Below are 72,089 nucleotides of genomic sequence, written 5' to 3'. Positions count from 1 at the left end.
CCAGTCGCCAGGCAGGCTTCAGCCATCGCTGGTATGCCAGGTTGCGATGACGTGGTCAAGGCCAGGCGGTGAGCGGCCCAAGGTCTGGTAAGAGCTCCTGAGGCGCGATGCTCAAGAGGTCCCCCTTAGCGTGCAAGCAACCCCCTGAAGGTAGAAAAGGCAGCCAGCATTGCCTGAGCGAGGCTGCAGGAGTCGAAAATCCTAAGTTGCAAGCTGAGCTGCCTTGGGTGCATGACTTATCTTAGTGATCACAAATCGGTTTCGTGCTTGGCGCCCGGTTCGCGGCTGCTGATGGCGATGTTGCCAGTTTCTATCCATGCCAGCTCCCACCCTTCATGCTTCCCTAAGTGCTTTGCGTCCTCGGGTCCCAGCCCTCGAGTGATCTCAGCCGCCGTTGGTATGCCAGGTCGTGATGCCGTGGTCAAGGCCGGGGGGTGAGGGCTGGAGAGCCGGTAAGAGCTCCTAAGGCACGATGCTTAGGAGCCCTCCCTTTAACACGCAAGCGAAAAGCATGAAGGGGAGCAGCTGGCAGGAACTCCTGTGGCTAGGCTCCAGAAGTTCCTGCGGGTTAGTGCAAGAGAGAGAGTGGCCCAGGCTGTGCTTGCCATGGTCATTGCTACTTCCGCGAGAAGATGAAGGCACTGAGGATCTGGTGAGGTGTCGTACATGGAGCGGGCTGCGAGCCAGAGCTCGATCGCATAGGTTTATCAGTGTTGCAGGGATGGACCCGAGCACAAGAACCGTGCCAGCATGTGAGTCTCCATTGCGGGATAAGCAAGTGACCGATCGGTAGCGCAGGAGGCCGCGATGAGCATGCACCAGGTGAGAAGTGGTTATGGAGCAATTCACACAAGAAGGCAAATTAATTCAGATAGATGCCAGAATGATACATGCCACTAGGAGGGACCCGAGTGGCCTGGGGATGATGCGGCCCGAGGGGCGCCCCCAACAAGGTAAGCTAAAGATGCAAAAGGATACACGCCGCAGGGGTAGACCCGTGCGACTTGGGGATAATGCTGCCCGATGGGCGCCCCTTACTGAATGAACTAGAAAGAGTCACCTGATACCGTGCTGGAGTGGTGTCGGGGTAGCTGAAGACACGCGCTGGAGAGGTTGCCCCTCATGAGCCACCAGGGCCCTGAGCCTCAAGGGGATCCGTAGGCCCAGGTGGCTCTTGAAGAACTGTCGCGATCTCCTCTAGGACGGCGTGATGCCTGGCCTCCTGAGCCGCCGGAATGCTCCGTAGGTGATGCTGGAAGTTGACAGCCGCGTTCGGCAGGATGAGAGGCATGCGAACGTGGCTGTGAGGGGGACCCTCGCACCGCCCAACGCGCAAAGGCCCGAATCGTCGCTGATATGCGGCCCTATTGAGCCCTGGAATGTCGACGCAGACGCATAGCCCGCCGCCCTTGCCAGGGAGGAGAGCTGCGCTGGATGGTGGGCGACGGCCGCCACGCATGGGTCCTGCCTCTTGAAGCTCCTAGATCGCCTTGGTGATGAATTCCTAAGCACAAGGCGCTCCATGCCTCGTGCTCTCTTGAGGGAAACGTGCGGCGAAGCACGCCTCCACATGGTGCCCGAGCGCCTCCCTCGTGACGGCGGCTAGGTCTGAGGCCCTCCAGAAAAGAGCCCCCGAGCCCAGCCTGAGGAGGGCACTGGGCGTGCCTTCCTATGAGAGCAAAGGAGACGCCCCATCTATGGGCACAGGTCCTGAGGTGGTGCTGCTGGAGAGGCCGCCCTCCTGAGGTCCTTGGTGGAGTAGCTGCTTCTTCTTCTTGGGGTTAGCCTCAGGAGGGTGCGGGGTGCCTTCATTGTCAGGGTCTTCGGCCGCTGCAGCCTGGTAAGCGCGCTCGAGGCAGCACACCGCATCTCTTTCCTCGCAGGCGACCGAGATGATGCCGCCGCTTCCTGGCATCTTGAGGACGTTGTAGCCGTGGTGGGTCACTGCCATAAACTTGGCCAAGGTTGGATACCCAAGGATGGCCTTGTATTGCAGGAGGATGTGGGCGACGTCTAAGTTGATGAGCTTGGTGCGGTAGTTGTCACGCTAGCCGAAGGTGACAGGGAGGCGGACCTGCCCTATCGGGATGGTGGAGCCATCGGTTACTCCTGAGAAAGGCTTGGTAGGCTGTAAATGATCGTGTGGCACCTGAAGGCTGTAGAATGTCTCGACGGATAAGAGGTTGAGCCCCGCGCCACTGTCGATGAGGGTCTTGGTGACTTGAATGTTGCTGATGATGGGTGAGAAGAGCATCAGGAGAGCGTCGGCCGTCTCTGCGCACTTGAGCTAATCCACCAAGCTGAAGGTGATGGCACACTTGGACCACCGGAGCGGGCGCGTGGCCTCGAGCCTAGGAAGTGCCGCATTCACTTCGCGAGCAAACTGCTTGAAGACGCGTTGAGAGTCTGGGGCCTAAGCACCTCCCAAGATACAGGCGACGACATGTGGTTGCTGGAAGCCCCCTGTCAGTGTCAAAACCGGCGGATCTCGGGTAGGGGGTCCCAAACTATGCGTCTAGGATCGATGGTAACAGGATACAGGGGACATGATGTTTACCCAGGTTCAGGACCTCTCTATGGAGGTAATACCCTACTTCCTACTTGATTGATCTTGATGATTATGAGTGTTACAAGAGTTGATCTACCATGAGATCGTAATGGCTAAACCCTAGAAGTCTAGCCTATGAATATGGTAATGAGTATATGTGGTGTCCTTTCCGGACTATCCCCTACGGTTTATATAGACACCGAGAGGATCTATAGTTTACATGGAGTCGGTTACATAAGAAGGAATCTTCTGCCGCCAAGCTTGCCTTCCATGCCAAGTAGAGTCCAATCCGGGCACGGTGCAATCTTCGGTCTTCATGTCTTCACAGCCCATCAGTCCGGCCCATGGATAATAGGCCGGACGCCTGAGGACCCCTTAGTCCAGGACTCCCTCAGTAGCCCCTGAACCTGGCTTCAATGACGAGGAGTCCGGCGTGCAGATTTGTCTTTGGCATTGCAAGGCGGGTTCCCTTCTTCCGAACCCCAAAACAGTCTTCGGATGAAGTAAGTATATCTGGACCTGTGCATATAATGGCAGAGAATATAATAACTCACGACCCCAACTTGTTGATAACTGTTCATGACATCATATCATGCCCGCCCAGTTGCTATTTCCAACCGTCAGCTAGCGAGCCGCCCCATGTCTCGGGGTGTGGTTTTACTGGCACGTCTCGTCAGGGCAGAGATCGTGTCCTTGTATTTACGGGATTTTCGTTTATGCAGGCGTGGGTAACCCAACCGTCCCCCGGGTACAACTCCTTGGTGATAGGTAAGTTTAGAGACCCTGGGAGAGACACCCAATATCCAGGGCCTTTTTATAGAGAGCCCGTCTCTTCTTCTTCCTTGCGCTCGCTCCTTCCTCAACTCCAGCCACCCCAAGTTCCAACCCTCGGGTTCCAATCACCACCAGCCTTAGTCATGTCCGGATCCAACCATTAGGGCCGGTGGGTGGCTTCTTCTGTCACAGAGGAGGACATTGCGGAGCTTCGCGTAGCGAGGTACCTGACCTCGGAAATCTTTCATCGGCTTCCGGCGCAAGGGCAAGTCATACTGACCCCCAGATCTGGCGAGAGGGTTGTATTTGTGTCTCACTTCCTTCACGGGTTAGGGTTCGCGCTTAACCCCTTCGTCCGGGGGCTCATGTTCTACTATGGGCTAGATTTTCACGATCTGACCCCGAACTCTATTCTCCTCATCTCGACATTTATCATCACGTGTGAGGCCTTACTCCAGACTCCTCCGCACTTTGGTTTATGGCTCAAGACCTTTGATGTGAGGCCGCAGGTGGCAGAGGAAGAGCAGGTAGAGTGCGGCAGCGTCATAATAGGCAAATTGGCCGGTGCGGTTTGGCCCGAAGGGTCTTTCGCCAAATCTTTAGACCTGTGGCAGCAGGGTTGGTTTTATGTCAACGAGCCGTGGAGCTCCAAGGGGGCGGCTACACCTGCGTTCCGGCTTGGCCCTTAGAGCGGTAAGGGATGCCATGGATTTGGGTCCTTCCTGGCCGAGGTGACGTGCTAGCCATTCATCCCGGACGCTGTGTCTGAAGGCCGCAAGGGCTTCTGCATCTGAACAGTCGACAATTTGGTTCTTTTTTACTAAGAACCTGGTCCAGAGCTCCCTGGCTGACTCGCCGGGCTCCTGGAAAATGTGACTTAAGTCCTCGGCATATAATGGCCGGACATATGTTCCCTAGAAATTGCCTCGAAAGGCGTCTTCCAAATCTTCCCAGTTGCCAATGGAATTTTCTGGCAAACTGTTTAGCCAGTACCGAGCTGGCCCTTTAAGATTGAGAGATAGGTATTTAATGGCGTGGAGGTCGTATCCACGGGCCATGTGAATATGAAGGAGGTAATCATCGATCCATACCGCGGGATCTGTTGTTCCATCACATGATTCGATGTTGATGGGTTTAAACCCGTCTGGGAATTCGTGCTCCATTACTTCATTAGTGAATCAAAGAGGGTGTGCGGCTCCTCTATGTTGGGCCACAGTATGAAGCACCTTCGGCGGGTTCCATTTATGGTGTACGGCCCGGGCATGGTTGGTTTTATAGCGTCCGAATAGGCGACCATCATCGTCGGTCGGGATATGCCTTCGTGATCTGTACGTCGATCGTGTACGTCCTGCTCTACCCTCCGTGTATTCGTTGATATCGCCGGTATTCCTCCAAGCTGTTTTGTTTTGACAGATGGATGGGTTGGTATGGTGCTCTGCTTGGGCTGCTGCTTTGACTGGACCGAACTATAGTCGGCCTGCCACATTATTCAATGGTGGTATGGGCTCCATCGCCCTGCCATTGTCACATCCCTAGTTCTGGCCTGACCTATGCTTGCTTCCATCTGTGCATCATGTTTAAATTTTTGAAACTTGGACTGAGGAATTCAGAAGCCTCAAAACCCTAAATAAAAGAAGGGCAAAAACCCTAAAATCTCATTCATTGTTCCAAAATGCTTTTCTTGGATGTTTAATATTTTTGGCAAGGGTTTTGATCCAAACCAAAAATATTGAACATTTTTAAGGATTTATTTTTGGGACTTTGAATTTAAATCATTAGCTATTTGAATTTGAATTATATTCATATAACTAGAATATAATTTCAAATACCCCTGAAATATTTTATGAGCTTTTGGAAAAGTCCATCTAGCAAAATAAAAATATTCAGAGGAGTTTTTGGCATTGTTTGAATTATTTTTTAAATTCAAAACAGTGGCAAAACAAATTTAAAAAAAATAAAACAAACAGAAATAAAACAGAGCAGAGAAAACCTTACCTGACGCAGCCCACCTGGTAGCCCGCTGGCCGGCCCAGCACTGTGCTGGCCCGTGCCAGCCACCTGCTTCCTCCCGCCAGAGCAGGCAGGCAGCTGCCTGTCGGCCGCGCGCGCCGCCGTTCTCCACCTCCTGCTTGCCGCCTCCCCCTCGTCGCCCTGGACCCCGTCCGCGACGCCACGCAACCCCCCGACCCTTCTCACTCCCTCTCTCTCCCCCCAAACGCTCTCACCTCCTCTGTTCTTTCCGCCACCGAACGCGTCCGTCGCCGCCGACGAGCGTCGCCGTGGCCACAGGCACTGCCTCGCCTCGTCGTTGCGCCCAGAGGCTCCGCCTCGACCCCCTCTTCCTCTCCACCAACCCATGCCCCGCCGGACGCCCTGCATCGCCGCCCACGCCATTTTCCCCATCTCCGGCCGCCCGAGATCGCCATCGTTGTTTCGTCGTCACCAAGCCATCCCCGAGCCCACTAGTCTGCTCTGCGAGTTCACCGTGAGCACCGGAATCTTTCCCCTCTCTCCCCTGCCTCGTTTGCATCGCGTAGCTATCGAATCCGTCGGAGCCGAGAGCTCTTCGCCGCCGGCCATGTCGCCGCCGTAGCCACCGTTGCCTAGAGCTGCAACCGAGCATGCGGCCGTGCTCAGTGCAACCCCAGGAGGTCGTAACACCCCTCCTTGCCTCCTATCGTGCTCCCTAACCCCGAAACCCAGTTCACCCGAACGCCGGCGCCGCCGTGAGCTTCATTCCGGTGAGCTCCGGCCACCCCAGCTCGAGCTGTTGCCACCCTCGGATGCGCCTCACTGCTAGCGTCCCGTAGACGCAAACCACGCGCAAAACCGAGCCCCATAGCGGATTTCCGGCAAGCTTCCGCCGCGGCTTGAGGTCGCCGCCGGCCAAACTCCGGCGGGCCGATGTGGCCACTTAGTTAGGGGCTAATCACCCTATGAGCCACTGCCATGTGGGCCCCTGCGCTTAATTAGGATTAGTATATTTTTCTGTTAAATTAGTGTTAATACCGTGGACCCCACGTGCCAGTTTGACCTTGGCCAAGTCAACTTTGACCGGTCCCACATGTCATCCACCTAAACCAGCCTGAGACGCTGACCAGTGGGACCCAGGGTCAGGTTTGACCTGGACCCGCCTAGTTGACCTGCTGACATCAGCATGACCTAGTGCTGACGCAATAAATCATTTTCTGGATTTATTTTAATTCAGGAAATTCCAGAAAATGATTTAAACTTCAAAAATTCATAGAAATTCAACCGTAGCTCAGAATGAAATAATTTATATATGAAAAATTATCAGAAAAATCCAATCTATCCATCTGTACCATTTTCATGCATGTTAGAACAACTTATAGCTGCTGTTTAGGACAATTCAATTAAATGGCATTTAAATAATCACATGTGGAGTTTGAATTTGAACCTAGGGTTCAAACCAACTCCATTTAACTTGCTGCTAGTTGCATTAGCCCAAAACACATTCATATTGCCATGTCATAGCATGCATCATATTGTGCATTGCATTGATCGTGTTTCTTCTGTGTTTGCCGGTGTTGTTCCCCCTCGGTAGACGTTGTTCCGACGTTGTGACCGTTGACACTAATGAAGACTCAATGCTATCTTCAGAAGTGCAAGGCAAGCAAAACCCCCTTGTTCATTCCGATAAAATCCCACTCTCTCGCTCCTGCTCTCTTTTACTGCATTAGGACAACAACGATTCATCTGTTACTTGTTGCGGTAGTTGAACCCCTTTATCCTCTGCATGACCTGTCATTGCCACAGTAAATAGATGAAACCCACTAGCATGAGTAGGAGTTGTTTGAGCCCTGTTGTGCCTACTCATTCATGCTTGTTTGTCATGCCTGCTACTGCTTAGAGTTGAGTCAGGTCTGATTCATCGGGGATGAACCAGAGGTGTGTGAACATGTCCTACCGTTGAGAGCTAAGTGTGTGAACACGATTTGGTAAAGGTAGCGGTGAGAGGCCATGTAGGAGTACATGGTGGGTTGTCTCATTGCAGCCGTCCTCAGGAACTGAGTTCTGTGTTTTTGATCCATGACCAGCTACTACCACACATTGGAATGCTTAAGTGCCCCTCTCGACATATTAATCAACTTGATCTCTGTCCAGGAGTTGCAACTAGTTTCTGGTGTTTGTAGGTAGTGTTAGTAGTCTACCAAGTGGCACCCGGTACAGGTGGGCTTGGGACAGACTAGGCACAGTGGCACGGTGTACCAAGTGGCACCCGGATGGTGGGCTTGGGAACCCTGCTCACATCGTTTGGGGCCGTGAGCGACACCCCGGCCGGATCTCCTTGCGGATGGAACCCGAATAGGCGATAAACCTGGACGAGAGACTTGCTTGGTTAGTCAGGTCGTGGCCGACTCCCTCGCCCGGCTTCCGCTTGAAGGTTGCCGAGGTACATGACGTGTACATGGCGATAAGTGGCGGGAGCGTGTGTGAAGAAGTACACCCCTGCAGGGTTATCATTATCTATTCGAATAGCCGGATTCCTCGGATATGGAAACTTGGACCCCTTGCATAGTTCATAGACAAGTGAAAGTGGATACTCTAAAATACGCAAGATAAGCATGAGTGCTATGGATGGCGTTCTTGTAGGGAGACGGGAGCGGATCCATAGTGGTGTATTGATCTGGTGAATATGTGGACTCGTGTGCGCCACCTCGAAAGAGTTACTTGCAGTCGTACTTCAGGTTAGCCACCGAGTCAAAGCTGGCTTGCTGCAGTCAAACTCCACCACCCCCTTGTTGATAATGATGCATATGTAGTTAGTTCTGATGTAAGTCTTGCTGGGTACATTTGTACTCACGTTGCTTAATTTATGTTTTTGCAGAGAGACTTCAGTCTCGCTAGTAGTTCCACGTGGACTTCGCCATTTAGCTTGTTACGTCAGCTACGATCTTGTGCCCTCGGCAGGATCTGGTAGATAGTCAGGCTTCTCAGCCTTTTTCATTTATAGTTGTCTGTACTCAGACATGTTAAGCTTCCGCTTGTGCTTTGACTTGTATGCTCTGATTGTTGGGTCATGAGACCCATGTTTGTAATATCTCGCTCCTCGGAGCCTATTGAATAAATGCTTGAGTCGTAGAGTCATTTTGTGATGCCATGTTGTATTGCACATATCGAGCATATTGTGTGTATGTTATTGAAATGCTTGGTATGTGTGGGATCTGACTATCTAGTTGTTTATCTTTAGTAGCCTCTCTTACCGGGAAATGTCTCCTAGTGTTTCCACCGAGCCATGGTAGCTTGCTACTGCTCCGGAACACTTAGGCTGGCCGGCATGTGTCCTTCTTCGTTCCTATGTCTGTCCCTTCGGGGAAATGTCACGCGATGAATACCGGAGTCCTGTTAGCCCGCTACAGCCCGGTTCAGCGGAGTCCTGCTAGCCCAGTGCTACAGCCTGGATTCACTCGCTGATGACCGACACGTTCGATGTTGGGTCATGGATGCCTGTCCCTGTAAGTTTGTGCCACTTTGGGTTTACGACTAGCCATGTCAGCCCGGGCTCCTTATCATATGGATGCTAGCGACACTATCATATACGTGTGCCAAGAGACGCAAACGGTCCCGGGCAAAGGTAAGGCGACACCCGTGGGAATACCGTGCGTGAGGCCGCAAAGTGATATGAGGTGTTACATGCTAGATCGATGTGGCATTGAGTCGGGGTCCTGACAGCGTTGGTATCAGAGCTTGACTGCCTGTAGGATTACCAAGCCAAACTGGTCGAAGTGAGTCTAGAAATTCTTTAGTTATATAAGGGAATTGATTGTGGGATGGAACGTAAGGCTCTTTTTACCCCTTTACCTCATGCCCTTCTAATCTGAGTCATCTTATCTTTCCTACGGGGTTAAGAACTAGGCATTCTCTTCTTTCTATCAGGATCACGTGTTACTAATCAGTAGACTTATAAGATTGTTGGACTTAAGCCTCGTCTCAGTTCCTATTACTTCCGTATGTTAATTGTTGATCTCGAAACCTTGATATTGTGCTTCTGAGTGGTTATGCCACCATTTTTGTGAATGTCTCAAATTTTTTCTGAGCATTTACAGCCGTTATGCTGTCCGAGTCATCCCAGGTTTCTAAACAATCTGATGCACTTGCAAGTCCTTTCCCTCTGGTTTTTATGGTCCTTTGGGCCAGGTTAATCACACTAATCGGGGAGTTGAGGTACTCTGTTGCCTTAACATATATGTCGGAGTTATTACTATGACCCTAGGTGTCTTAGGGGATCATTTAGTAATTTAGCCATGATTTGTGTCCCAGTGTGATGATTCTGGCCATCATTCTCGTAAGCATCCCGTGATGCCACTTAGTTAGTAGGCATTTCACTTCTGGGTTTTCAACCCGAGATTCACCCTACTTACTTCATGTTGATAGTAATTGCTAGCTCCCTTAGGTTATTAGTAACTTTGCGATAGTCCTTGAAGTCCGTGGTATCTCCTTCTTCCAAATACCATGAACTACTTATGGCAGAAGTTCCTCGTTGAACTGAACGATCACAACCAGAGTGCTCTTGATGAGTTCTCCATTATATATTGTGGCTCTGCCAGTTCTACCTTTCTGCATGGGTTATCCGGAAGAAATATGTTGAACTTCGTTCGACATGCTAAACCGTGCATCCACAACTCATAAAATCGTACGTTCCTTTGAGTTGTCCCTTTTTAGTTGTTTTCTGGCCCTCTGTCACATCCCTAGTTCTGGCCTGTCCTATGCCTGCTTCCATCTGAGCATCATGTTTAATTTTTTTTTTGAAACTTGAACTGAGGAATTCAGAAGCCTCAAAAACTTAAATAAAAGAGGGGCAAAGAACCCTGGAAAATGCATTCAATGTTTTCAAAATGGCCTTAAATAATGTTGGTTATATTTTGGCAAGGGTTTTGCACCAAACCAAAAATAATGAACATTTTTGAGGAATATTTTGAGCATTGAATTTAAATCATTACTTTATTTGCATTTGGAACTATATTCATAACTTGTATAGAATATATTTCCAAATACCCTGAAACATTTTATGTGCTTTTGGAAAGTCCATTAAGCAGCATAAATATTTTCAGAGGAGTTTTTGGCATTGTTTGAATTTTTTTTTAAATTCAAAACAGTGGCAAAACAGATTAAATAAAAGAAAACAAAACTGAAATAGAAATAAAAGAGAGAGAGAGAGAAGGGAGTTACCTGGCCTCACCCGTGCAGCCCACCAGAGCCTGGCCCAGCTCCATCTGGCCGGCCCAGCCCACCTCCTCCCCCTTGTCATCTGCCTCCTCTGCCAGGGGGACGAACAGAGGCGAGGCGTGGCGCGCGCCCGAGAGGCCTCGGCCACCTCCTGCTTCCCCTGGCCACCTCCTGCTTCCTCCTCGACGCCCCGGAGACGCCACGCGCCTCCTCGACCCCCCCTTTCACTTTCCTCTCCCTCTGGACCGCTCCCCCTCCTCTGGCTCTCTCTTTCCCTCTCTTCCCTGTGATCCCCGAGCGCAGCCGTCGCCGCCGTTCGCCATAGCCGCAGCCACCAGCCCTCCCTCGCCCCTCCGCCAGTTCCAGAAGCTCCGCCGCTGACCTCTACACCATCCCCGCCAAGCCACACGAGCGGACGCGCCCTGCAGCGGCTTCCCCGACCTCTTCTTCAAGCTTCGGCCGCCGAGATCGCCGGCGACCGTGCGCCCTCTCTGATGCCTCCCCGAGCTCCCCGAGGCCACCATCGCAACCCCCGTGAGCTCCTCTCTGTTTCCCCTCTGACCCCCTGCTCGTTCTCGTGCCGTAGCTGCCGTCCCCGCAAGCACCGAGCTCCGGCCATCGCCATGGCCGGCGAACCTCGCGCCCCGGAGCTCTTCCGCTCGCTCCAGTAGCTCCCGCGTGCTCTCCAGGTCCCCAGGGTCCCGACGCGCTCCTCTGCTCTCCGGCTAACGCGCTGCAGCCACCGCGTCGTGCTGGCCCGAACTCCGGCCGCCGCCTTTGAGCTCGCCGCCGTCGATATAGGTCGCCCCCGGCATAACTGACCGCACCACTCGACGCGCGGGATCTTCAGCGTCACGTAGCTGCCCTCCGCCGGCCATTTGGTCGCCGGAGGAGGAATTCCGACCCCCTCCGCCGTCTCGGGCTTCACCGGTGACGAGCCGTGGACCAAGTCCGGCAAGTTTGACCCCAGTTAGACGCCCCTGACTCAATGACAGGTGGGCCCAGCCCTGTTAGCTAATTAGGATTAGCACTAATCGAATTAGTTAAACTAATTACCCCCCTGCTGACACTGACAGTGGGCCCCACCCCTGGTCAAACCCCAGTCAGCGCTGGGTTTGACCGGGATTAGGTCCTGTGTCACTGGCGTGTGGCCCCCACACGTCAGGTTTGACCCGAGCCAGCCCAGTTGACCCTGCTGACGTCACTGTGACGTGGTGCTGACGCCATAATCATTTCTGGATTTAATATTATTCAGGAAATTCCAGAAAATGCCTAAAACTTCTAAAAATCATAGAAAATTAACCGTAACTCCAAATTAAATAAATTATATATGAAAAATTATCAGAAAAATTCAAGGAATCCATCTGTACCATTTTCATGCATGTTAGAACAACTTATAGCTGCTGTTTAGCACAAATCAATTAAATGGCATTTGAATAATCACATATGGAGTTTGAATTTGAATCTTGTATTCAAACCAACTTCATTTAATCTGTTGCTAGTTGCATTAGCTCAAAACACATTCATATTGCCATGTCATAACATGCATCATTTTGTGCATTGCATTGATTGTGTTCTTCTTTGTTGCCGGTATCTGTTCCCTCCCGGTAGACGATGTTCCGACGTTGTGATCGTTGACACTGATGAAGACTCAATGATATCTTCAGAAGTGCCAGGCAAGCAAAACCCCCTTGTTCATTCTGATACAATCCTACTCTCTCGCTCCTGCTCTCTTTTACTGCATTAGGACAACATCGATTCATCTGTTACTTGCTGCGGTAGCTGAACCCCTTTATCCTTTGCATGACCTGTCATTGCCACAGTAAATAGATGAAACCCACTAGCATGAGTAGGAGTTGTCTGAGCCCTGTTGTGCCTACTCATTCATGCTTGTTTGTCATGCCTGCTACTGCTTAGAGTCGAGTCGGGTCTGATTCATCCGGGATGAATCAGAGGTGTGTGAACATGTCCTACTGTGTGTGAGCTAAGTGTGTGAACACGATTTGGTAAAAGGTGTCGGTGAGAGGCCATGTAGGAGTACATGGTGGGTTGTCTCATTGAAGCCGTCCTTAGGAACTGAGTTCTGTGTTTGTGATCCAAGATTCAGCTACTACCACGCATTGGGCCCGAAACCAATGGACCCTCTCGGCTTCTTAATCACCCTTGTCCTCTGTCCAGGAGTTGCAAGTAGTTTCTGGTGTTTGTAGTATGCTGGAGGCCGTGCGCAGCGCTGACCGTAGGGGTGGGCTGTGATGCGGTAGGCACGTGGCCGGGTAAACCGGGCGCCCGTTTGGTGTCACGGAACCCTGTTCACATCGTTTGGGGCTGTGAGCAAAACTCCGGCCGGATCTCCTCATGGATGGAACCCGAATAGGCGATAAACCTGGACTAGAGACTTAGGTGATTAGGTAGGTCGTGGCCGACACCCACGTTGGGCTTCCGCTTGAAGGTTGCCGAGTACATGTCGTGTAAACGGCGGTAAGTGGTGAGAGCGTGTGTGAAGAAGTACACCCCTGCAGGGTTAACATCATCTATTCGAATAGCCGTGTCCGCGGAAAAGGACTTCTGGGTTGCTTATATCAGTTCATAGACAAGTGAAAGTGGATACTCTAAAATACGCAAGATAAGCGTGAGTGCTATGGATGGCGTTCTCGTAGGGAGACGGGAGCGGATCCATAGTGGTGTATTGGTATGGTGAATATGTGGACTCGTGTGCGCCACCTCAAAAGAGTCGCTTGCAGTCGTAGTTTAGGATAGCCACCGAGTCAAAGCTGGCTTGCTGCAGTTAAACCCCACCACCCCTTTGTTGATAATGATGCATATGTAGATAGTTGTGATGTAAGTATTGCTGGGTACATTTGTACTCACGTTTGCCTATTTTATGTTTTTGCAGAGAGACTTCAGTCTCACTAGTAATTCCGCGTGGTCTTCGACGTTTAGCTTGTTACCTCAGCTACGATCTTGTGCCCTCGGCAGGATCTGGTAGATAGTCAGGCTTCTCAGCCTTTTTCATTTATAGATGTCTGTACTCAGACATGATAGCTTCCGCTTGTGCTTTGATTTGTATGCTCTGAATGTTGGGTCGTGAGACCCCTGTTTGTAATATCTCGCTCCTCGGAGCCTATTGAATAAATACTTGAGTTGTAGAGTCATGTTGTGATGCCATGTTGTATTTGCACATATCGAGCATATTGTGTGTATGTTATTGCTATGCTTGGTATGTGTGGGATCTGACTATCTAGTTGTTTATCTTTAGTAGCCTCTCTTACCGGGAAATGTCTCCTAGTGTTTCCACCGAGCCATGGTAGCTTGCTACTGCTCCGGAACACTTAGGCTGGCCGGCATGTGTCCTTCTTCGTTCCTGTGTCTGTCCCTTCGGGGAAATGTCACGCGATGAATACCGGAGTCCTGTTAGCCTGCTACAGCCCGGTTCACCGGAGTCCTGCTAGCCCAGTGCTACAGCCTAGATTCACCCGCTGATGACCGACACGTTCGATGCTGGGTCATGGATGCCTGTCCCTGTAAGTCTGTGCCACTTTGGGTTTACGACTAGCCATGTCAAGCCGGGCTCCTTATCATATGGATGCTAGTGACACTGTCATATACGTGTGCCAAAAGGCGCAAACGGTCCCGGGCTAAGGTAAGGCGACACCCGTGGGAATACCGTGCGTGAGGCCGCAAAGAGATATGAGGTGTTACATGCTAGATCGATGTGGCATTGAGTCGGGGTCCTGACAGCGTTGGTATCAGAGCTTGACTGCCTGTAGGACTACCAAGCCAAACTGGTCGAAGTTGAGTCTAGAAATTCTTTAGTTATATAAGGGAATTGATTGTGGGATGGAACGTAAGGCTCTTTTACTCCTTATACCTCATGGCCTTCTGATCTGAGTCATCATCTTCTCTTCTACGGGGATTAAGAACTAGGCTATCTCTTCTTTCTATTAGGATCACGTGTTGCTAATCTGTAGACTTATAAGATTGTTGGATTTAAGTCTCAGTTCAGTTCCTACTACTTCCATATGCTAATTGTTGATCTCGAAACCTTGATATTGTGCTTCTGAGTGGTTATGCCACCATTTTTGTGAATGTCTCAAATCTCTTCTGAGCATTTACAGCCGTTATGCTGTCCGAGTCATCCCAGGTTTCTAAGTAGTCTGATGCATTTGCAAATTCCTTCCTCCCGCTTCGATGTTCCTTTGGGCCAGATTAACCACACTAATCGGTGTGTTGAGGTAATTATTACCTCGACATATATGTTGGAATTATTATTATGACCCTAAGTGCTTAGGGGATCATCTAGTAATTTAGCCATGATTTGTGTTCCCAGTGTGATGATTCTGGCCATCATTCTCGAAAGCATCCCGTGATGCTACTTAGTAGTAGGTATTCTACTCCTTGGGTTTTGAACCCGAGATTCACTCTACTTACTTCATGTTGATAGGGTTTGCTAGTTCCTTTAGGATATTAGTAACCTTTGCGATAGTCCTCGAGGTTCGTGGTACATCCTTCTTCCAAATACCATGAACTACTTATGGCAGAAGTTCCTCGTTGAACTGAACGATCACAACCAGAGTGCTCTTGATGAGTTCTCCATTATATGTTATGGCTCTGCCAGTTCTACTTTTCTGCATGGATTATCCAGAAGAAATGTTGATCTCGCTCGACATACTAATCTATGCATCCACAACTCAGAAAATTATATGTTCCTTTGAGTTGTCCCTCTTTAGTTGTCTACTGACCTTCGTCTATCAATTGATAGTCCAAGGGTATGCATGCATTCGTTTATCGATGCCTATTACCCTTGTCGTCCGTCAAGCCATTCTGTCCTGAATGACTTGGAGAAACAAACTCCAGTACCTCATCCATATCCAGGATTGGGTCAAAGAAGTTGTGCTCCGTAGATCAAATTGCTAATCCAGCTTTTGTTCTGCTCTACCTTGGAGTATTACCATCTTTATATCGGGATTGTTATAGGAATTGCACACCATCCTATGAACTCTTGGTACAGTGATACTTCTTGCCATCATTAGTCATTCCTCGGTCTTCGTGTTGATGCAACCGGAATACCGACAAATGAATTGTGATGTGTGAAACCAGTACGCCTAGCAACCTCGTTGCTGGGTAGTTAAATGGACGATAACCTCATTCTTAGCGTGTTGATTATTGAATCGTCACCCTAAGATTGATTGTGCTACCTAGTCCCTATTTCTGGTGCACTCCTCGACCAATGAGTTAGGAATTATTTCAAGTCCTCACCCATTTGATCATGTCGTCTTGCCCTCAGAAGCAAGATTGTTCTCGAGCTTAGTAACATACCGGTGGTTCGTGACTTTCCAAATATCTTCTTGGAAGTGTTACCGGGTTGTCACCTGACTGTTATGTTGAGCTCGTGATCAAGTTGGGTTATCCTATAAACCACCCTTCTCCAAGAATCCGTGTTGGATACCCCTGAGCTAGTTCGTTAAGCTAGACAACAACCTAGAGAATTGGAAGATAAAAGCTTGCCTGACTTAGTTCGTCCCAAAGGGATATTCTTGTGTAGTGTGTGTTGAAGAAAGATGATATCTTCATCGATTGGTCCCTGTGATCAGTTAATGGACCTATCATTCTTATCCAACCTTTGATTGGAGTATGGGCTATCATCCAATCAGACCAGAACGATATTCGTAATGTTGTCTTACTCGTGGTTGATCCCTCGAGCATACACCATTATATCTTTTGGGTCTGACCAATGCTATCACTTGTTCACTTAACTATGGAATTCCTTTTAAAAGGAAACCCAGATGAATTGTTGTTGTGCCCATTGACAACATCCTTGTCTTCCCCATAATTTTGCTGAACATTAAGCTAGTGTTGGAAACTTTTGAAAGCATTTGTTCATGCTAGCTCATGAAGCATATGTTCGGATGTAAGAAGTGACTTCCTCTAGTTCATGTGCATTTGATGCAAGTTGCCGCCGTGGACTCGAGAAAGTCAATGTTGCTTCCTCTGGAATCATCGCAAGTCAGTCATGCACACGTGCGAAGTATTCTGTGGTCTGGAGACTTGCAACCTTCATTCCATATGTGTATCCCTAGCACACCAAGCCACTGATTGATTTGTTCAAGGAGAAGGAGTTCCTTCATAAGAGCTAATCCGGACTTATGTAGGGATTTCGATACCCTCGTTGATGGTTCCCCCACCTGAACTCGGTAGTGTTTTATTATAAGACTACTTTGTGGTCATGCTTGTATGGAACAACGTGTTCACATGTTTGTAGCAGAACCAGCTCATGTTTTGGAGCTTACTATCGTAGTTCATTTCCCAAGAATCTCGCAACGTCATCTCGTCGATTTGTGTTGCAAACTTTCGTTTTTCTTCCTAGACTCGATGAGTCTGGAATATCCTGACACCAACCAGATCTGAATCTCAAGCAGATGTGATGGTTGGAACATTTCCCAAGAACTATATATTGGTCTCTCGATAACCGGTAAGGTGGATATCGTGGCCAACACACCCATCCGGTAGACCTATTATTATAGTATCTTATTTGAGGAAGTTGGCCACCTTCCCATAAGGACTTCGTAGGATTTACTCCCTAGTTGTGCCTTATGATTTTTTGTCTTTCTGAAGTCTGACCTTTACTTGATGTTCTAGATACCAGACCATTTCTATGAATGGGTTACACTAGCACATCAAGGAGAACATTAGAAGCGGAGTGCTAAATGTCTCTCGGTCGATCATCCAGATTTTGTTCCTTGGCTTCGCTAAGGTGTAATCTGAGAAGGTGTTATCTTCCTTTGCGTCTGCATCATCCATCATTAGCCATCATGGTAGTATGTTGTGTTGCCAGGATCCTTGACACGGATATTGGTAAAATCCTGATGAATATGGAAATGCTCAAGTTCTTGAGAGCACGCACAAGCGCTAGGTGTTATCATCGACACTAACTGGAGTGCTCTCAGTTTCCTCGGCAATGCTATAACCATTCCAATAGTGGAATAACTCTCTATTGTTGAGCCTCTCCCCAGTTACTAGAATCATTCCCAGCATTTGCATTTTTTCCCAGCTTGCACCGCCAATGTGCCATTCTACCATGGGTCCCTTCCATTTCCGGTGATAAGCAAAAATCATCCATTGCGTTGTCTTCAACAAGGTAATCCACATCATCCAAGTCCGAGTATGCCATTCTACCGACCCCCTCCAAACGATCGTTGTGAATTGCCTTAGGCTGGTATGAAGAGTTTCAATGATCTTTGAATCAAAAGTAATTCTTTTTGCCACTTAAGGTAATAATCTACGAATCACCCTCCTCCAGGATGTTTCGTCGTGGTATCATGGCAACTCAACTCCTCGCTACGTTGACAATCGTTTACCACCTTCTTAGGTGTGGAATTGTTGTCTACCTAGTGAACCTTCGTCATCCGTTTCTTTCCACCCCTCTTGATGTGTATCTCGTGTCTCAACCCGAGAGATGGTTCTATGTCTCATTCCGTGAGTTAATCCTGAGTTGTTCGATCTTCGAGGAGATCGACCCTTCTAGAGTCTCCTTCTCTCCAGGTCATGTTGGCAGGATTTCTCAGAGCAAGACTTCAAGACAATAATGGTGATTGAATCAACGTTCATTTGAAGTGCAACCTGGATCGTGAAGATTATGTTAGTTGGCGTTTTCCTTTCGTCTTACCCTACGCTTGAATCTCGGGTCGAGATTCTTGTTTAGTGGGGGTGAGTTGTCACATCCCTAGTTCTGGCCTGTCCTATGCCTGCTTCCATCTGAGCATCATGTTTAATTTTATTTTTTTTTGAAACTTGAACTGAGGAATTCATAAGCCTCAAAAACTTAAATAAAAGAGGGGCAAAGAACCCTGGAAAATGCATTCAATGTTTTCAAAATGGCCTTAAATAATGTTGGTTATATTTTGGCAAGGGTTTTGCACCAAACCAAAAATAATGAACATTTTTGAGGAATATTTTGAGCATTGAATTTAAATCATTACTTTATTTGCATTTGGAACTATATTCATAACTTGTATAGAATATATTTCCAAATACCCTGAAACATTTTATGTGCTTTTGAAAAAGTCCATTAAGCAGCATAAATATTTTCAGAGGAGTTTTTGGCATTGTTTGAATTATTTTTTTTAAATTCAAAACAGTGGCAAAACAGATTAAATAAAAGAAAACAGAACTGAAATAGAAATAAAAGAGAGAGAGAGAAGGGAGTTACCTGGCCTCACCCGTGCAGCCCACCAGAGCCTGGCCCAGCTCCATCTGGCCGGCCCAGCCCACCTCCTCCCCCTTGTCACCTTCCTCCTCTGCCAGGAGGACGAACAGAGGCGAGGCGTGGCGCGCTCCCGAGAGGCCTCGGCCACCTCCTGCTTCCCCTGGCCACCTCCTGCTTCCTCCTCGACGCCCCGGAGACGCCACGCGCCTCCTCGACCCCCCCTTTCACTTTCCTCTCCCTCTAGACCGCTCCCCCTCCTCTGGCTCTCTCTTTCCCTCTCTTCCCTGTGATCCCCGAGCGCAGCCGTCGCCGCCGTTCGCCATAGCCGCAGCCACCAGCCCTCCCTCGCCCCTCCGCCAGTTCCAGAAGCTCCGCCGCTGACCTCTACACCGTCCCCGCCAAGCCACACGAGCGGACACGCCCTGCAGCGGCTTCCCCGACCTCTTCTTCAAGCTTCGGCCGCCGAGATCGCCGGCGACCGTGCGCCCTCTCTGACGCCTCCCCGAGCTCCCCGAGGCCACCGTCGCAACCCCCGTGAGCTCCTCTCTGTTTCCCCTCTGACCCCCTGCTCGTTCTCGTGCCGTAGCTGCCGTCCCCGCAAGCACCGAGCTCCGGCCATCGCCATGGCCGGCGAACCTCGCGCCCCGGAGCTCTTCCGCTCGCTCCAGTAGCTCCCGCGTGCTCTCCAGGTCCCCAGGGTCCCGACGCGCTCCTCTGCTCTCCGGCTAACGCGCTGCAGCCACCGCGTCGTGCTGGCCCGAACTCCGGCCGCCGCCTTTGAGCTCGCCGCCGTCGATATAGGTCGCCCCCGGCATAACTGACCGCACCACTCGACGCGCGGGATCTTCAGCGTCACGTAGCTGCCCTCCGCCGGCCATTTGGTCACCGGAGGAGGAATTCCGACCCCCTCCGCCGTCTCGGGCTTCACCGGCGACGAGCCGTGGACCAAGTCCGGCAAGTTTGACCCCAGTTAGACGCCCTTGACTCAATGATAGGTGGGCCCAGCCCTGTTAGCTAATTAGGATTAGCACTAATCGAATTAGTTAAACTAATTACCCCCCCTGCTGACACTGACAGTGGGTCCCACCCCTGGTCAAACCCCAGTCAGCGCTGGGTTTGACCGGGATTAGGTCCTGTGTCACTGACGTGTGGCCCCCACACGTCAGGTTTGACCCGAGCCAGCCCAGTTGACCCTGCTGACGTCACTGTGACGTGGTGCTGACGCCATAATCATTTCTGGATTTAATATTATTCAGGAAATTCCAAAAAATGCCTAAAACTTCTAAAAATCATAGAAAATTAACCGTAACTCCAAATTAAATAAATTATATATGAAAAATTATCAGAAAAATTCAAGGAATCCATCTATACCATTTTCATGCATGTTAGAACAACTTATAGCTGCTGTTTAGCACAAATCAATTAAATGGCATTTGAATAATCACATATGGAGTTTGAATTTGAATCTTGTATTCAAACCAACTTCATTTAATCTGTTGCTAGTTGCATTAGCTCAAAACACATTCATATTGCCATGTCATAGCATGCATCATTTTGTGCATTGCATTGATTGTGTTCTTCTTTGTTGCCGGTATCTGTTCCCTCCCGGTAGACGATGTTCCGACGTTGTGATCGTTGACACTGATGAAGACTCAATGTTATCTTCAGAAGTGCCAGGCAAGCAAAACCCCCTTGTTCATTCCGATACAATCCTACTCTCTCGCTCCTGCTCTCTTTTACTGCATTAGGACAACATCGATTCATCTGTTACTTGCTGCGGTAGCTGAACCCCTTTATCCTTTGCATGACCTGTCATTGCCACAGTAAATAGATGAAACCCACTAGCATGAGTAGGAGTTGTCTGAGCCCTGTTGTGCCTACTCATTCATGCTTGTTTGTCATGCCTGCTACTACTTAGAGTCGAGTCGGGTCTGATTCATCCGGGATGAATCAGAGGTGTGTGAACATGTCCTACTGTGTGTGAGCTAAGTGTGTGAACACGATTTGGTAAAAGGTGTCGGTGAGAGGCCATGTAGGAGTACATGGTGGGTTGTCTCATTGAAGCCGTCCTTAGGAACTGAGTTCTGTGTTTGTGATCCATGATTCAGCTACTACCACGCATTGGGCCTGAAACCAATGGACCCTCTCGGCTTCTTAATCACCCTTGTCCTCTGTCCAGGAGTTGCAAGTAGTTTCTGGTGTTTGTAGTATGCTGGAGGCCGTGCGCAGCGCTGACCGTAGGGGTGGGCTGTGATGCGGTAGGCACGTGGCCGGGTAAACCGGGCGCCCGTTTGGTGTCACGGAACCCTGTTCACATCGTTTGGGGCTGTGAGCGAAACTCCGGCCGGATCTCCTCATGGATGGAACCCGAATAGGCGATAAACCTAGACTAGAGACTTAGGTGATTAGGTAGGTCGTGGCCGACACCCACGTTGGGCTTCCGCTTGAAGGTTGCCGAGTACATGTCGTGTAAACGGCGGTAAGTGGTGAGAGCGTGTGTGAAGAAGTACACCCCTGCAGGGTTAACATCATCTATTCGAATAGCCGTGTCCGCGGAAAAGGACTTCTGGGTTGCTTATATCAGTTCATAGACAAGTGAAAGTGGATACTCTAAAATACGCAAGATAAGCGTGAGTGCTATGGATGGCGTTCTCGTAGGGAGACGGGAGCGGATCCATAGTGGTGTATTGGTATGGTGAATATGTGGACTCGTGTGCGCCACCTCAAAAGAGTCGCTTGCAGTCGTAGTTTAGGATAGCCACCGAGTCAAAGCTGGCTTGCTGCAGTTAAACCCCACCACCCCTTTGTTGATAATGATGCATATGTAGATAGTTCTGATGTAAGTCTTGCTGGGTACATTTGTACTCACGTTTGCCTATTTTATGTTTTTGCAGAGAGACTTCAGTCTCACTAGTAATTCCGCGTGGTCTTCGACGTTTAGCTTGTTACCTCAGCTACGATCTTGTGCCCTCGGCAGGATCTGGTAGATAGTCAGGCTTCTCAGCCTTTTTCATTTATAGATGTCTGTACTCAGACATGATAGCTTCCGCTTGTGCTTTGATTTGTATGCTCTGAATGTTGGGTCGTGAGACCCCTGTTTGTAATATCTCGCTCCTCGGAGCCTATTGAATAAATACTTGAGTTGTAGAGTCATGTTGTGATGCCATGTTGTATTTGCACATATCGAGCATATTGTGTGTATGTTATTGCTATGCTTGGTATGTGTGGGATCTGACTATCTAGTTGTTTATCTTTAGTAGCCTCTCTTACCGGGAAATGTCTCCTAGTGTTTCCACCGAGCCATGGTAGCTTGCTACTGCTCCGGAACACTTAGGCTGGCCGGCATGTGTCCTTCTTCGTTCCTGTGTCTGTCCCTTCGGGGAAATGTCACGCGATGAATACCGGAGTCCTGTTAGCCTGCTACAGCCCGGTTCACCGGAGTCCTGCTAGCCCAGTGCTACAGCCTGGATTCACCCGCTGATGACCGACACATTCGATGCTGGGTCATGGATGCTTGTCCGTGTAAGTCTGTGCCACTTTGGGTTTACGACTAGCCATGTCAGCCCGGGCTCCTTATCATATGGATGCTAGCGACACTGTCATATACGTGTGCCAAAAGGCGCAAACGGTCCCGGGCTAAGGTAAGGCGACACCCGTGGGAATACCGTGCGTGAGGCCGCAAAGTGATATGAGGTGTTACATGCTAGATCGATGTGGCATTGAGTCGGGGTCCTGACACCCTCGTCTATCAATTGATAGTCAGGAGTAATCGTGCATTCATGTTCATCGATGCTTATTATTCTTGTGGTCCGTCAAGCCATTCTATTCCAGAATGACTAGGAGAAACAAACTCCAGTACCTTATCCATTTCCAGGATTGGGTGAAAGTAGTTGTATTCCGCAGATCAAAATGCCAATCCAGCTTTTGTTCTGTTCTACCTTGAAGTGTTACCCTCTTTATGTCAGGATTGTCATGAGAATTGCACACCCTCTTATGAATTCTTGATACAGTGATACTTCTCGCCATCCTTTTTCATTCCTCGGTTCCGTGTTGTTGCAGCCGGAGTGCCGACAAGTGAATCATGATGTGTGAACTCAATACTCCTAGCAACCCCGTTGCCTGGTAGTTAATGGACAATAATTATCCTTAGCATGTTGATTATTGAATCCTCACCCTAGGATTATCATGCTACCTAGTCCATATTTCTGGTGCACACTTCGATCAATGAGTTAGGATTGTGCCAATCCCTCGCTTATTCGATCATCTCGTTTTTCCCTGGAAAACAGGATTGTTCCCAGGCTTAATAACATATCGGTGGTTCGTGATTTTCTGAATATCTTCTCAGAAGTATTACCAGGTTGTCACCTGACCGCTATGTTGAGTTCGTGATCAAGATGGTTTCCTGTAAACCACCCCTTCTCCAAGAGTCTGTGTTGGATACCCCTGAGCTAGATGGTTAAGCTGAACAGCAACTTGGAGAGTTGGAAGATAAAAGCTTGTCCGACTTAGTTCATGTTAAGGGATATCTTTTTGTGTGTGTGTGTGTGTGTTGAAGAAAGATTATATCTTCATCAATTGGTCCTTGTGATCAGTTGTTGGATTTATTATCTTACCCAAACCTTTGATTGAGTATGGGCTATCGTCAAATCAAATCAGAACCAATGATGTTCGTAATGTTGTCTTACTCGTGGATTTTCCTCGAGCATACACCATTATATTCTTTGGTCTGACCAATGCTATCACCGTGTTCACCTAACTATGGAATTCCTTTTAAAAGGGAACCCGGATGAATTGTTGTTGAGCCCATTGACAACATCCTTATCTCCTCCATGATTTTGTTGAACATTAAGCTAGTGTTGGAAACTTGTGTAAGCATTTTCTTCATGCCCCGTTTATGAAGTATATGTTTGGATGAAAGAAGTGACTTCCTTTGATTCACGCGCATTTGATGTAAGTTGCCGTCATGAATTCGAGAAAGTTTGTTTTTGCTCCTCTGGAATCATCCCAGGTCAGTCATGCATGTGCGAAGTATTCTATGGTCTGATAGACTGATCATCTTCATTCCCTATGTATCCCTAGCACACCAAGCCACTGATTGATTTGTTCAAGGAAAAGGAGTTGCTGTGCAAATAGTAGTTCATGCACAAGATTCCTATATCCTCAATGATGGTTCCCTACCAGAACTCGGTAGTGTTTTATTGTAAGACTACCACGTGGTCATGTTTGTCCAGGACAGCGTGTTCACATGTGTGTAGCAGAACCAGCTCATGTTTTGGAGTTTGCTATCGTAGTTCATTTTCCGAGAATCTCGCAATGTCATCTCGTCGATTTGTGTTGCAAAACTTTCATTTCTTCCTAGACTCGATAAGTCTGGAATATCCTGACACCAACCAGATCTGAATCTCAGGCAGATATGATGGTTGGAACATTTCCCCAAGAACTATAATATTGGTCCCTCGATAACTGGTAAAGTGGATGTCGTGGCCAGCACCACCCAGCCGAAAGACCTATTATTGTAGTATCTTGATTGAAGAAGTTGGCCACCTCCCCATAAGGATTTCGTAGGATTTACCTCCCTAGTTGTTCCTTATGGATTTTTGTGTTTCCGAAGTCCGACCTTTACTTGATGTTCTAGATACCAGACCATTTCTATGAATGGGTTACACTAGCACATCAAGAAGAACATTAGAAGCGGAATGCTAAATGTCTCTCGGTCGATCATCCAGATTTTATTTCCTTGGCCCCGCCAAGGGTGAAATCTGAGAAAGTGTTATCTTCCTTTGCATCTGCATCATCCATCATCATTCCTCATGGTAGTATGATGTGTTGCCAGGATCCTTGACACGGATGTTGATAAAACCTTGATGATTGTGTAAATGCTCAAGTTCTTGAGAGCACGCACAAGCACTAGGTATTATCGTCGGCACTAACTGGGATTGCTCCTAGTCCCTTCGGTTATGCTATAACCTTCAAACAGTGAATTCACTATCTATTGTTGGGTTCTTCCCCAGTTACCAGAATCATTCCCAGCATTTGCATTTTTGTTCCCAGCTTGCACCACCAATGTGCCATTCTACCATGGGTCTCTTCCATTTCCGGTGGTAAGCAAATTCATCCATTACGTTGTCTTCAACAAGGTAATCCACATCATCCAAGTCCGAGTATGCCATTCTACCGATCCCCTCCAAACGATCGCTCGAGAATTTCCTTAGGCTGGTTTAAAGAGTTTCAATGATCTCTGAATCAAAGGTAATTCTTTTTGCCACTTAAGGGGATATATCCACGAGTCTCCATCCCTAAGATGCCTCGTTGTGGTATCATGGCAATTCAACTCCTCGCTACGTTGACAACCACTCACCACCTTCTTAAGTGTGGAATTATTGTCCACCTAGTGAACCTTCGTCATCCGTTTCTTTCCACCCCTCTTGATGTGTATCTCGTGTCTCAACCCGAGAGATGGTTCTATGTCTCATTCTGTGAGTTGTTCGACCTTCGAGAAGATCGATCCTTCTAGAGTTTTCCTTTCCTCTTCTTGTCATGATTAGCTAGAGTTCTCAGAGCAAGACATCAAGACAATGATGGTGATCGAATCAATGTTCTTATGAAGGGCAACCTGGATCGTGAAGATTGTGTTAGGTTGCGTTCCCCATCGTCTTACCCTACACTTGAATCTCGGGTCGAGATTCTTGTTTAGTGGGGGTGAGTTGTCACATCCCTAGTTCTGGCCTGACCTATGCTTGCTTCCATCTGTGCATCATGTTTAAATTTTTGAAACTTGAACTGAGGAATTCAGAAGCCTCAAAACCCTAAATAAAAGAAGGGCAAAAACCCTAAAATCTCATTCATTGTTCCAAAATGCTCTTCTTGGATGTTTAATATTTTTGGCAAGGGTTTTGATCCAAACCAAAAATATTGAACATTTTTAAGGATTTATTTTTGGGACTTTGAATTTAAATCATTAGCTATTTGAATTTGAATTATATTCATATAACTAGAATATAATTTCAAATACCCCTGAAATATTTTATGAGCTTTTGAAAAAGTCCATCTAGCAAAATAAAAATATTCAGAGGAGTTTTTGGCATTGTTTGAATTATTTTTTAAATTCAAAATAGTGGCAAAACAAATTTAAAAAAAATAAAACAAACAGAAATAAAACAGAGCAGAGAAAACCTTACCTGACGCAGCCCACCTGGCAGCCCGCTGGCCGGCCCAGCACTGTGCTGGCCCGTGCCAGCCACCTGCTTCCTCCCGCCAGAGCAGGCAGGCAGCTGCCTGTCGGCCGCGCGCGCCGCCGTGCTCCACCTCCTGCTTGCCGCCTTCCCCTCGTCGCCCTGGACCCCGTCCGCGACGCCACGCAACCCCCCCGACCCTTCTCACTCCCTCTCTCTCCCCCCAAACGCTCTCACCTCCTCTGTTCTTTCCGCCACCGAACGCGTCTGTCGCCGCCGACGAGCGTCGCCGTGGCCACAGCCACTGCCTTGCCTCGTCGTTGCGCCCAGAGGCTCCACCTCGACCCCCTCTTCCTCTCCACAAACCCATGCCCCGCCGGACGCCCTGCATCGCCGCCCACGCCATCTTCCCCATCTCCGGCTGCCCGAGATCGCCGTCGTTGTTTCGTCGTCACCAAGCCATCCCCGAGCCCACTAGTCTGCTCTGCGAGTTCACCGTGAGCACCGGAATCTTTCCCCTCTCTCCCCTGCCTCGTTTGCATCGCGTAGCTATCGAATCCGTCGGAGCCAAGAGCTCTTCGCCGCCGGCCATGTCGCCGCCGTAGCCACCGTTGCCTAGAGCTGCAACCGAGCACGCGGCCGTGCTCAGTGCAACCCCAGGAGGTCGTAACACCCCTCCTTGCCTCCTGTCGTGCTCCCTAACCCCGAAACCCAGTTCACCCGAACGCCGGCGCCGCCGTGAGCTTCATTCCGGTGAGCTCTGGCCACCCCAGCTCGAGCTATTGCCACCCTCGGATGCATCTCACTGCCAGCGTCTCGTAGACGCAAACCACGCGCAAAACCGAGCCCCATAGCGGATTTCCGGCAAGCTTCCGCCGCGGCTTGAGGTCGCCGCCGGCCAAACTCCGGCGGGCCGATGTGGCCACTTAGTTAGGGGCTAATCACCCTATGAGCCACTGCCATGTGGGCCCCTACGCTTAATTAGGATTAGTATATTTTTCTGTTAAATTAGTGTTAATACCGTGGACCCCACGTGCCAGTTTGACCTTGGCCAAGTCAACTTTGACCGGTCCCACATGTCATCCACCTAAACTAGCCTGAGACGCTGACCAGTGGGACCCAGGGTCAGGTTTGACCTGGACCCGCCTAGTTGACCTGCTGACATCAGCATGACCTAGTGCTGACGCAATAAATCATTTTCTGGATTTATTTTAATTCAGGAAATTCCAGAAAATGATTTAAACTTCAAAAATTCATAGAAATTCAACCGTAGCTCAGAATGAAATAATTTATATATGAAAAATTATCAGAAAAATCCAATCTATCCATCTGTACCATTTTCATGCATGTTAGAACAACTTATATCTGCTGTTTAGGACAATTCAATTAAATGGCATTTAAATAATCACATGTGGAGTTTGAATTTGAACCTAGGGTTCAAACCAACTCCATTTAACTTGCTGCTAGTTGCATTAGCCCAAAACACATTCATATTGCCATGTCATAGCATGCATCATATTGTGCATTGCATTGATCGTGTTTCTTCTGTGTTTGTCGGTGTTGTTCCCCCTCGGTAGACGTTGTTCCGACGTTGTGACCGTTGACACTAATGAAGACTCAATGCTATCTTCAGAAGTGCAAGGCAAGCAAAACCCCCTTGTTCATTCCGATAAAATCCCACTCTCTCGCTCCTGCTCTCTTTTACTGCATTAGGACAACAACGATTCATCTGTTACTTGTTGCGGTAGTTGAACCCCTTTATCCTCTGCATGACCTGTCATTGCCACAGTAAATAGATGAAACCCACTAGCATGAGTAGGAGTTGTTTGAGCCCTGTTGTGCCTACTCATTCTTGCTTGTTCGTCATGCCTGCTACTGCTTAGAGTTGAGTCAGGTCTGATTCATCGGGGATGAACCAGAGGTGTGTGAACATGTCCTACCATTGAGAGCTAAGTGTGTGAACACGATTTGGTAAAGGTAGCGGTGAGAGGCCATGTAGGAGTACATGGTGGGTTGTCTCATTGCAGCCGTCCTCAGGAACTGAGTTCTGTGTTTGTGATCCATGACCAGCTACTACCACACATTGGAATGCTTAAGTGCCCCTCTCGACTTATTAATCAACTTGATCTCTGTCCAGGAGTTGCAACTAGTTTCTGGTGTTTGTAGGTAGTGTTAGTAGTCTACCAAGTGGCACCCGGTACAGGTGGGCTTGGGACAGACTAGGCACAGTGGCACGGTGTACCAAGTGGCACCCGGATGGTGGGCTTGGGAACCCTGCTCACATCGTTTGGGGCCGTGAGCGACACCCCGGCCGGATCTCCTTGCGGATGGAACCCGAATAGGCGATAAACCTGGACGAGAGACTTGCTTGGTTAGTCAGGTCGTGGCCGACTCCCTCGCCTGGCTTCCGCTTGAACGTTGCCGAGGTACATGACGTGTACAGGGTGATAAGTGGCGGGAGAGTGTGTGAAGAAATACACCCCTGCAGGGTTATCATTATCTATTCGAATAGCCGGATTCCTCGGATATGGAAACTTGGACCCCTTGCATAGTTCATAGACAAGTGAAAGTGGATACTCTAAAATACGCAAGATAAGCGTGAGTGCTATGGATGGCGTTCTCGTAGGGAGACGGGAGCGGATCCATAGTGGTGTATTGATCTGGTGAATATGTGGACTCGTGCGCGCCACCTCGAAAGAGTTACTTGCAGTCGTAGTTCAGGTTAGCCACCGAGTCAAAGCTGGCTTGCTGCAGTCAAACTCCACCATCCCCTTGTTGATAATGATGCATATGTAGTTAGTTCTGATGTAAGTCTTGCTGGGTACATTTGTACTCACGTTGCTTAATTTATGTTTTTGCAGAGAGACTTCAGTCTCGCTAGTAGTTCCACGTGGACTTCGCCGTTTAGCTTGTTACCTCAGCTACGATCTTGTGCCCTCGGCAGGATCTGGTAGATAGTCAGGCTTCTCAGCCTTTTTCATTTATAGTTGTCTGTACTCAGACATGTTAAGCTTCCGCTTGTGCTTTGACTTGTATGCTCTGATTGTTGGGTCATGAGACCCATGTTTGTAATATCTCGCTCCTCGGAGCCTATTGAATAAATACTTGAGTCGTAGAGTCATTTTGTGATGCCATGTTGTATTGCACATATCGAGCATATTGTGTGTATGTTATTGAAATGCTTGGTATGTGTGGGATCTGACTATCTAGTTGTTTATCTTTAGTAGCCTCTCTTACCGGGAAATGTCTCCTAGTGTTTCCACCGAGCCATGGTAGCTTGCTACTGCTCCGGAACACTTAGGCTGGCCGGCATGTGTCCTTCTTCGTTCCTGTGTCTGTCCCTTCAGGGAAATGTCACGCGATGAATACCGGAGTCCTGTTAGCCCGCTACAGCCCGGTTCACCGGAGTCCTGCTAGCCCAGTGCTACAGCCTGGATTCACTCGCTGATGACCGACACGTTCGATGTTGGGTCATGGATGCCTGTCCCTGTAAGTTTGTGCCACTTTGGGTTTACGACTAGCCATGTCAGCCCGGGCTCCTTATCATATGGATGCTAGCGACACTATCATATACGTGTGCCAAGAGACGCAAATGGTCCCGGGCAAAGGTAAGGCGACACCCGTGGGAATACCGTGCGTGAGGCCGCAAAGTGATATGAGGTGTTACATGCTAGATCGATGTGGCATTGAGTCGGGGTCCTGACAGCCATCGTATTGAAAGGGCCACCTATTCTTTGGGTGGCTTTTGAATGGGCTGCTAAGGCCGTGTTCTTTCGTGGCCAAGACCTCGGTCCATCTATCATTGAGCAAATCTTGGCTTGCTTGAAGCTGCAGCTGCTTCTTTCTTAGGCTCCTTGCAGTGGCTATAAGATGGTGTTTAAAGCGCTCCTGTTCGACAGGTTCCTTGGGCATGATAAAGTCTTCGTCGCCGAGGATCTCCTCTTCCTCGGAGGGTGGGAGATAATTACTGTCCTCCGAGTCCCCATATGTGGTATGTTCATCAGAGCTGTCCTGCCTGCCTTCCTGTTCGTCCTGCTCGGATTCTACCTCAGCAAGGTCTTTGTTGTCCAGGGTGTCGTCTTCTCTGGTGTTGGCAGTGTTTTCTCTTGGGAGATGTGGCCCAGGGTGCCGGTTTTCGGGCTGTGTACCAGGCGGTTTGTTCTCGACCGGATCCTTCTTGTCATCCTCGAGAGCGTCGTGAGGTGTGTCTTTCATACACATGTCATACCAGGAAGTGGTCTTCCCGTGTTGAACGGGTAATAAGCTCTGGCCTTGCCTCTCATCGTCCTCAAAACCGTTGATGTCTTTGGGGCAGGGGTCGGGCGTGTTGGTTAGGTCTTCAACAGTGACTACGAAGTGGGCGGCAGGTGGGAAACAAAATTCTCCATCGTCCGTAGAAAGTTCGAACCGAAAATAGTTCGGCGACGGGTCGCTTGCCAGTGATAGGTTTTTTAGCGAGTTTAGTATGTCACCCATGGGCGAGTGTTGGAAGACATCTGCGGTGCTGAACTTGAGGATCGATAACCGATCGAGTTCGGTATACGGGGGCTCGCAGGGTTTGAAGTTCGACATCAGAGGCGAGTGCGAGGTTTCGTTGATGCGGACATCGTATGTAGTGGAATCTGCGTGCGGCTCCAGCGCTGCGAAATCGGTAGCCCTCGTGACGAGGTCGAGCTTCCCATCATCGGGCGACTTGATCTGCTCTAGATTTAAGTCCAGAGCTATTACAGGAGCTATCTCCTGGATGCGGCCCGATGACAGGTTTAGGCCATGTTCATCGAGGTGATGGGGAGCGGTTGCCACGGTCTCATATCCATTGAAGATCAAATCTCCACGGACGTCCGCAACGTAATTCAGGCTTCCGAATCTGACCTGATGGCCAGGGGTGTCGCTGTCGATCTGCTCCAGATGGCCAAGCGAGTTGGCCCGTAGTACGAAGCCGCCAAATATGAAGATCCGTCTGGGGAGGAAGGTTCCTCCTTGGACAGCATCATTATTGACAATCGAAGGGGCCATCGAGCCTTCTACCGATGGCATAGTGAAACTCTCAATGAAAGCACCAATGTTGGTGTCAAAACCGGTGGATCTCGGGTAGGGGGTCCCGAACTGTGCATCTAGGATCGATGGTAACAGGAGACAGGGGACACGATGTTTACCTAGGTTCGGGCCCTCTCTATGGAGGTAATACCCTACTTCCTGCTTGATTGATCTTGATGAATATGAGTGTTACAAGAGTTGATCTACCACGAGATCGTAATGGCTAAACCTAGAAGTCTAGCCTATGAATATGGTAATGAGTATATGTGGTGTCCTTTCCGGACTATCCCCTACGGTTTATATAGACACCGAGGGGATCTAGGGTTTACAAGGAGTCGTTTACATAAGAAGGAATCTTCTATCGCCAAGCTTGCCTTCCATGCCAAGTAGAGTCCATCCGGGCACGGTGCAGTCTTCGGTCTTCATGTCTTCACAGCCCATCAGTCCGGCCCATGGATAACAAGCCGGACGCCCGAGGACCCCTTTGTCCAGGACTCCCTCACCCCCAGCCCCCTCGTCCTGATGGTGGTCGTTGTTCCTCCTTGGTGGTGGCGGTAGCGGAGGGAGGCCAGCATTGCCCTGAGGGCGGTCCTCACGAGGTTGCTCCCTCTAGGGGCCCTCGAGAGGCTGGTCCTACCAGTGGTCCTTGCGAGGCCGGTCGCGCTACTCTTGGCAGGGGCCGCGGTCGTCCCAGCGTCCTCCACTTCATCCTCCTGCTCGGTCGTACCCTCGATCGTTGCGCTCGGGGCATCGACCGAAGCGCCCATCTCTGATGGCAATTAGCTCCCGACAGTCGCTGGTGTTGTGGTTGTGAACATTGTGGAAGGCGCAGAAGGGGCGGTTGGCCCTAGATGATTCGGGGTGGTCGTGGCCGCGCTTCATCTCTGGCTCCGCCGCGAGCACGACAGCCCCCTTGCACTTCACTCCTTGATCTTTGCCTTCTTGTCCTCCTAGTCAGCAGATGGGAGCTCGAGGAGGGAGAGGCGCCCTTCCTCAGCCCTTGCGCACTTGGTTGCCATGTTGAACATCTCCAGGGTTGAGCATAGCTCCTCGTGGATGGCGAGCTCCTCCTTCATCTTGACGTAGTGGACGCCATCGAAGAACGCGAAGATAATGGCCTCGTCCGTCACCTTGGGGGTCTTGAGGCGAATGTTGTTGAAGCGCTGGATGTACTTTTGCAGGGTTTCCCCTGGTTGTTGCTTGATCGCCGCAGGTCACCAGCAGCAGGTCGGCAGTCGTGAGTGCCCTGGAAGTTGGCGACGAAATGCTCGTGCATCTCACCCCAGGAGGAGATCGATCCCGCATGCAGGTTTAGGAGCCACGAGCGTGTGCCATCCTTGAGGGCCATGGGAAACAAGTTCTCCATGACCTTCTCATCTCCGTTGGCTACCTCGATGCTGAGCTCGTAGAGCCGCAAGAACTCCACAGGGTCGGGGGGTGCCGTCGTAGCATGGAGGCAGGTCCGGCTTGAACTTGCCTGGCCTGACGACGGTGTGCAGCTCGGGAGTGAAGGCTCGGTAGCCTCCTGTGGTCACCGGAGCCCGTCGTGGTGGTGGAGCCTAGTCTTCATATCCATGCACCGCCACCGCAGGCAGCGCGGTCTTGACGTGGTGGTGCAGGGAGTGCAGGAGCATTCTCTTGCGGTCGAGGGACCTCCTGGCAGCTTCCTTCTTCATGCGCGGGCACACGGTGTGGCGTATCACGCCACGGGACCGCGCGTCTTGGGGCGAGGACACTGTCTTGATGTGGAGGCGGCGGGGGCGTTCCGTGAGCTACGTCGCCCGCGACTGGAAGCGGGCGAGGCAGCGAGAGGGATGGTGCGGGGGAGCCCCTGGCAGCGCTGACAAGATCGGCAATGCGGTCCAGCCAGTCATCGTAGAGGTCGTCGACTAGGCGGTAATGCAGGAGCTCGCGTGCCATGAGCAGCGCGGCCTGCGCGGCCGTGGCGCGCGACGAGCGTGGGACGACGAGCCGGCTAGAGTCAGCGACGGGCTGGCGGTGCGTCCATCCCGCCGCACGGAGGGGTGCACTGATGAGGCCTGCTGCTCATTCCCACCGGGCCGGTGGCGGCGTTGGTGGCAGGTGATGGAGAATGGCGGGGAGGTCCGCCAACACGGGCTCGACGAACACCATCTGAGCGACAAGGGCGGCACGGCGCTCAGCACGGGCTCGACGAACATCAGACATGGATGCGGTGGAGTAGTGGAGCGTGAATCAATGGAAGAATAGCTCCAGCTCACCCCTACGTGGCGCGCCAAATGTCATATTTCGGGTTCCGACAAACCCTTGAGGTTCGAACACTGGGGTGCGCGCGAAGATCTCTCTCTCTTCCTCGCTCACTCTCGCAATGATCTCTAGGCCTAGCTTGTCGAACCCAAGGAACAAGTGACACGAGAGTTTATACTAGTTCGGGCCACCGTTGTGGTGTAATACCCTACTCCAGTGTGGTGTGGTGGATTGCCCCGTAGGCTGAGGATGAACTAGTACAAGGGATGAGCAACCTCTTGAGGAGAGGTGTTCTTCAGCTCCGTGAGCTTGTGCGTGTGAGGATGGTCTCAATGATCCCTCCCTTTACTAAGGTGGTGGCTAGTCCTACTTATAGAGGCCTTGATCCTCTTCCCAAATGTTTAGGCGGGAAGGGATCCCACAATGGCCAATTTTGAAGGGGGACAACTAGTACGAGTTATTCTGACAAAAGGTGGTCTTCGCCTGCCAAAGGCTCTGGTGGTGGCGCCACCGTGGGCTCCGTGGTGACCTCCGTCCTACCGTCCTGCTGGTCTTGGTCTTGTTGCATCAATATGGAAACCTCTTCCTGATGCCTCGGGACTCCTCACCTGCGCTTTCCCCTTTAGCACCAAAGAGGAAACTGGCACCCCGCGCCCGCTGGCGCCCGCCTGGCCTTGGTCGTCATGGCTCACGTCACGCGGACCTCGCGAGGTGCACCTTGAATAAATATCTCCGCTCCTCGGGAGCCAGCCTAGGGAGGTGCTACCTCTTGAGCATGCGTTGGTTTTCCCTTGGAGAGGAAAGGGTGATGCAGCAAAGTAGCATAAGTATTTCCCTCAGTTTTTGAGAACCAAGGTATCAATCCAGTAGGGACTACACGCAAATCACCTAGTACCTGCACAAACAATCAAGAACCTTGCAACCAACGCAATAAAGGGGTTGTCAATCCCTTCACGGCCACTTGCAAAAGTGAGATCTGATAAAGATAATAAGATAAATATTTTTGGTATTTTTGTTGTATAGATTGAAAATTAAAGATTGCAAAATAAATAGTAAACTAGAATTATAGATCGGAAACTTATATGATGTAAAGTAGACCCGGGGGCCATAGGTTTCACTAGTGGCTTCTCTCATGATAGCATATATTATGGTGGGTGAACAAATTACTGCCGAGCAATTGATAGAAAATCTCATAGTTATGAGAATATCTAGGCATGATCATGAACATAGGCATCACGTCCGTGTCAAGTAGACCGAAACGATTTTGCATCTACTACTATTACTCCACACATCGACCGCTATCCAGCATGCATCTAGAGTATTAAGTTCATAAGATCAGAGTAACGCATTAGGCAAGATGACATGATGTAGAGGGATAAACTCAAGAAATATGATATAAACCCCATCTTTTTATCCTCGATGGCAACAATACAATACGTGTCGGTTCCCTTTCTGTCACTGGGATCGAGCACCGCAAGATTGAACCCAAAGCTAAGCACTTATCCCATTGCAAGAAAGATCAATCTAGTAGGCCAAACTAAACCAATAATTCGAAGAGACTTGCAAATATATCAAATCATGCATATAAGAATTCAGAGAAGAATCAAATATTGTTCATAGATAATCTTGATCATAAACCCACAATTCATCGGATCTCAGCAAACACACCACAAAAAGTATTACATCGAATAGATCTCCAAGAACATCGAGGTGAACTTTATATTGAGAACCAAAGAGAGAGAAGAAGCCATATAGCTAATAACTATGGACCCGAAGGTCTGTGGTAAACTACTCACACATCATCGGAGAGGCTATGGTGTTGATGTAGAAGCCCTCCGTGGTTGATTTCCCCTCCGGCAGATCACCGGAAAAGGCCCCAAGATGGGATCTCACAGGTACAGAAGGTTGCGGCGGTGGAAAAGTGGTTTCGTGGCTCCCTTGGATTTTTTTCAGGGTATAAGAGTATATATATAGGCGAAAGAAGTAGATCGGTGGAGCTACGAGGGGCCCACGAGGGTGGGGGAGCGCCTACCCCTTGGGCGCACCCTCCTGCCTCGTGGCCACCTCGTTGCATCTCTGACTTCCACTCCAAGTCTCTTGGATTGTGTTTGTTCCAAGAAAGATCCTCGCGAAGGTTTCTTTCCGTTTGGATTCCGTTTGATATTCCTTTTCTGCGAAACACTAAAATAGGCAAAAAAAACAGCAACTGGCACTGGGCCTCCGGTTAATAGGTTAGTCCCAAAAAATAATATAAAATAGCATATAAAAGCCCATTAAACATCTGAAACAGATAATATAATAGCATGGAACAATCAAAAATTATAGATACGTTGGAGGCGTATCAGCGTCCCCAAGCTTAATTCCTACTCGTCCTCAAGTAGGTAAATGATAAAAACAGAAGTTTTGATGTGGAATGCTACCTAACATAATTTTCAATGTAATCTTCTTTATTGTGGCATGAATGTTCAGATCCGAAAGATTCATGACAAAAGTTTAATATTGACATAAAAATAATAATACTTCAAGCATACTAATCAAGCAATTATGTCTTCTCAAAATAACATAGCCAAAGAAAGCTCATCCCTACAAAATCATATAGTTTGTCCATGCTCCATCTTTGTCACACAAAATTCTCTCATCATGCACAACCCCGATGACAAGCCAAGCAATTGTTTCATACTTTAGTATTCTCAAACTTTTTTAACTTTCACGCAATACATGAGTGCGAGCCATGGACATAGCACTATGGGTGGAATAGAATATGATGATGGAGGTTGTGTGGAGAAGACAAAAGGAAGAAAGTCTCACATTGACGCGGCTAATCAACGGGCTATGGAGATGCCCATCAATCGATGTCAATGCGAGGAGTAGGGATTGCCATGCAAGGGATGCACTAGAGCTATAAATGTATGAAAGCTCAACAAAAGAAACTAAGTGGGTGTGCATCCAACTTGCTTGCTCACGAAGGCCTAGGGCATTTGAGGAAGCCCATTGTTGGAATATACAAGCCAAGTTCTATAATGAAAAATTCCCACTAGTATATGAAAGTGATAAAATAAGAGACTCTCTATCATGAAGATAATGGTGCTACTTTGAAGCACCAGTGTGGAAAAAGGATAGTAGCATTGTCCCTTCTCTCTTTTTCTCTCATTCTTTGGGCATTCCCTTTTTTTATTTGGCCTTTCTCTTATTCTTTTTTTTAGTTTATTTCCTCACGCGAGACAATGCTCTAATAATGATGATCATCGCACTTCTATTTATTTACAATTCAAGGATTACAACTCGATACTAGAACAAAATATGACTCTATATGAGTGCCTCCGGTGGTGTACCGGGATGGGCAATGAATCAAGAGTGACATGTATGAATAATTATGCATGGTGGCCTTGCCACAAATACAATGTCAACTACATGATCATGCAAGGCAATATGACAATGATGAAGCGTGTCATAATAAATGGAACAGTGGAAAGTTGCATGGCAATATATCTCGGAATGGCTGTGGAAATGCCATAATAGGTAGGTATGGTGGCTGTTTTGAGGAAGATATAAGGAATCTTATGTGTGATAGAGCGTATCATATCACGGGGTTTGGATGCACCGGTGAAGTTTGCACCAACTCTCGAGGTGAGAAAGGGTAATGCACGGTACTGAAGAGGCTAGCAATGATGGAAGGGTGAGAGTGCGTATAATCAATGGACTCAACATTAGTCATAATGAACTCACATACTTATTGCCAAAATCTACAAGTCATCAAAACCAAGCACTATGCGGATGCTCCTAGGGGGATAGATTGGTAGGAAAAGACCATCGCTTGTCCCCGACCGCCACTCATAAGGAAGAAAATCAAAGAACACCTCATGCTTCAAATTTGTCACACAACGGTTACCATACGTGCATGCTACGGGACTTGCAAACTTCAACACAAGTATTTCTCAAATTGACAATTACTCAACTAACATGACTCTAATATCACCATCTTCATATCTCAAAACAATCATCAAGTATCCAACTTCTCATAGTATTCAGTGCACTCCATATGAAGGTTTTTATTATACCCATCTTGGATGCCTATCATATTAGGATTAATTTTATAGCCAAAGCAAATTACCATGCTGTTCTAAAAGACTCTCAAAATAATATAATTGAAGCATGAGATATCAATAATTTCTATAAAATAAAACCACCACCGTGCTCTAAAAGATATAAGTGAAGCACTAGAGCAAACTTATCTAGCTCAAAAGATATAAGTGAAGCACATAGAGTATTCTAATAAATTCCGAATCATGTGTGTCTCTCCCAAAAGGTGTGTAAAGCAAGGATGATTGTGGTAAACTAAAAAGCAAAGACTCAAATCATACAAGACACTCCAAGCAAAACACATATCATGTGGTGAATAAAAATATAGCCTCAAGTAAAGTTACCGATAGATGAAGACGAAAGAGGGGATGCCTTCCGGGGCATCCCCAAGCTTAGGCTTTTGGTTGTCCTTGAATTTTATCTTGGGGTGCCTTGGGCACCCCCAAGCTTAGGCTCTTGCCACTACTTATTCCAAAATCCGTCAAATCTTTACCCAAAAACTTGAAAACTTCACAACACAAAACTTAAACAGAAAATCTCATGAGCTCCGTTAGTATAAGAAAATAAATCACCACTTTAAAGTACTATAATGAACTCATTCTTTATTTATATTGGTGTTAAACCTACTGTATTCCAACTTCTCTATGGTTCATACCCCCCGATACTAGCCATAGATTCATCAAAATAAGCAAACAACACACGAAAAACAGAATATGTCAAAAACAGAATAGTCTATAGTAATCTGGAGGTTTCGAATACTTATGTAACTCCAAAATTTCTGAAAAAATAGGAAGACCTAAATAATTTTTATATTGATCTACTGCAGTTCGAATTGCTATTTTATTTCTCTCTGGTAAAAAATGAAAATTATTGTCGTGAGCTCATACTTTCTGTTTTTTTCAGCAAGATCAAACAACAATCACCCAAGAAGATCCTAAAGGCTTTACTTGGCACAAACAATAATTAAAACATAAAAATACAATCAAAACAGAGGATAGATGATTTATTTATTACTAAACAGGAACAAAAAGCAAGGAAGAAAAATAAAATTGGGTTGCCTCCTAACAAGCGCTATCATTTAACGCCCCTAGCTAGGCATTGATAATTTCAATGATGCTCACATGAAAGACAAGAATTGAAGCACAAAGAGAGCATCATGAAACACGTGACAAACACATAAGTATAACATGCTTCCTATGCATCGGCATCTTATAGACAAATAAATTATCATAGCAAGGAAAAACTAGCATATGCAAGGAAGCGGAAAGAAACAATAGCAATCTCAACATAACGAGAGGTAATTTAGTAACATGAAAATTTCTACAATCATATTTTCCTCTCTCATAATAATTACATGTTGGATCATAAGAAAATTCAACAAAATAGCTATCGCATAAAATATTTTCAACACGATCCACATGCATGCAAAGTTGACACTCTTCCAAAATAGTGGGATTAACATTAACTAAAGTCATGACCTCTCCAAACCCACTTTTATCAAAAATTTCATAAGATTGAACATTCTCCAAATATGTGGGATCTAAAGTTGACACTCTTCCAAACCCACTTTCAATAATATTGCCAACACTATTATCAATCTCATATTCATCATGGGGCTTAATTAAATTTTCAAGATCATAAAAAGAATCACCCCAATAATGATCATTGCAACAAGTAGTGGACATAGCAAAACTAGCATCCCCAAGCTTAGGGTTTTGCATATTATTAGCACAATTGACATAAATAGAATTTATAATAACATCATTGCAATCATGCTTTTTATTCAAAGATCTATCGTGAATCACTTCATAAAGCACTTCATCACAATTTTCAGATTCATGAATTTCAAGCAAAACCTCATAAAGATAATCTAGTGCACTCAACTCACTAGAAATTGGTTCATCATAATTGGATCTTTTAAAAAGATTAGCAAGAGGATGAGGATCCATATCAATAGATTTTTAGCAAGCGAAGATGCAAGCAAATAGAAGGCACATGATAACACAAGCAAACAGAAGGACGAACGGAAGAGGGGCGAAGAAAAGGCAAAGGTGAAGTGGGGGAGAGGAAAACAAGAGGCAAATGGCAAATAATGTAATGCGAGGGATAAGAGTTTGTGATGGGTACTTGGTATGTCTTGACTTGAGCATAGATCTCCCCGGCAACGGCGCTAGAAATCCTTATTGCTACCTCTTAAGCATGTGTTGGTTTTCCCTTGAAGAGGAAAGGGTGATGCAGCAAAGTAGCGTAAGTATTTCCCTCAGTTTTTGAGAACCAAGGTATCAATCCAGTAGGAGACTACACGCAAATCGCCTAGTACATGCACAAACAATCAAGAACCTTGCAACCAACGCGATAAAGGGGTTGTCAATCCCTTCACGCCCACTTGCAAAAGTGAGATATGATAAAGATAATAAGATAAATATTTTTGGTATTTTTGTTGTATAGATTGAAAAGTAAAGATTGCAAAATAAATAGTAAACTATAATTATATATCGGAAACTTACATGATGTAAAGTAGACCCGGGGCCATAGGTTTCACTAGTGGCTTCTCTCATGATAGCATATATTACGGTGGGTGAACAAATTACTGCCGGGCAATTGATAGAAAAGCGTATAGTTATGACAATATCTAGGCATGATCATGAACATAGGCATCACGTCCGTGTCAAGTAGACTGAAACGATTCTGCATCTACTACTATTACTCCACACATCGACCGCTATCCAGCATGCATCTAGAGTATTAAGTTCATAAGAACAGAGTAACGCATTAGGCAAGATGACATGATGTAGAGGGATAAACTCAAGCAATATGATATAAACCCCATCTTTTTATCCTCGATGGTAACAATACAATACGTGTTTGTTCCCTTCCCTTTCTGTCACTAGGATCGATCACTGCAAGATTGAACCCAAAGCTCAGCACTTCTCCCATTGCAAGAAAGATCAATCTAGTAGGCCAAACTAAACCGATAATTCGAAGAGACTTGCAAAGATATCAAATCATGCATATAAGAATTCAGAGAAGAATCAAATATTGTTCATAGATAATCTTGATCATAAACCCACAATTCATCGGATATCGGCAAACACACCGCAAAAAGTATTACATCAAATAGATCTCCAAGAACATCGAGGAGAACTTATTATTGAGAACCAAAGAGAGAGAGAAGAAGCCATCTAGCTAATAACTATGGTCCCGAAGGTCTGTGGTAAACTACTCACACATCATCGGAGAGGTTATGGTGTTGATGTAGAAGACCTCCGTGCTTGATTCCCCCTCTGGCAGATCGCCGAAAAAGGCCCAAAGATGGGATCTCACGGGTACAGAAGGTTGCAGCGGTGGAAAAGTGGTTTCGTGGCTCCCTTGGATGTTTTCAGGGTATAAGAGTATATATAGGTGAAAGAAGTAGGTCGGTGGAGCTACGAGGGGCCCACGAGGGTGGGGGTGCGCCTACCCCCTGGGCGCACCCTCCTGCCTCGTGGCCGCCTCAAAGCGGCAGTGACTTCCACTCCAATTCTCCTGGATAGCGTTTGTTCTAAGAAAGATCCTCGCGAAGGTTTCGTTCCATTTGATATTCCTTTTCTGTGAAACACTGAAATAAGCAAAAAAAACAGCAACTGGCACTGGGCCTCCGGTTAATAGGTTACTCCCAAATAATAATATAAATAGCATATTAAAGCCCATTAAACATCCAAAACAGATACTATAATAGCATGGAACAATCAAAAATTATAGATACGTTGGAGACGTATCAGGAGGCTACCCAAGGAGGTCTTGGCGTCATCCGCCTCGCGAGGCTTGGCCCCTCGCGAGGGTCTTGAGTGGTTGTTGATGAAGATGGGTCATACCAGGCCGTTGGTGGAGCCACGCCCTGGGCCGTAGGCAGGCAGGTCTGGGTACCCCCGTTCCCAGGACGCCGACAGGCTGTCATGCCGTAGAGGCCTCACCGCCCCTACTACTCCCACCACTCGCCATGCCATCCACTCACCCACGCCCCCTGTTATTCTGCGGCGTCGGCAGCCTCATACCGCAGCCGAACCAGTGAACCCTCGTACTCCTCTTCGTGTTGGCTTCCACTACCGCGTCTTCCCCGGCTCCACGTCGTCCCCTTCCTAGGCCTCTCCCTCGTTCACCGCCCTGGTGCTCTCGGCGCGGCGTGGTTAAACTGGTCAAGGAACGACTTCCATTGGAAGAGTACTGTACATGGAGAGGCTGACAGCTGGGTCCATGGCCGCAGCAAGGAAGCGCCTCCTTATTATGTGCAAAATAATGATTCCTCCGCCTGACAGCAGGGACCCACTGTCGGTGTCAAAACCGGCAGATCTCGGGTAGGGGGTCCCGAATTGTGCGTCTAAGGTCTATCGTAACAGGAGACAAGGGACACAATGTTTACCCAGGTTCTCGGGCCCTCTCTATGGAGGTAATACCCTACGTCCTGCTTGATTGATATTGACGAACACGAGTATTACAAGAGTTGATCTACCTCGAGATCGTAATGGCTAAACCCTAGAGGTCTAGCTTGTATGGCTATGATAATGAATATCCCCCTCCGGACTAAGTCCTCCGGTTTATATAAGCACCGGGAGGGTCTAGGGTTACACAAGGTCAGTTACAAAGAAAGGAATCTACATATCTAGTCGCCAAGCTTGCCTTCCATGCCAAGGAGAGTCCCATCCGGGCACGGGTACAGTCTTCGGTCTTCGTATCTTCACAGCCCATAAGTCTGGCCCATGGCTGACAGGCCGGACGCCCGAGGACCCCTTAGTCCAGGACTCCCTCAGCAGCCCTTGAACCTGGATTCAATGACAAGGTATCATGCACGTAGATCTGTCTTTGGCATTGCAAGGCGGGTTCCTCCTTCCGAACTCCAAAAGAGTCTTCGGACATACTGATGTGTCTGGACCTGTAACTCACACCACACACAACTGTAGAGAGAATATAATATTTCACGAATCCAATCTGCTGACAACTTTTTTACAACATGACATCACGTCTGCCTAGTCACTACATCGAACCGTTTTGTCTGCCATCCCGTGTTTCGAGATGCGGTTTCCATTGGCACGTCTTGTCAAAGCAGAGATCATGTCCCCTTATTGCGGGATTCTCATCAATACGGGCATGGGTAACCCAACCATGCCGTTTACACAGCCGTCGGGAGCAGGTGAATTTTAAGGTGAGTGGGGAGGCGTTCAATATTTACTGCCTTCATAAGGAGATATGAATCTCTTTTCTTCACCCACGCCTTCTCTCTTCCTCTGCCCTTCCACTCTTGAGCTCCAGCGCCCAAGTTATCATCTTCTCTGTCTCGAGCAAGCACTCAACCATGTCCAGATCCGGGGCTGGTGGCAAGTGGATGGCTTCCTCTGTTAAGAAGAAAGACATCAAGGAGCTTCGAGAGGCCGGATACCTGGCCAAGGAGATCGTTCACCGTCTCCCGGCCGAGGGACATATCGTCCCTACCCCAAAGCCCCATGAGAGGGTTGTGTTTCTCAAACATTTCATCCGTGGGCTGGGATTCCCTCTCCACCCATTTGTCCGCGGACTGATGCTTTACTATGGGCTGGACTTCCATGATCTAGCCCCCAACTTTATCCTCAACATCTCGGCATTTATAGTCGTTTGTGAGGCCTTTCTCTGTATCCCGCCTCACTTTGGCCCATGGCTGAAGACTTTCAATGTAAAGCCGAAGGTGGTGAGAGGCCAACAAGCAGAGTGCGGAGGCGCCATGGTGGGCAAGATGCCCAACGTTACATGGCCCGAAGGCTCCTTTGTGGAGATGGTGAAGGGGTGGCAGTCGGGGTGGTTCTACATCACCGAGCCGCGCGACACCAACTGGGCGGTGGCCCCCGAATTTCGATCCGGAGCTCCGTTGCGGCTCACCTCCTGGCAAGGGAAGGGCCTAACCTGGGGCTCCTCGAGTGAGCTGACTGGGCTCCAGACGTGCGTTCAGAACATGATAACCAAGAGGATTAAACTCGTCAACATGATCTATGTTATGCTCATTCGTCGGATCCTTCCGTGTCAACGCCGAACTTGCTATTTGTGGGAGTTCGATCCAGTCAAGCACCAGACGCTACTAGAGCTCTTCGGCACGATGCACGAAGATATCTGGAAAGTGCTCTTCAAGGCCGGCGAGACACCACTGCCCACGACCAAGGATCGTGGGCTCATCTTAAAACTCCAGGCCAATTCGGTAAGTTCTTTCATGTCTTCAAGGTACAGCCTTTACTTACATATTTTGAGAAGGAGTCTAAGCCTTCCTATCAATTTTTAGGCCTGGATCGACATAGCGGGGCAGATTAATTGTCCAGCTCCACTACCCGAAGATGAGGAAACCCCACTCCTGACGAAGATGCTATTTCCGGTGCCTTATGATGTGCCGGAGAAGAAGGCCAAGAAGACGGCCAAAGGGACCAGGAGTGGCCTTCGCCAAAAGGGTGCTTCGGACATGTCGTCCGAAGACAAGACAGACTCTTCGGCCGCCGAAGACGACGGCGAGGAGGAGGAAGAAGGCGGCTCCCCCCCCCCCCCAGAGGGGGGAAAGAAGAAAAGAGAGGCCTCCACGAATCTGGAGGCAAAGGCGCCCAAGAGGGGGAAGGGCCCCCTTGCGGATAACTCCACATGGGATGTCGGAAGCAGTCGGAGCGAATGCCCCGGACTAAGCCTCGGGCTGCCTCGTAAGTACAAAAACCCTATGCACCTCCCAATACCTGGCCCTTCCAGTTTATAATATTAATATGTTTAAACTATGCCATTATAGTCCAACCCGCGACGGCTCCCCGCAATCCTTGACAGAGGGTTCGCTAGACTCAAAGGAGATGGCTAGCATGTCTCCGCCGCCCGCTTACTCTGTCTCACCCAAGGGTGGTGACGAGGTGGTGTCCGAAAGGACCTTCCCAGACCAGGGGAGATTCCAAAAATCATTAAGGTGGCGCCCCAGGATGACTCCTAGGCTGCCAGACACATGGGGGAAAAAGCCCCCATGGGGACTGGCAATGGGGGCCAAGTTTCATTCGGCCCTCAACCGGATACCATTCCGTAGACCTACACAGCTCCAGAGTCCAGCGAATGGCCTTCCTCGAAAGGAGGAGGTGTGTCTGTTCCGCTGGTGACCTCTGTCCAACTAGAGGCACCGGATAATCTGCTGGAAGCGCTGCTAGGTGCCTCCATTGTGGATAAGCACCGTGTCCTTATGGGTACGGTGATCGAAAAGGTTCAGTCCGCCAAAAGCGGACTGACCGGGGCCTGTGCTAGCCTTTTAACAGGCTTTGAGGTAACAATTGTAGAAAAATATCACAATATGGACAACAGCCCCTGCTGCTCTGTTCGGTGTCCAGAAAGGAAAAGTCGGAGAGGGGATCAAAATAATTTTCGCATGAGTCTAACATAAGATGTGTATGTGAATAAGCATGCGTCGCTGCTGGCTGTTGCCGCCCATACCGCGAAGGTCTCCGGACTGAAGCAGAACCTGGAGTGGGCCGAGAAAGAGCTCGGCCTCGTGAAGAAGCAGCTGGAGGACAACCAAGGTATGTAGTGACCTGCTTGTATATTTAGGAAGGATGAATGGTTCGTGCTGACTAAAGTCCCATGAACTTTATTAGGGGCCACGACCGAGGTGGCGGCCCTCAAGAAGGTGTTAGCGGAGGCCGAGGACAAAGAGGCCAAGTAACACGCCGCACGCGAGAAGCACGAGGCCCGGGTCAGCGAGGTCCAGCAAGAGCTCCAGGACGCTGTCAAGAACTACGAGTCCTTGGAGCGTGATTCTAAGACGCAAGCGTCCAAACTTGCGAAGGCCCGCCAGAGCGCACAAGAGGCTCGAGCCGAAGCCCAGAGCACCCTTCAGGGAATCCAGGCGGCCCGAAAGATCGCGGCGGGTAAGGCTTTCATTATACAAAGCAAGTCTATGAAGGAAGCGTTCCTTTACTTACCCAAATTTGGAGCTCTCCAGGGGCGTTTACGGATTTGCCGCGCAGCGTATCAGACGCTGCTGAGTTCTATCGAGCCGAGGAAGGGAGTTCTATGGAGAATCTATTTTGGTCTCAATATCTTGGACCCGAACATTCGGTGTCCTTCAGCGACCAGCTGAAACAGCTGGTCGAGCTGCACAAGGCGGCCGAGCTAGCCATGAAGGAGCTGATAGTCTGACTATGGCCTGCCGCGCCAATACCTAGCAGCTACTTTGGACTTGTGAAGCGGCTTGTTGATGCCTGCCCCCGGCTTGAGGTTATAAAGCGGTCGGTCTATATCGAACGTGCATGGATGGCCTTTGCCCACGTCAAAACGCACTGGGCGAAGATGGATGCCAAGAAGCCAATGACCGAAGGGCCGCATGAGGGCAAGGAGCACCACTGACCTGAGTTGTATTTTGATGGTGTCCTGGAGGGATCCCGCATTGTTGCAGATCACTGTGCGAAAGACACTATCTTTGAATGAATGTATTCGAGCTCCCTCTGCCTTGTATGACGAAACAAAGTGTTTATGCAATATAATGCTTGTTATGTTTTTAAATTTTTACTTCCTGTGCGGCCGTGTTGTATGAAATCTGAAGGTTAACCAGACATCGGCTTCTGCCCCCATGTAGGTAGTACGGGGGTGTTCAGGATGGAATCTAAACAATCTTGATCCAATTAGATGGTCCTTGAAGGAGTTGTTTAGCGCAATGAACCAGGCAACCAGACTATGTGGTTGTAACACCCTCACTTAGCCATAGGAGTGCGACAATAAAAACATGGGCGCAACCCCTAGTATCCGAACTAGAGTGCTATAAGCGTCTGATCGGGAAGTACCAAACCTTCGCGTAATGCGGAAGAAATCTCCAACGATTTGCAACCTTCGAACAGCTAACCGGCTCTCGCCGCATCATGACAGTCAGTTTTTGGCTTTCTCTACTGAGGTGCTCCTTTGGATAAACCAAGGCACAATCGCAGTAGTTCTCCCTTTACTACCTTAACCGATATAGAGGAACGTAAGGTAGCAAGCACAGGAGCCGGGCAACCCAACTATTGACCAAAGACATGATTCGGAGCCAATACATATAATGCTAAATTCGGGGTGCTGAACTTATACTTATAAAAAGTGTTCGGACATTTCTTGCCATAATGTGGGGTGCTATGAAGCCCCTGGCAAACATCAAGCGTACCAAAGTGTACGGGTGCTACCTGATAGGGTTATCCACAGGGGAGCTAAAAAAAGAGAAAGAAAACAAAAAAGGTGCAAAGGTAAAAAGCTGGGGTCCTAAACCTCCAGCCGCAAACTGTTCTCATTGTAATTTAATAAGTACGTCAAGGCGCATTGATACAGGTAGTGTGATAAGCAACAGGCTATTTGACATGTCGAAACCAAGGGAGTGCTGCATGTCGGTCCTGAAAAACAGGTAGAGTTATCATTAACAGAATCACCTAAAAAGTCCCCCATATGTCTATATTCTCGCCGTCTTGGTGTACTTATCCTTCAAGAGGACCGATGACCAGACCACCAGATGGTGCCTGTGGGATTGAGACATGAAAAGGAAACAAGTAAAAGTGAAAGTATGTGTGTATCCGATGTCGGTTGAGCCGTACTATGGACCACAAGCTAGCTATGCCACCGTCGATGCCCATGGGATTTTGAGTGCGTAGTTATGTACACGCGACACAAATGCCACCACTTGATCGGGATTAAGACGGGGGATTGGATTGCTAGTCAAGCTCCTGACGAGCCGATCTCTCCTGCTGCAGAGTAGTTCGGACCCTCTTAACGGTGTCTGTGGGCTCGACAGCCAAATTAAGGTTCTGCTTGAGAAGGCCGCTCTGTACTTCTGCTGTTAAGGCAGCTGTGTGCTCTTCTGTACGGAGGGAGCGTTTCGTATTTTCGTTGACTGTTATGACACCATGTGGACCGGGCATCTTGAGCTTGAGATAAGCATAGTGTGGTACTGCGTTGAATTGAGCGAACGCAGTTTGTTTGAGTAGTGTGTGATAACCGCTGTGGAAGGGGACGATATCGAAGATTAACTCCTTGCTTCGGAAGTTGTCCGGAGATCCGAAGACAACCTCTAGTGTGATTGAGCCCGTACAGCGGGCCTCTACACCTGGTATGACTCCTTTGAAGGTAGTCCTGGTGGGCTTGATCCGAGATGGGTTAATGCCCATTTTTCGCGTTGTATCCTAATAGAGCAGATTGAGGCTGCTACCTCCATCCATAAGGACACGAGTCAGGTGGAACCCATCAATTATTGGGTCTAGGACCAGTGCGGCTGAGCCACCATGACGGATACTGGTCGGATGATCCCAAAGGTCAAAAGTGATCAGGCATGACGACCATGGATTAAATTTTGGGGCGACTGGCTCTATCGCGTAGACGCCCTGAGCGCACGCTTGCGCTCCCTCTTGGGGATGTGGGTAGCATATATCATGTTCATCGTTTTGACCTGGGGGGAACTTATTCTGTCCCTCTGTGTTCGGTTGTTGGGGCTCTTCGTCATCATCCTCGCTTTGCGATCCCTTTTCCCTATTCTCGGCGTTTAATTTGCCGGCCTGTTTAAAAACCCAACAATCTCTATTTGTATGATTGGGCGGTTTGTCTGGGGTGCCATGAATCTGGCACGGATGATCAAGTATGCAGTCCAAGCTGGATGGGCCTGAATTGTTCTTTTGGAATGGTTTCTTTCACTGACCGGACTTAGATCCCCTGAATCCGGCATTGACTGCCGTGTCCTCGGTGTTATCACTGTTGTTTTGATGCTTGTATCTGTTGTGTCGAGACTTGTCTTTGCTAGTTTTAGCTTCAGGGGTGTCGGCATCACTTTCATTGTTTTTGCTACGGGCCAACCAACTGTCCTCGCCTGCACAAAAGTGGGTCATGAGTGCCGTGAGGGCTGCTATGGATTTTGGATTTTCTTGGCCGAGGTGGCGAGCGAGCCATTCGTCACGGATGCTGTGTTTGAAGGCCGCTAGGGCTTCGGCATCCGGAAAATCGACGATTTGGTTCTTTTTAGTTAAAAACCTAGTCTAGAATTTCCTGGTGGACTCTGTCGGCGTTCTGGGAACGGGGGTCCCCAGACTTGCCTGCCTGCGGCCTGTGGCGTGGCTCAAAGGGGGGCCCAGCGCGGCCCATCTTCACCAACACAAACACAAGACCCTCATGAGGGGCCAAGCCTCACGGGGCGGATGACGCGGAGCTTCCTCAGGCGCAGCCTCGCCAGGCTGGCTCATGAGGAGGCGGAGAGATCAAGGCGGGGTACCTCACAAGGTGCCCGTGACGCAAGCCATGACGACCAGGGGCGCTAGGCGGGTGCCAGCCCGCGCAGTGTCCTCCCTTCCTCTTTGGTGCAAAGGGGTCAAGCGCAGCCGCGGAGTACCGAGGCATCAGGCAAAGGTTGCCATTTCGGTGCAACGAGACCAAGACCAAGAGGACTACGAGACGGAGGTCACCGTGGAGCCCAAGACGGCGTCATCACCAGAGCTATGCGTAGGCGAAGACTACTTTTGTCAGGATAGTTGATACTAGCTGTCCCCCTTCAAATTAGCCCGCCATTGTTGGCTCCCTTCCCGCTCGATATTTGGGAAGAGGACCAGGGCCTCTATAAATAGGACCAGCCACCCACAGAGCGGAGAGGTTGAAAGAAAGGAGAGAGCGGAGAGGTTGGAAGAAAAGAGAGGGGTCGAAGGATAGAGAAGATCAGGTAGAGAAACAGAGAGAAGGGTGACTGAGCTCCTCCCAGCAGTTCATCGCCCCAGCCAAGAACAGACCCTCGCGAGGCTGTTCTTCCTTGTATTGTTCATCATCATCAGCCCAAGAGGCAATCCACCACACCACACACTGGAATAGGGTATTACACCACAACGGTGGCCCGAACCAGTATAAACCCTGTGTCTCTTGTGTTGTTCTTTCCTTAGTTTAGATCCTAGCAAGGCGGAGGAGTGCAGGTAGGCAGGAGGCGAAATCTCCGCGCGCACCCCAGTGTTCGAACCTCAAGGGTCTGCCGGAACCCGAAATCCGACATTTGGCGTGCCAGCTAGGGGTGCGCCGGGATTCGTCTTCCACCACCCCGTTCTCCTCCGACCATCACGCCCATGTCTGACGCTCGTCGGGCCCGCGCCGAGCGTCGTGCCGCGCTCGCTTCCCGCGTCGCCCAGACGGCCCCTGTCGGCGGGCGTCCTCGCCGTTCCCCTTCACCTGCCGTCAATGCCGCCACCGGCCCGGCGGGGGACAAGCAGCAAGCATCGTCCCAGCATCCGTCCGTGCGGCAAGACGGCTGCACCACAACTCCCTCGCTCACCCCAGCTGGTTCTTCGTCCCGCGCGCTCCGCGCGCCCATGGAGGCTTGGGCTGCACTCATCGCGGCGAACGAGCTCCTGCGCTACCGTCCCGTCGACGACGTCTATGAAGAATGGCTCGACCGCGTCGCCGAGCTCGTCTGCGCCGCAAGGGGCTCTCCTGCGTTGTCCGTTCCGCTGCACCGCACCCCGCCCCGCGCGGGCAATGAAGCTCCGGCAGCGCCCCGGCCGCCTCCTCCTCAGGAAGGCGCCATGGATCCAAGGCGCGTGGCCCCTGGGCGGAACCCGCTCCGTCAGGCGCCGGCGCAGCAAGAGCAGAGCTGTCAAGAAGTCCCTCGCCCGCAAGAAGCTGCCCGGGCGCTCCCTGCTCCAGCACATCGCGACCATGCTCCTGCTCCCGCGCGTCAAGACCCCGCGCTGCTCCCAGCTGGAGCGCGTGGGGACATGCAAGACCAAGCTCCCCACCATCCAAGGCCTCCCGTGGCCACAGTAGGCTGCCGCGCCTTCACCGCCGAGCTATGCAGCGTCGCGTGGCCCGGCAAGTTCAAGCCGGACTTGCCCCCTCGCTATGATGGCACGGCTGACCCTGCGGAGTTCCTCTAGCTCTACGAGCTGGGCATCAAAGCTGCCAACAGAGACGAGAAGGTCATGGCGAACTGGTTCCCCATGGCGCTCAAGGACGGGGCCCGCACCTGGCTCCTGAACCTGGCCCCAGGCACAATCTCCTCCTGGGACGAGATGCGCACCCGCTTCATCGCCAACTTCCAAGGCACTCGCGACCGGCCACCCACCGTGAGCGACATGCGCCGCATCAAGCAACAGCCCGAGGAGACCCTGCAGAAGTACATCCAGCGCTTCAACAACGCGCGCCTCAAGATTCCCAAGGTGACTGAGGAGGCCATCATCTCGGCCTTCTCCGACGGCGTGCGCGACGTCAAGATGAAGGAGGAGCTGGCGATGCATGAAGACCTGTGCACTTCCTTGGAACTGTTCAACCTGGCAACCAAGTGCGCCAGGGCCGAGGAAGGGCGTCTCTCCCTCCTCGAGCTGCCGGCTGCAGACCCAGAAGATAAGAAGCCCAAGGCCAAGGATGTGAAGTGCAAGGGGCTGCCGTGCTCGCGGCAGAACCAGACACCAAGCGGGGCAGAGATCAGCCCGAACCTTCCAAGGGCAGCCGGTACTGTGTGTACCACAACCTCCACACCCACAACACCAACGAATGTCAAGAGCTCCAAGCCGTGCGAGAAGGAGGGATCGGCCGTCGCCCTGACCGCGGTGACCGGGGCTACGACCAAGGAGGAGGAAGGAACGCAGGACGCTGGGAAGACCGTGGCCCGCGCCAAGGGTGGCGCGATCAACCTCGCGAGGATCGCTGGCAAGACCCACCTCGTGAGGGAGGCTAGAGGGATCAGCCTCACGAGGGAGACTGGAGGGATCAGCCTCGCGAGGATCGCCCGCAAGGCAACGCAGGCCTCCCACCGCTGCCGCCGCAGCCAAGGAGAAACGAGGACCGCCACCAGGACGAGGGGGCTGGGGGCTTCCAGGAGCCGCGCGCGATCTCCTGCATCCTGGGCGGGGCACAAGCCCCAGCCTCTCAGCGCATCTTCAAGCAGTTTGCCCGCAAAGTGAACGCAGTCCTCCCCAGGCTCGAAGCCACGCGCCCTCTCAGGTGGTCGGCGTGCGCCATCACGTTCAGCTCAGCAGATCAGCTCAAGTGTGCGGCTACAGCCGGAGTTCTCCCGATGCTTTGCTCCCCGATCGTCAGCAACGTGGTGGTCACCAAGACCCTCATCGATGGCGGGGCAGGGCTCAATGTCCTGTCCGTGGAGACATTCAACAACCTCCAAGTGCCCTACAGCCAGCTTCAGCCAACCAAGCCTTTCTCCGGTATCACCGACGGCTCCACGGTCCCGATTGGGCAGGTCCGCCTCCCTGTCACCTTCGAGGCACGCGACAACTACCGCACCGAGCTCATCGACTTCGACGTCGCTCACATTCGCCTGCCGTACAACGCCATCCTTGGGTACCCAGCGCTGGCCAAGTTCATGGCCGTAACTCACCACGGCTACAACGTCCTCAAGATGCCAGGAAGCGGCGGAGTCATCACGGTGCCATGTGAAGAGAAGGACGCGGTGTGTTCCCTGAAACGAGCCTTTCAGGCTGCGTCACTGGAAGACCCGGATCATGGAAGCAGGAGGCCTCTTGAGACCGCCCCTAAGAAGAAGAAAACATCGTCCGGCCCGACCACTCAGGAGGCAGGCCCCTCTAGGCCCGCGCCTGCCCAGGGGGAACCTCCTTCCATTGCATAGGAAAGCGCGCCCGGCGCCCTCCTTAGGTAGGGCTCGGGGGCTCTCCCCTGGAGGGCCACCGACCTAGCTAGGGTCACGAGGGAGGCGCTTGGGTACCACATGGAGGTGTGTTTCGAAGCACATTTCCCTCAAGAAGGAGCAAGGCAAGGAGACCCAGACCCTCAGGAGTTCGTCAGCAAGGCCATTCAGGAGCTACAGGAGTCATGAGTCATGAAAGGCGGCCGCCGCCTACCAGCAGTGGCTCCCCATCCAGGCGAGGATGGTGGGCTGCGCGTCTGCATCGACATACCAGGGCTCAACCGAGTCGCCTCTTTGGAGCGCCTCTGGCCCTCGCGAGTGGGGCGCTGCGGAGGCCCATCCCACAGCTACGTTCGCATGCCTTACGGCTTGCGGAACATGGCTGACACGTACCAGCGCCTCATGAGGGGCATCACGGGGGCACGAGAGGCCAGGCGTTCCGCAGCCCTGGCAGGGATGGAGACGGCCCGTGAGGAGCCGCCAGCGCCTCCGGAGCCTCCCGAGGCCCCTGGGCCCGGGGGCTCGTGAGGATCGGCTCCCGCAACCCACCGAGCCTGCTACATCAACGCTCCTTCATCCTCAACATCATCAGGTGACATCTTTCGAGTTTTATTTCCAGCTGGGAGCGCCCCCCCCCCAGGGCTGCATTATTCCCAGGCCGCGTGGGGCCGTCCCTGCGGCGTGTATCCCTTTTTTATTCCATGTTGTTAGCTTACCTTGTTGGGGCTGCCCCTCGGGCTGCATGATCCCCAAGCCGCTCGGGCCAGGCCCAGCGGCATGTATCCCATTTGCATTTATTTCCGATTATGCGTTAGACCCACCATGTTTGATTATTTGATGCCGGTCCATGGCACCTCTTCTTCTCCATGCCGACCACTTGCATGTTAAAGGGGGGGTACCTGAGCATCGCGACTCAGGGCTCTTACTGGCTCTCCAGCCCTCACCCTCTGGCCTTGTCCATGGCATCGCGACCTGGCATACCAGCGATGGCTGAGACCAGCTCGAGGGCCAGGACCCGAGGACGTAGAGTGCCGACATCTAACCAAATTTGCAGGGACACATCACAAGATAAGGCCCAGTCCCAGGCGCAACCCGCCTAGAGGTAGGGCCCCGTGAGTCCCGCGCTGGCTCACGGGTGCCCAGATACACCTCGCCAGGCCCTATCGTGCCAGCCACGTGTTAGGGCGGGGCTGTACACGCCCCGGGGGCTCCTCCCGGAGGGGCCCCCCTCCCACGTACCAGTGGAAGCACCATGCTCCGTGCTGGCTGACGACACTGCCGAGGAGTGGCTATGCCCGTACACATACGGTAGCGCTATGCTCCGCGCTGGTGATAAACAACTGAGGGTGGCCCCCAGGCCGCACCAACCTTAGGGAGCCCAGAGCTTAGTGTCTAGCCTCATCGTAACGCCTCCCCTCGGGAGTGCCGCGGGAGGGGGCTGGGCACGGGGGCTGCGCCTGGGTCACACCCAGACGCATGCCGCCCAGCCAGGTCCCCCCGGGCCTGGTTCGTCGCGCGTCTCTCCCCGAGCGGAGCCAAGGTACGAAGGCCGTTTGAGCGTCAAGGGGGACTCCTGAGCATCGCGACTCAGGAGCCTAACTAGTCACGTAGCCCCTCACTCCGTGGCCCCGTCCTGGTTTCCGGTCGGGACCAACGCTGGGTGAGGCACGCGCGTGGCCGGGCTCTGCAGACGTAGAATGGTAGATCCACCTGCATCACACCTCCCTACTTGTTGTTCGTGCGCCAAGGGGGACTCCTGAGCATCACGACTCAGGAGCCTAACTTGTCATGTGGCCCCTCACACCTTGGCCCCGTCCTGGTTTCCGGTCGGGACCAACGCTGGGTGAGGCATGCGCAGGGCCAGGCTCTGCCGACGTAGAACATAAGCAAGTAGGAAGGAAAGGCACAAATTTCAAGAAGTTCAAAAGCAAATATTATAGTCCACACTATTATCTCGATGCCAAACACAAGTTTAAACGCCTCCCCGAGGCATGATACATGTGCAGGAATTAAAGGCAGGACAGGAGCCGCAACGGAGTCACTTGTTGGCGATGGAGCAGCGCGGATTGGGTACGCCTCACCGAGCGGTGGGGTCAGTAGCGCCTTGCTTCGGCTTGGTGCTGAAGGCCCGGAACTTCCCCAACAGGGCCTCTGCGCGACCCTTCACGGCCTCGGCAGCGGCAGCGGCACGCTCGTCGCTCACTGGCTCCAGCAGGCTGTCGAGGTCGACACCGGGATCGCGAAGGTAGATGTGGGAGAGGACCCGCGTCATTGCTGCAGAAGACAGGACACGCACCTCGGCCTCGACCGCGGGGCCAAGGCCAAGGGCGACATCTTCAAGAGCGTGAACCAGGAAGGGAAGCAGCTTGGCAGGGCCGTCCTCGGCGCCAGCCAGTGGGCTCTCCAGGCCGTTGTCGTAAAGCGTCCTCAGTGAGGAGCGAGCCCTCGCCTCCATCTCCGCGAAGGCCATGCGGTCCACGGCAAGAACCAGGGCCTTGTCGTCCAGCTTGGCCACCCTCACCCCCAACTCCTGCTCCAGCGCGCCTAGGCAGTCGCGGCTTTTCTTGAGCTTGACCTCCCTCTCCTTGACAGCCGCCTCGCGAGCCTTCACGCCTTCGTCCTGCTCTTGGTGAAGGCGGACCTCGTTCGCGAGCTGGTCCCGCAAACCTTGCAATTCACCCTCCAGCGCCTTGCAATGACCACGGACATCGACCACCTCCCCCGGGGCTGCATCACGAGTAGCCTTCGCCTCAAGGACGGCCTGCTTCTCCTCGTCGCATGCCGTTGAGGCCTGGACCAGCGCCACCCGAATCGAAGCGTCGGAGCAAACCCATCCTGAAGCCAGCTCCAAGCGCCCGGCCACCAAGCGGGGGTCGGCGCCAAGAAGATCCTGACGCAGTCGGTCCAGCTCAGCAACAGCACGATCCAGAACGACAGAAGGAGTCGGAGAGACAGCAGCCGGTGGAGTAGGAGGAGAAGGCGGCAGCGCGGCCACAGCATCCTGAGGCGGAGTCTGTCGCGCCCCAACAGCTGAGCGGCGGCGGCAGGCAAGAGCACCTCGGGAGCCACTTGGGCCGTGGGGGCTGAGCTCGCCCCAGCCGGCTCAGCCAGGCCTCGCGAGGACGACCGGGCCGGAGAAGCCTGTGCGTCGCGGTCACCCTCCTTCGCGGGCAGAAGCGCTGCCACGGATGGAACCTCGGGAGCCCCCTTCGGCTTCTTTGCGGTGGGCGCCAGCCTATCCAAGAGATGCGGACGTCAAGCCTCAGAAGCAAAGCAAGAGATAAATACAAGAATCGAATGCTTACAGGTCGTCGCCAGTGAGCTCAGGCGGCCTCCGGCCAAATTTGAAGCCTGAAAGCCGGCTGGAAGGGTTAACCTCGGGAAGCTTGGAGGTGGAAGGTGCATCTGCGGTCCGCCCCGGGGCCGGGGAAGACCCGCGGGAGATCAGCCTGGTCCTGTCCTTCTTCGAGATCGGGGGCAAGCTCCCGCCGTCCTGCTCGTCGTTGTCCTCATCATCATCTTCGTCGTCATCCTCGTCGTCATCGCTCGGAGAGAGGCGGAGAACGCGGGACCTGCGCCGGGGGAGGGGAGCCCTCGACTCTCTGTCAGTCGCCTCGGGGTCAGGCCCTTTTCCCCGCTCCCCTCCTTCCTCCTCTTCGCTGGAGTCGTCGGAGGGCACGTCCACCGGTTCCTCAGGAGTTTCCACGGGCACGGGCCCATCCCCGTTGAAGACGGGCATGGACTCCACTACCTGCTCCCAGTCGTTGTGGAGGAACAAGGGCGTAGGAGCGCCCGCCAACCTCGCCACATCGCCCCCGACCAGAGATTGGAGGACCGCAGCCAGATCTCCGTCGGCTAAGGCCGCAGGGCTCGGATGGGGCCTCCACATCGGAAGTGAGTGCTGCCGAAGCGGGGCCAGCTGGTGCTCCAGGAATTCCCTCAGCAGCGATGCGCCGGTCAGCTTCGCTGCTGCCATATTGGCCGGCCTCAGATCTGCGTCCATCTTCTCCAACATCAGCTTCGCGCGGGGGTCCGTGAGCTCCGCTCGACCCCAATCGCTGGAGCTCGTGGGCTGCTCCGTGGGCAAGATCAGCCGAGGGTGGATGCGCCCAGCATCCACCAAGACCCACTTGCTCCTGAAGCCCTCAATCCTTTTCCCGGGGTTCGAAATGGCAATGGCGCCACCATACGCAACGAAGCTCGCGCACGCGGAAGCAGTACCATGAGAGGTCCGGAGGTAGAAGTAGTGGCGCAGCAAGGCCACTGAGGGATGCACCCCTACGTGAGCCTCGCAGTAATAGGCGAAGATTGCCAGGAGAAGGACGGAGTTGGGGTGGAGATGCAAGGCTTGTAGCTTATAGTGGCGGAGGACAAAGAAGAAGAACTCTGAGAAGGGAGGCACCAGGCCAGCAGCAATGGCACTTACGAAGAGCGGATAGAAGGTGCTCCCTTGACCCTCAGGGGTGGCGGAGCCGGCTTTAAACAGCTTCGCCCCGTTGATGCCCCGCGCTGTCGCCATCCGGCGCAACCGGGCAAGGCTTGCCTCCGACACGTTCGGCGGGTCCAGGGTAGACGAGTACCAATCTACGGCCGGGGGCTGACGAGGTGCCATGGCTTCCTAGGTCACACGGTCGGAGTGGATCTAGAAATTTTGGAGGAAGGAGAGGCGCAGGAAAGGGGATCTGAGCAGCAACCGGGGAAAGCAAGAAGTAAAGCCAAGGTGGATGCCGCTCCTTTATCAACTCGCGCGGTTGCTAGGGCGCACACGTCCAATCAACCGCCACGCGGCGCCCAAGGCCGCAGGCTGTTAGGGCCCGCGGCGCTTCGCTCTTGCCCTTCCGCCTCCCTGCACGGCCAAGTCCGGGCGCGCCTTGGGCCCGGGGGCTACTGTCGGTGTTCTGGGAATGGGGGTCCCCAGACTTGCCTGCCTGCGGCCTGCGGCGTGGCTCAAAGGGGGGCCCAGCGCGGCCCATCTTCACAAACACAAACCCAAGACCCTCGCGAGGGGCCAAGCCTCGCAGGGCGGACGATGCGGAGCTTCCTCAAGCGCGGCCTCGTCAGGCTGGCTCACGAGGAGGCGGAGAGATCAAGGCGGGGTACCTCATGAGGTGCCCGTGACGCAAGCCATGACGACCGGGGGCGCCAGGTGGGTGCCAGCCCGCGCAGTGTCCTCCCTTCCTCTTTGGTGCAAAGGGGGCAAGCGCAGCCGCGGAGTATCGAGGCATCAGGCAAAGGTTGCCATTTCGGTGCAACGAGACCAAGACCAGGAGGACTACGAGATGGAGGTCACCTGGAGCCCAAGACGGCGTCATCACCAGAGCTTTGCGCAGGCGAAGACTACTTTTGTCAGGATAGCTGATACTAGCTGTCCCCCTTCAAATTAGCCCGCCATTGTTGGCTCCCTTCCCGCTCGATATTTGGGAAGAGGACTAGGGCCTCTATAAATAGGACCAGCCACCCACAGAGCGGAGAGGTTGAAAGAAAGGAGAGAGCGGAGAGGTTGGAAGAAAAGAGAGGGATCGAAGGATAGAGAAGATCAGGTAGAGAAAGAGAGAGAAGGGTGATTGAGCTCCTCCCAGCAGTTCATCACCCCAGCCAAGAATAGACCCTCGCGAGGCTGTTCTTCCTTGTATTGTTCATCATCATCAGCCCAAGAGGCAATGCACCACACCACACACTGGAGTAGGGTATTACACCACAACGGTGGCCCGAACCAGTATAAACCCTATGTCTCTTGTGTTGTTCTTTCCTTAGTTTAGATCCTAGCAAGGCGGAGGAGTGCAGGTAGGCAAGAGGCGAAATCTCCGCGCGCACCCCAGTGTTCAAACCTCAAGGGTCTGCCGGAACCCGAAATCTGACAGACTCTTCGGGCTGTTGAACTATATGGCTTAAGTCATCAGCATCTGGAGGTCAAACATATGTACCTTGGAAGTTATCGAGGAAGGCCTCTTCCAAGTCCTCCCAGCTGCCAATAGAATTTGCAAGCAGACTATTGAGCCAGTGCCGAGCTGGCCCCTTGAGTTTTAAAGGGGGGTATTTGATGTCGTGGAGGTCATCGCCGCGGCCATATGAATGTGGAGAATGAAGTCTTCGACCCACACAACGGGGTCCGTGGTTCCATCATATGATTCTATATTCACGGGTTTGAACCCTTCTGGGAATTCATGATCCAAGACCTCATCAGTGAAGCAATGAGGGTGTGCGACGCCTCTATATCGGGCCGTATCACGACGTAGCTCTGATGGAGTCCGTCTGCGGTTTTCAGCCCGTGCATGACTAAGTTTGTCACGTCCGAATAGGTGGCCATCGTCGCGTGTCGAGGCATGTCCTCGCGATCCGTAGATTGATCTGGTATGTCCTGCTTTATAATCAGGTTTTGCTGGAGGTCATATGTATGACCGTGGGCTAATTTACCTCTACCTGTGTGATGAGGCGGGGCTAGCTGGTGTTCGGCGTGAGTTGCCATTTTGTCCCGACCACGTGGTGGTCGGTCAGCCACATTGTACGATGGAGGTATGTATTCCGGCGCCTCCTCGTCAAACTGAGGTAGCAATTTGCACTTTGGGTAGCTTTTGGTTGGGCGCTTGAGGCCGCATTCTTCGGCTGCTAGCACATTGGTCCATTTATCATTGAGCAGATCTTGGTCAGCTTGAAACTGCTGCTGCTTCTTTTTCAGGCTCCTTGTAGTGGCGATTAGCTGGTGCTTGAAGCGCTCCTGCTCTAGAGGTTCCTCAGGCACGATGAAATCATCGGTGCCGAGGCTCACCTCATCCTCAGAGAGTGGAAGATAACTTTCATCCTCTGAGTCCTCATGCGTGGCCTACTTACCAGGGCTAGCCTGCCCATCTTCCCATTCATCTTGTTCATTAGCTGTTTCAACGGGGTCTTCGTTGTCTTTGGCGCCTTCTGGAGTGTTATCTTCTCGTGTGCCGGTGTTGCTGTCTTTGCTGCGGCGTGACTTAGAGCGGCGGCGCTGACGCCGGTGCTTGGATTGTATTTCGGAAGGTTTATCCTCTGCTGGATCTTCATTGTCATCGCCATTGTTCTCCTTTGGTGCATCCACCATGTATACATCATACGAGGAAGTGGCCATCCAGCGTCCAGTGAACGACGGGTTCTGGGCCTCTTCTTCTCCGGCATCGTCGTTGTCGGTGTCAAAACTGGCGGATCTCGAGTAGGGGGTCCCAAACTGTGTGTCTAAGGCGGATGGTAACAGGAGGCAGGGGACACGATGTTTACCCAGGTTCAGGCCCTCTTGATGGAGGTAATACCCTACATCATGCTTGATTGTTCTTGATGATATGAGTATTACAAGAGTTGATCTATCACAAGATCAAAGAGGCTAAACCCTAGAAGCTAGCCTATGGTATGATTGTCTGTTGTCCTATGGACTAAAACCCTCCGGTTTATATAGACACCGGAGGGGGCTAGTGTTACACAAGGTCGGTTACAAAGGAGGAGATCTACATATCCGTATTGCCTAGCTTGCCTTCCACGCCAAGTAGAGTCCCATCCGGACACGGACGAAGTCTTCAATCTCGTATCTTCATTGTCCAACAGTCCGGCTGTCCGAAGACCCCCTAATCCAGGACTCCCTCAGTAGCCCTGAACCAGGCTTCAATGACGATGAGTCCGGCGCGCAGTATTGTGTTCGGCATTGCAAGGCGGGTTCTTCCTCCGAATACACCATGGAAGAGTTTAAAATACAAGGATAGTGTCCGACCCTGCAAAATAAGTTCGTACCACCATAGAGAGAATAATATTTCCACAAATCTAATCTACTGACACGTTTTGACAGCATGACATCACACCATGGCCCGGTCATTATTCGAACCGTTTTTCTTAACCAGCTCCGCACATAACGCGAGGCGGTTTCCTTGACACGTCTTGTCAAAGCAGAGATCGTGTCCCCCTTATCACGGGATTCTCATCAATACAAACATGGGTAACCCAACCGTGCCTATTGGTATGACTCCTAGATCTTAGGTAAGTCCCAAACGGCCACGAGGAGGACGCCTAATATTCACCCTCTTTATAAAGGGGACGAGGATTTTTCTTTTTTCCCTCCCACGCTCAATTGAATCCTTCCCCCGCCTCGAGTTCTAACACCCAAAGCTCAGGTCAGGTGCTTCGGACCTTCAACTATGTCCGGATCCAACCTTCAAGGTCGGTGGATGCCTTCCTCCGTCACAGAGGAGGACATCAAGAAGTTGAGAGAGGCCAGATACCTGACCGCCGAAATTTCGCATAGGCTGCCCGCCCGAGGGCAGGTCGTCCCTACTCCCGAACCCAATGAGAGCGTTATGTTCATGTCCCACTTCCTCCGAGGACTAGGCCTTGCTCTGGATCCCTTTGTTAGGGGTCTTATGTTCTATTATGGGCTGCATTTTCACGATCTGGCCCCGGATTCCCTTATTCACATCTCATCATTTATTGTCGTATGTGAGGCCTTCCTCCGCATTACCCCTCACTTCGGCCTGTGGCTCAAGACCTTCGATGTGAAGCCGAAGATGATCGAGGGGCAGCATGCAACGTGCGGAGGTGCTTTAATAAGAAAAATCGCTGACGCTCCATGGCCAGAGGGTTCCTTCCCAGAGGTGTCCGGATTGTGGCAGCGGGAGTGGTTTTACGTCATAGCTCCCCGAAGTGCCAAGTGGGTAGCTGCCCCCACCTTTCGCTCGGGCCCCCACCGCAACTGATGTCATGGATCAGCAGGGGGCTGAGCTGGGGTCCAGCCAAGGACGTGCCAATACTGCAAAGCCGTATCTGAGATCTCTTTGAGAGAGATTTCAGTCCGATTATGGTAATGCAAGTTATGCTAGTTCGTCGAGTCCAGCCTTGCAAACGCCGACCCCTCTGCATGTGGGAATAGAACCCGGAAGGACCGCATGCTATTCAGCATTTCCTCGGCATGATGCATGAAGAGATGTACAAATCGTTCTTCGGACCCCAAATAGAGTGTCCGGACACCACCGAGGACGTGGGCCTGAGCTGCAACCGCCCCGCTGCCTAAGTAAGTAATCCCATGCCGAACCTGTTGTCCTTTTATTTATCATGGCATCATTCTAAAGAGCCGCCTTTTGACCAGGACTGGATAACAAAGGCGATGATGATCAGGTGTTCGGCCCCCCTTCCTGAGGGCTTGGACAATCCGGTACTAGACAAGATGCTCAAGCCGGCGCCTTATCCAGTGTCCTAAAAGGAAGATGATGGGGGACTAAAGAGGGCGAAAGCGGGCCTCACTCGCTACTTATTCCAGCCGGGAGAATGAGCACCTCCGTGAGGGAGGACAATCAAAGGGAAGAATCTGATAATCTCTCTCCCCGAGGAAGGAAGAGGACTACCTCTCAAGATCCAGAAACTAAGGTTTCCAAACGGGAGAAGAAATCTTCATCAAAGGGTCCTGCCTCGGAGGGTATTCTTGCCGCACAATGTCCACGTGGGGATCAGCCGTCTACTGAGTTGTAAGTAATCGAAAAGTACTTAATAGTGAAAACATCCTACCTTACTTCCGAAGACAATAACTGATGCTTATAAATTGTAGTCCGGATCGTAGCCCTTCTCAACAGAGTTCATCTTCGGGGGATCTACTTCCGGAGATGATGGAGAGTGAAACGCTTCCCCGGACACCCTGCCTCAAGAAGCGGGCGACTTTGAAGTGTCGTCGCGAAGGGCATCTCCGGATCCACTAGGGCCAGAGGATAACCCTTTGGCTACCCGTAATCCCCAGTATCCGGCTCCTAAGGAGAGCGATAGCAAGGGTCCGTACAGTGTGTGGTCAGACGCGCTGAAGGATCTTCTAGGGCAAGCGGCCGTCTCGGAAGCGCAGCGTATGCTAATGGGTACAGTAATTGAAAGGATTTCATCCGCTGAAAGTGGTTTGCATGAAGCCTTTATGAGTCTGCTAAAAGGCTTCCAGGTACGTGAAATAATGTATGTTTTTAACAGTACCGCACATGTTAGGTATGCCCTATGCAGATAGTAGCCCCTGAGACTCTGGTTGTCGTCGAAAATGGCGGCAAACAGAGGATCATAGTCCCAGGTAATAACCAGACCACCTTTATGTGCAGGTGGCTGAAGCTCCGGTGGCTAGCCAGACTGATGGCTTTGCCGAGCTAAAGCGGCAACTTGATGTGACAGATGCTGACATCGTGCTTGTCAACAAGCGGCCTGACGAGGCATAGGGTGAGTGATTTTTCTGGTGATCGTCACATAATAAGAGTAGCATGATGCCAGTATCTTTAATATGGTGAGACTGCAGATGGAACTGCCACCATGGAGACCCTTTGGGCAGAGCTTGCCCGAGCCAAGGAGCAAGCAAGGAGTAGCAATGCGGCCGCTCTAAAGGCGGCCGAAGAGTTAAGGGACAAACAGGCCGCGCATTGCAAGAGCAAGGAAAAAATAGCCAAGATGGTTGTAGAGTTAAAAGATGCCACTGACCGTTACCAGCTTCTTGAAGAACAAAACCGGGCGAAGGCGACGGACCTGGAGAAGGCCCTGGTGGCTGCCAAGGAAGCCCGCTCCAAAATTAGAGCGATGAAGGAGGAGCTAAATCAAGCTGCAGATATCGTGTCTGGGAAGCCCTTCTTGTTGCGGACTAAGTTCGGAGATCCGAAGTATGCTCCTCTGGACCGGCTACGGAGTTCTGCGGACGCGTACATGGATTTGGCTGCAAGTGCTGCTGATGCGGCCGAGTACTTCAAGGATCAGAAAGGTCCCGAAGTGGAAATGCTGTTCTGGTCACAATTTCACGCTCCAGTCCGTCCACTGCTGTTGAATGAGCGATTGGCCGAGTGGGCGAGCTCCATAGGTTGTCCGGACTTGCCATGATGTCCGTTGTGGATCACCTGTGGCCGGGAGGGCCAAGGCCGAATAGCTACTTTAGCTTAGTGCAACAATTCCTTGGTGTTGTGCCACGCATCGATGCTGTAAAGAGATCGGCGTGCATAGAAGGTGCGCGGATGGCCCTTGCCCATGTCAAGACATACTGGGCGGAGATGGAGGCCACCACTATTGCGACACAGGGTTTGATCGTAGGCCGAGTGGCTGCCGAGCACTACTTTGAAGAAGTTCTTGAAGGCGCTTGTTCATAGAGGCTCAGTGATCGAAGAATATTATGTTCTAGTGACATGTATTCCCATTGTATGAACAATGTTTTACTGAATTATCAAGGTTGTATTTATACTTTTGCCCGAAAGTACTATGATGCCTCCTGAGCGGCCGCTTATGTATATATGTGTATAACCTAAAAGTTTGCAGTCGTCGTCTTCCGCCCCCACGCATATAATGCGGGGGTGTTCGCAAAAGATGCATATCCACACTTGATCCAATGTCTTGGTCCGTTAAGGAGGTGATAGCGCAGCGAACGAGGCAATCAGACTATAATGCTTTAGCACTTTCACTTAGCCATAGGAGTTTGACAGTGGGGCTACTATATAGCCCCTGGTACTTCTGCGCTCGTCCAAATACGGGGCGCGTACGTACATGACCGGGAAACGGCCCTTCGTTAATGCGGAGGAATCCCGAAGATTCCGATGAGTCATCGAGTGGTTGACCAATCTCTCGCTATATCATGACAGTCAGTTTTCGGCTTTCTCTACTGAGGTGCTCATCCGGATGAACCAGGGCACAATCGCAGTAGTTCTCACAGTGCTACCTTAGCCGATATAATGGAATGTAAGGTACCAAAATGTGGGAGCCGGGAAAACCCAACATTTGACCAAAGATATGATTCAGAGCTGATGCATATAGGGCCAAACTCGCGACGCCGAACACTCCCTAAGGTCTTCGGTCTTTATAACATATACCGGGCTAAACAATGCCCTTAATAAGAAACCCCATGTGCCCAGGTACGTGCAAAATCCTAGCGTGGCCACATGCCAATAACGCCAGCATCCTTCTCAGTTGTGTGGAGTATCCGAAGGATGTGAGCAACAAGAGACAATAAAAAAGGTTTACACAGGGTCTTAATCTAAAAAGAAACCTTTGGGTGGGTCCCTGCTGCACGTCTGTGCCTGTGTCTCCGTTGTGCCGTGTCCTGGACGGGTGTAGCACGATTGTCATCTGCAAAAGGAAAGAACTTAGGTGAAAGTTGACGTGCCAAGAAAGAAGAGTTGGTTATTATCAATGAACTATCAAAATTCAAGAGAAGCCAAGTTGAGTCGGGCTAGCCCTGATTACACGCGGGAAGCCCCTGGTATCGTTTATGAGGGTTTGATCATCAAACCAATCTCATGTATATATGGTGCAACGCCGGATTCATTGGACCGTGTCCGTGGTCTTGATGACCTGCCATTTTTCTGGTTGGTGAGGCCGTCTAGTTTACGGCTGCTAGGGCCGCCGCATCCTCTTCCATACGTGGGAAACGTTCGGTATTTCCGCTAATTGAGATGATGGCATGTGGACCGGGCATCTTAAGCTTGAGAAAAGCATAATGCGGTATTGCATTAAAACGAGCGAAAGCCATTCTTCTGAGTAGTGCTTGATAGCCACTTCGGAATGGGGCAATGTGAAAAGTTAACCTTTCGCTTCGGAAGTTATCGGGAGAACCGAATACCTCCTCTAGTAGTAGAGAGCCCGTACAGCGGGCCTCTTGGCCTGGTATTACTCCCTTGAAGGTAGTATTACTATGGCTTATTTGTGTTGGGTCTATCCCCATTTTGCGGACTATGTCCTGATATATAGGATTTAGATCACTGCCGCCGTCCATGAGGACTCGTGTGAAATGGTACCAATTTATTATTGGGTCTAACACCAAGGCCGCCAGTCCTTCATGCCGGATATTTGTGTCGTGATCCCTACGATCAAAAGTGATCGGGCAGGCCAACCAGGGGTTGAACCTAGGGGTGATGGGCTCTATGGCCCGTGTGCCTCGGAGTGCATGCTTGCTTCTCCTCTTTGTCACATGGATCACGTTTACTGTTTTAACCTCTGATGGGAACTTTTTTTTGTCCTCCGGTGCTTTGCTGGCGAGGCTCATCCTCGTCTTCGCTTGGTGTCTCTTCCCCTTTGTGTTCGGCGTTTAGCTTACTGGCCTGCTTGAAGACCCAACATTCTCTGTGGGTATGATTTGCATGTTTGTCTGGGGTGCCGTGAATCTGACAGAGTTTGTCAAGAATTTTGTTTATGCCAGATTGTCCTCTACTGCCTTTGAAAGGCTTTTTCCGCTGACCTGGTCGGGAGCCCCTGAATCCGGCGTTTATCGACGTGTTATCTAGGCTACCTTCTTTAATTCGACGCTTGTTTTTGTTGCGTCGTGGTTTACCGTTGCCATCCCTGACTTTAGATGTGCTTGGGTCACTGGTGCTGCTACGGGCCAACCAGCTGTCCTCGCCCGCACAAAAGCGGGTCATGAGGCTTGTTAGGCCTGCCATTGTTCTCGGTTTTTCTTGACCGAGGAGTCTGGCGAGCCATTCGTCTCGGACGCTGTGTTTAAAAGCTGCTAAGGCTTCGGCGTCCGGATAGTCGACGATTTGGTTCTTCTTGGTGAGGAACCTGTTCCAAAGCTTTTGGGCGGACTCTTCGGACTATTGGATTATATGACTTAAATCATCTGCATCCGGAGGTCGGACATAAGTCCCTTGAAAATTGGCCCGAAAAGCATCCTCGAGCTCCTCCCAACTTCCAATTGAGTTTTCGGGGAGGCTTTTCAGCCAGTGTCGAGCTGGCCCTTTAAGCTTGAGGGGCAAGTATTTAATGGCATGGAGATCGTCTCCACAAGCCATATGAATATGGAGGATGAAGTCCTCTATCCAGACTCCAGGGTCTGTGGTTTCGTCGCATGCCTCTATGTTCATCGGTTTGAATCCCTCTGGGAATTCGTGATCCAGCACCTCATCAGTGAAACATAAGGGTGTGCGGCACCCCTGTATTGGGATGCGTCATGGTGTTCAGACAGTTGTAGTATTCGGTGTTGGTTTTGTCCCGTAGCACGCTTCCTAGATCCATAGATAGATCTGGTCGCGCCAGATTTTTGACGCACGTTCTCACGTAGATCATGTGTTGACTTATGCGTGACTTTGTTAGCCGCTATATCGCGTTCACAAGGTGGTGGATCCGGCCGGTTGGTCGTATCACTCTTCGGCTGTATGGGCTCTAAGGCCTCATCGTCGAATTCCGGTAATAGCTTGCGCTTTGGATAGCTATTTTTATGGTAACTTCCACCATACTTAGTTACTTTGTTCCACTTGCTGTTAAGCGTATCTTGTGCGACCTTGATCCTTTGCTTCTGTTTCCTCAGGCTCCTCGCTATGGCAATAAGCCTTCTACGGAGGTTTTCTTGCTCCAAGTGCGTTTTCGAGATGGTGTGTGCATCTTCGTCCGGACTGTTTTCTTCCCCCGACGGGGTTTGATGAGGCTTATCCTTGGCGTCATCGTGGCCGGACGTCGGATCCGTACTATGTTTGCAGTTTGCATCTTGATCGTGCTCTGCCGCCGGGGTGGTGCAGTCGTCGTTTCTTCTAGAGTCGACTGGACTGTTATTTCCTCTTGCGCTGTTATCGCTGTTTTTGCTATGGCGGGACTTAGAGCGGCGCCGCTGACATCGGCGCTTGGGTTGCTTCTTTGAGGGGTCATCCTCCGATGTCTCTTTGCCATTGCCCTCTCTAGGTGTATCCACCATGTATACGTCATGTGATGAAGTGGCGGTCCAGCGCCCTGTGGGCGGTGGTTCCTGTTCGTCTCCTGCGTCGTCGTCCATACCGTTGATGTCTTCGGAGTCGAAGTCGAGCATGTCGGTTAAGTCGTCGATAGTGGCTACTAAGTGGGTGGTGGGTGGGCAGCGAATTTCTTCGTTGTCTGCATCCCATTCTAGCCAGACATAGTTCGGCCAAGGTTCTCCTGACAGGGAGAGAGACCTTAATGAATTTAGCACATCTCAGAAAGGTGAGTGCTAAAAGATATCCACGGAGGTGAACTCCATGATCGCGCCCCGTCGGATTCGACAGGCACGAATGTAGGCGGCTCGGAGTTCGTGGCCGGGGATAAATCCAGTGGTTCGGCGGCGCGGCTCTCGAAAGGGGTGAAGTCAGTATCTCGCTCTATCGCCACTGAGAGTGCGCCCTCCATGGTGGGGTTTATCCCTCCGCTCTCGGATGGCGCAATTTGCTCCAGATTAACGGCTGGAGTAGCTGTAGATGCGATCTCCCGAACACTGTCCGAAGGCAGAGTTACGTCTTGCTCGTCGTGACTGTGTGGTGCGTCCGGCATAGGCTCGAATCCGTTGAAGATCAAGTCTCCGCGGATGTCGGCCGTGTAGTTCAAATTTCCAAATCTGACCTGATGGCCAAGGGCGTAGCTCTCGATCTACTCCAGATGGCCAAGCGAATTGGCCCGCAGTGCGAAGCCACCGAATAAGAAGATCTGTCCGGGGAGGAAAGCCTCACCCTGGACCGCATCTCTAGCGATGATCGAAGGAGCCATCAAGCCTTATGGTGACGACACAGTGGAACTCTCAATGAAAGCACCAATGTCGGTGTCAAAACCGGTAGATCTCGGGTAGGGGGTCCCGAACTATGCGTCTAAGGCGGATGGTAACAGGAGGCAAGGGACACGATGTTTACCCAGGTTCGGGCCCTCTTGATGGAGGTAATACCCTGCGTCCTGCTTGATCGTTCTTGATGATATGAGTATTACAAGAGTTGATCTACCATGAGATCAAAGAGGCTAAACCCTAGAAGCTAGCCTATGGTATGATTGTCTGTTGTCCTATGGACTAAAACCCTCCGGTTTATATAGACACCGGAGGGGGATTGGGTTACACAAGGTCGGTTACAAAGGAGGAGATATACATATCTGTATTGCCTAGCTTGCCTTCCATGCCAAGTAGAGTCCCATCCGGACACGGGACGAAGTCTTCAATCTCGTATCTTCATAGTCCAACAGTCTGGCCAAAAGATATAGTCTGGCTGTCCGGATACCCCCTAATCCAGGACTCCCTCAGTCGTCCATACCGTCGATGTCCTCGGAGTCGTAATCAAGTGTGTCGGTCAAATCCTCGACCGTGGCTATGAAGTGGGTGGTGGGTGGGAAGCAAAATTCTCCAACATTAGCCCCTAGTTCGGGCTGGATATAGTTTGGCTCTGAGTCCTCCGTCAAGGACAGGTTTTTTAATGAGTTTAGCATGTCGCCCAAAGGCGAGTGCCAGAAGATGTCTGTGGTGCTGAATTCGAAGATCAATAAACGATCAGGTTCGGCATCCGCGGGCCCACATTGTTCGGACCTTACGGCCGGAGACGAGTCCGGAGTTCCGGTGGCATAGGTATTGTGTGAGATCAAGTCTATTTGCAGCTCCAATGCCAGAGAATCTGTGGCTTCTGTGGCGGGGTTGAGCTTCCAATCCTCGGATGCCGTAGTGTGCTCTGGATCTAAGGCCGGAGTGGTCACAGGAGCTATCTCCTGGATGCGGTCTGACGACAGATTCAGGTCATGTTCGTCAAGGTGACCGGGAGCGGTCACCGCGGTCTCGAATCCGGCGAAGATTAAATCTCCACAGATGTCCGCAACGTAGTTCAAACTCCCAAATCTGACCTGATGGCCAGGGGCGTAGCTATCGATCTGCTCCAGGTGGCCAAACAAGTTGGCCCGCAGTGCGAAGCCACTGAACACGAAGATCTGTCCGGGGAGGAAAGTTTCTCCTTGGACAATGTCACTATCGACTATTGAAGGGGCCATCGAACCTTTCATCGACGGCACAATGGAACTCTCAATGAAAGCACCAATGCCGGTGTCAAAACCGGCGGATCTCGGGTAGGGGGTCCCAAACTGTGCGTCTAAGGTCGATGGTAACAGGAGACTGTTGAAAATATGCCCTAGAGGCAATAATAAATAAGTTATTATTATATTTCCTTGTTCATGATAATCGTTTATTATCCATGCTAGAATTGTATTGATAGGAAACTCAGATACATGTGTGGATACATAGACAACACCATGTCCCAAGTAAGCCTCTAACTAGCTCGTTGATCAATAGATGGTTACGGTTTCCTGACCATGGACATTGGATGCCATTGATAACGGGATCACATCATTAGGAGAATGATGTGATGGACAAGACCCAATCCTAAGCATAGCACTAGATCGTGTAGTTCGTATGCTAAAGCTTTTCTAATGTCAAGTATCATTTCCTTAGACCATGAGATTGTGCAACTCCCGGATACCGTAGGAGTGCTTTGGGTGTGCCAAACGTCACAACGTAACTGGGTGACTATAAAGGTGCACTACGGGCATCTCCGAAAGTGTCTGTTGGGTTGGCATGAATCGAGACTGGGATTTGTCACTCCGTGTGACGGAGAGGTATCTCTGGGCCCACTCGGTAGGACATCATCATAATGTGCACAGTGTGATCAAGGAGTTGATCACGGGATGATGTGTTACGGAACGAGTAAAGAGACTTGCCGGTAACGAGATTGAACAAGGTATTGGGATACCGACGATCGAATCTCAGGCAAGTATCGTACCGCTAGACAAAGGGAATTGTATACGGGATTGATTAAGTCCTTGACATCGTGGTTCATCCGATGAGATCATCATGGAACATGTGGGAGCCAACATGGGTATCCAGATCCCGCTGTTGGTTATTGACCGGAGAGTCATCTCGGTCATGTCTGCATGTCTCCCGAACCCGTAGGGTCTACACACTTAAGGTTCGGCGACACTAGGGTTATAGAGATATTAGTATGCGGTAACCCGAAAGTTGTTCGGAGTCCCGGATGAGATCCCGGACGTCATGAGGAGTTCCGAAATGGTCCGGAGTTAAAGAATTATATATAGGAAGTGCTATTTCGGCCATCGGGACAAGTTTCGGGGTCACCGGTATTGTACCGGGACCACCGGAAGGGTCCCGGGGGTCCACCGGGTGGGGCCACCTGCCCCGGAGGGCCACATGGGCTGTAGGGGGTGCGCCTTGGCCTATATGGGCCAAGGGCACCAGCCCCAAGAGGCCCATGCGCCAAGAGAAGAGGGGAAAGGAAGAGTCCTAAAAGGGGAAGGCACCTCCTAGGTGCCTTGGGGAGGATGGACTCCTCCCCCCCTTGGCCGCACCTTTCCTTGGAGGAAGGGGCAAGGCTGCGCCCTCCCCCTCTCCCTTGGCCCTATATATAGTGGGGGAAGGGAGGGCAACCATACCTAAGCCCTGGCGCCTCCCTCTCCCTCCCATGACACACCTTCCTCCTCCCGCAGCGCTTGGCGAAGCCCTGTTGGAATCCTGCTACTTCCACCACCACGCCGTCGTGCTACTGGATCTCCATCAACCTCTCCTCCCCCCTTGCTGGATCAAGAAGGAGGAGATGTCGCTGCTCCGTACGTGTGTTGAACGCGGAGGTGTTGTCCGTTCGGCGCTAGGATCATCGGTGATTTGGATCACGACGAGTACGACTCCATCAACCCCGTTCTCTTGAACGCTTCCGCGCATGATCTACAAGGGTATGTAGATCCACTCCTCCCTCGTTGCTAGATGACTCCATAGATAGATCTTGGTGACACGTAGGAAAATTTTGAATTTATGCTACGTTCCCCAACATTGGTATCAGAGCTAGGTCTATGCGTAGTTTCTATGCACGAGTAGAACACAAAGTAGTTGTGGGCGTTGATTTTGTTCAATATGCTTACCGTTACTAGTCCAATCTTGATTCGGCGGCATCGTGGGATGAAGCGGCCCAGACCAACCTTACACGTACGCTTACGTGAGACCGGTTTCACCGACTGACATGCACTAGTTGCATTAGGTGGCTGGCGGGTGTCTGTCTCTCCCACTTTAGTCGGATCGGATTCGATGAAAAGGGTCCTTATGAAGGGTAAATAGCAATTGGCATATCACTTTGTGGTTTTTGCGTAGGTAAGAAACGTTCTTGCTAGAAACCCATAGCAGCCTCGTAAAACATGCAAACAACAATTAGAGGACGTCTAACTTGTTTTTGCAGGGTATGCTATGTGATGTGATATGGCCAAAAGGATGTGATGAATGATATATGTGATGTATGAGATTGATCATGTTCTTGTAATAGGAATCACGACTTGCATGTCGATGAATATGACAACCGGCAGGAGCCATAGGAGTTGTCTTAATTTATTTATGACCTGCGTGTCAACATAAACGTCATGTAATTACTTTACTTTATTGCTAACCATTAGCTGTAGTAGTAGAAGTAATAGTTGGCGAGACAACTTCATGAAGACACGATGATGGAGATCATGATGATGGAGATCATGATGATGGAGATCATGGTGTCATGCCGGTGACAAGATGATTATGGAGCCCCAAGATGGAGATCAAAGGAGCTATATGATATTGGCCATATCATGTCACTATTATTTGATTGCATGTGATGTTTATCATGTTTATGCATATTGTTTGCTTAGAACAATGGTAGTAAATAAGATGATCCCTCATTAAAATTTCAAGAAAGTGTTCCCCCTAACTGTGCACCGTTGCGACAGTTCGTTCGTTTCTAAGCACCACGTGATGATCGGGTGTGATACATTCCAACGTTCACATACAACGGGTGTAAGACAGATTTACACACGCGAAACACTTAGGTTGACTTGACGAGCCTAGCATGTACAGACATGGCCTCGGAACACACAAGACCGAAAGGTCGAGCATGAGTTGTATAGAAGATACGATCAACATGAAGATGTTCATCGATGTTGACTAGTCCGTCTCACGTGATGATCGGACACGGCCTAGTTGACTCGGATCATGTAATCACTTAGATGAGTAGAGGGATGTCTATCTGAGTGGGAGTTCATAAGATGAACTTAATTATCCTGAACATTGTCAAAAGGTCTTCGCAAATTATGTCGTAGCTCGCGCTTCAGTTCTACTGATTAGATATGTTCCTAGAGAAAATTTAGTTGAAAGTTGATAGTAGCAATTATGCGGACTAGGTCCGTGAACTGAGGATTGTCCTCACTGCTTCATAGAAGGCTTATGTCCTTAATGCACCGCTCTGTGTACTGAACCTCGAACGTCGTCTGTGGATGTTGCGAACATCTGACATACACATTTTGATAACTATGTGATGGTTTAGTTAAACGGTTTAGAGTTGAGGCACCGAAGACGGTTTTGAAACGTCGCGAAACACATGAGATGTTTCGAGGGCTGAAATTGGGATTTCAGGCTCGTGCCCACGTCAAGAGGTATAAGACCTCCGACGATTTTCTCAGCCTGCAAACTAAGGGAGAAAAGCTCAATTGTTGAGCTTGTGCTCAGATTGTCTGAGTACAACAATCATTTGAATCAAGTGGGAGTTGATCTTCCAGATAAGATAGTGA

Source organism: Triticum dicoccoides, chromosome 1A, assembly GCF_002162155.2.
Source record: "Triticum dicoccoides isolate Atlit2015 ecotype Zavitan chromosome 1A, WEW_v2.0, whole genome shotgun sequence".
Lineage (NCBI taxonomy): Eukaryota > Viridiplantae > Streptophyta > Magnoliopsida > Poales > Poaceae > Triticum > Triticum dicoccoides.
The sequence above is the reverse complement of the archived record's forward strand: the minus strand, read 5'-3'. Positions refer to the sequence as shown.